Source organism: Mustelus asterias, chromosome 21 (genome assembly GCF_964213995.1).
Source record: "Mustelus asterias chromosome 21, sMusAst1.hap1.1, whole genome shotgun sequence".
NCBI lineage: Eukaryota > Metazoa > Chordata > Chondrichthyes > Carcharhiniformes > Triakidae > Mustelus > Mustelus asterias.
This window is the reverse complement of record NC_135821.1, coordinates 51066176-51138264: the sequence shown is the minus strand read 5'-3', so window position 1 is coordinate 51138264 and position 72089 is coordinate 51066176.

Below are 72089 nucleotides of genomic sequence, written 5' to 3'. Positions count from 1 at the left end.
ATGGGGTCAAATTAAAGACAGATTAATGAGTTGGAACGGATAAAGGCCAGACTGTATCGTAGCCAAAATTGTTGAAGGTAGGTAAGAAAGCAAGTTGAGAAGAAGGTATAAAACACCGACAAAGGAATGTAGCTAGGTTAATTGAGTGGACAGAAATTGGCAAATGGAGTATAATGTGGAAAGCTGTGAGGCTGTCCACTTTGGTAGGAAGAATAGTAAGGCAGAATGTTATTTAAATAGTGGGAAACCACAGAATGCGGCAGTACACAGGGATCTGGGTGTCTCTGTACATCGATCACAGAAAGTCAGCATGAAGGCACAGCAAGTAAATAAGAAGGCAAACAGAATGTTGTTTATTGTAAGGGGGTAGAGTACAGAAATCGAAAAGTCTTGCTACAACTCTATAGGGTACTGTTGAGACTACACCTGGAGTATTGTGTATAGTTTTGGCTATCTTACTTAAGGAGAGACATACTTGCATTGGAAGCAGAAAAGAGAACTGCGTTCTGGATGTGGGGTTTGTGTAATGAAGAAAGGTTGCAAAGTTTGGACTATACTCATTGGAGTGTAGAAGAATGAGAGGTGACCCTGTTGAAACACTTAAGATTTGAAGAGGGATGGATAGGGTAGCTGCTGAGAGGATGTTTCCTCTCATGGGGAAATCTAGTACTGAGGCATGGTTTCAAAATTTCAGAGATGAGGAGAAATTTCTTCTCTCAGAGAGTCATTAGTATTTGGGATTCTCTTCCCCAGTGAGCAGTAGAGATTGGGTCATTTATTTTTCAAGACTGAGTTAGACAGATTATTGATTGACAAGGGAGTTGAGGATTATAGAGAGCAGACAGGAAAGTGGAGTTAAGGCTACAGTTAAGCCAGCCTTGATGTTATTGAATGGTGGACCAGGCTCAAGGGGCTAAATGTCCAGCTCCTTCTATTTCTTATGTTCCTATTTCTTATATAAAGCAGCAGTGTCAGCATGGACACAAAACTGGCTGAGAGACATAAAGCTGACAATTGCCTGGAAAGAAGTATACAGTCAAGTTCTCAGGGGTCAGTATTAGGACCATTGCTTTATTTGATACATATTGAACATCTGGACTTGGTATACAGGCATAATCTCCAAATTTGCAGATGAAACAAATCTTAAAATACAGCAAAGAAAGAGAGTCACCAGAAAACCTGTGACAATATAAACAATTGGGCAGCTTGGTGGAACAGTGGTTAGCACTGGTGCCACACAGCACCAGGGACCTGGGTTCAATTCCGGCCTTGGGTCACTGTCTGTGTGGAGTTTGCACATTCTGTGTCTGTGTGGGTTTCCTCTGGGTGTTCCGGTTTCCTCCCACAGTCCAAAGCCAAATATCAAAGAGCTAGTAGCGATTATTTGATCTTGTCAAGTGTGGGTGGATTGAATGCCACTGGTATATCTTCATAACGGTGAACTTGTGGCTTTGCATCGCTGTGTAAACCTGCAAATGGCTTCACATTTGCTGAGTTCTCTGAAAACAAATTAATTGTGTGCAAAGGTGTGATATCTGACTTCCAATTATACATCTGTTGCCAGACAGACTCTTGTACATACACACTCTTGCAACTCGGCCAACGTTGTCTACCTGATTCGCTGCAGAAAAGGATGTCCCGAGGCATGGTACATTGGGAAACCATGCAGACGCTGCGACAATGGATTAATGAACACCGCTCGACAATCACCAGGCAAGACTGTTCTCTTCCTGTTGGGGAGCACTTCAGCGGTCACGGGCATTCGGCCTCTGATATTCGGGTAAGCGTTCTCCAAGGCGGCCTTCACGACACACGATGGCGCAGAGTCGCTGAGCAGAAACTGATAGCCAAGTTCCGCACACATGAGGACGGACTGAACCGGGATATTGGGTTCATGTCACACTATTTGTAATCCCCACAGCCTGCCTGGACCTGCAGAGTCTCACTGGCTGTCCTGTCTGGAGACAATACACATCCCTTTAGCCTGTCTTGATGCTCTCTCCACTCACATTGTTTGTATCTTAAAGACTTGATTAGCTGTAATTATGCGCATTCCAACCATTATTCATGTAAATTGAGTTTGTGTCTTTATATGCCCTGTTTGTGAACAGAATTCCCACTCACCTGAAGAAGGAGCTTGGGGCTCCGAAAGCTTGTGTGGCTTTTAGGGCGGCACGGTAGCACAGTGGTTAGCACTGCTGCTTCACAGCTCCAGGGACCTGGGTTCGATTCCCGGCTTGGGTCACTGTCTGTGTGGAGTTTGCACATTCTTCTCGTGTCTGCGTGGGTTTCCTCCAGGTGCTCCGGTTTCCTTCCACAGTCCAAAGATGTGCGGGTTAGGTTGATTGGCCATGCTAAAATTGCCCCTTAGTGTCCTGAGATGCGTAGGGTAGAGGGATTAGCGGGTAAATATGTAGGGATATGGGGTATTGCCTGGGTGGGATTGTGATCGATGCAGACTCGATGGGCCGAATGGCCTCTTTCTGCACTGTAGGGTTTCTATGATTCTATGAACATGATAATCTAATCAAAGGCTTCAGACACCCAAAATAGAATTTATAGTAATTTATAACCATTATTAAACCTAATGGCAAAATTCCTGCCTTAAGTCACCCTTTATTTTTATGACTCTCAGCTACCTCCCAAAAGGCAGTGTTAGTTACCCAAAGGGTAGCAGTATTGCCACCAGCAGAAGCATTAGTGTTTGTATGGACCAGCAGAATTAATACACTAGGAAGTGGCCAGGTTTGGTGACACTAACTGTACAGGATATACTTCCTGTACATCAAATGCAATCACATGTGAGGTCAAACTGATAAGGCTGCAGGATAGGCATGTGCCTGTAAAAAGGAAAGATAGGAAAGGTAGGATTTGAGAGCCGTGGATAACCAGGGAAATTGAGGATCTGATTAAAATGAAAAGGGAGGCGTACGTTAAGTCCAGGCAACTGAAAACAGATGGAGCTCTGGAGGAATACAGAGAGAGTAGGAAAGAACTCAAACGGGGAGTTAGAAGGGCAAAAAGAGGTCACGAGATGTTCTTGGCAGGCAGGATTAAGGAGAATCCTAAGGCATTCTATTCATACGTTAGGAACAAAAGAGTTGTCAGGGAGAAAATCGGACCTCTCAGGGACAAAGGAGGGGAATTATGCTTAGAACCCAAGGGAATAGGGGAGATCCTAAATGAATACTTTGCATCGGTATTCACGAAGGAGAGGGACATGTTAACCGGGAGTGTCTCGGAGGGAGGTGTTGACCCGTTAGAGAAAATCTCCATTACAAGGGAGGAAGTGTTAGGTTTTTTAGGGAACATTAAAACTGACAAAGCCCCAGGGCCTGATGGCATCTATCCTAGACTGCTCAGGGAGACAAGAGATGAAATTGCTGGGCCTCTGACGGAAATCTTTGTCACTTCTTTGGACACAGGTGAGGTCCCTGAGGATTGGAGGATAGCGAATGTGGTCCCTGATGCGCGATTAATTCACTCGGAAGGCTAGGACGTATCCGGGAATAAAGGCTTTTATTCACAACAAGAATAGAGCATACTGCTTAACAATACTATCCCAGACTAAGGGCCACTAGGAAGTAGCAGTGACCTTTATACCCCTGTAAGAAGGCGGAGCCAAACGGAGTGTACCACAGAACAATGCTAACAGGTGGAGCACCCCAACCCTAACCCCAACAGTAATAAGAGTAACATATGTATAAGTACCCATAGTGGTAACCATCTATGGTTCACCACAGTCCCGTTGTTTAAGAAGGGTAGCAGGGATAACCCGGGAAATTATAGGCCGGTGAGCTTGACGTCCGTGGTCGGGAAGTTGTTGGAGAGGATTCTTAGAGACAGGATGTATGTGCATTTAGAATGGAACAATCTCATTAGTGACAGGCAGCATGGTTTTGTAAGAGGGAGGTCGTGCCTTACAAATTTGGTAGAATTGTTTGAGGAAGTGACAAAAACGGTTGATGAAGGAAGGGACGTGGATGTCGTCTATATGGATTTCAGTAAGGCATTTGACAAAGTCCCACATGGCAGGTTGGTTAAGAAGGTTAAGGCTCATGGGATACAAGGAGAAGTGGCTAGATGGGTGGAGAACTGGCTTGGCCATAGGATGTAGAGATGCCGGCGTTGGACTGGGGTGAACACAGTAAGAAGTCTCACAATACCAGGTTAAAGTCCAACAGGTTTATTTGGTCGCAAATACCATAAGCTTTCGGAGCGCTGCTCCTTCGTCAGAGGAGCAGCGCTCTGAAAGCTTATGGTATTTGCTACCAAATAAACCTGTTGGACTTTAACCTGGTGTTGTGAGACTTCTTGGCCACAGGAGACAGAGGGTAGCGGTCGAAGGGTCTTTTTCCGGCTGGAGGTCTGTGACCAGTGGTGTTCCGCAGGACTCTGTACTGGGACCTCTGCTATTTGTGATATGTATAAATGATTTGGAAGAAGGTGTAAGTGGTGTTATCAGCAAGTTTGCAGATGACACGAAGATGGCTGGACTTGCGGATAGCGATGAGCATTGTCGGGCAATACAGCAGGATATAGATAGGCTGGAAAATTGGGCGGAGAGGTGGCAGATGGAATTTAATCCGGATAAATGCGAAGTGATGCATTTTGGGAGAAATAATGTACGGAGGAGTTATACAATAAATGGCAGAGCCATCAAGAGTATAGAAACACAGAGGGACCTAGGTGTGCAAGTCCACAAATTCTTGAAGGTGGCAACACAGGTGGAGAAGGTGGTGAAGAAGGCATATGGTATGCTTGCCTTTATAGGACGGGGTATAGAGTATAAAAGCTGGGGTCTGATGATGCAGCTGTATAGAATGCTGGTTAGGCCACATTTGGAGTACTGCATCCAGTTCTGGTCGCCGCACTACCAGAAGGACGTGGAGGCGTTTGAGAGAGTGCAGAGAAGGTTTACCAGGATGTTGCCTGGTATGGAGGGTCTCAGCTATGAGGAGAGATTGGGTAAACTGGGGTTGTTCTCCCTGGAAAGACGGAGAATGAGGGGAGATCTAATAGAGGTGTACAAAATTATGAAGGGGATAGATAGGGTGAACGGTGGGAAGCTTTTTCCCAGATCAGAAGTGACGATCACGAGGTTTCACGGGCTCAAGGTGAGAGGGGCGAAGTATAACTCAGATATTAGAGGGATGATTTTTACACAGAGGGTGGTGGGGGCCTGGAATGCGCTGCCAAGTAGGGTGGTGGAGGCAGACACGCTGACATCATTTAAGACTTACCTGGATAGTCACATGAGCAGCCTGGGAATGGAGGGATACAAACGATTGGTCTAGTTGGACCAAGGAGCGGCATAGGCTTGGAGGGCCGAAGAGCCTGTTTCCTGTGCTGTACTGTTCTTTGTTCTTTGTTCTAAATCCAGTGACAGAAACTGCAGCCTGCAACTCTCAAAGATTTCAGAAGAGGACCAGTACTATTGGTGCGATTTCCATTTCAGCACTGAAAGACAGTAACTGAATCAAACTATTTGCCATATTAACTGAGAAATCTAAAAAATGGAAATCTTTACTGCATTTATCACAGGGACCTTTATTTTGCTGCTGCACAGTTTGATTTATTCCTGTTTGCACCCCCTTTCAAAGATGAATGGTTTCTTGTGTCACTCAGCCTCTGGGGGGTAGCCAGTTGAACTGAGAGGGTTGGATGGGGGTTCAGGGCAGCGAATCCGGAGAGAGGGCCAGCAGTGGATAGGAGGCGAAAGGCGTTGGTGGAGGAAGCGCAGTTACAAACTGGCACTGGCTGATGGGCAGGGGACACATAGCAATGCCTCAGCTGTGGGTCAAAGCATGCAGGCAGCAGCAGTGTGAGTGGAGTGTGTGTGTGCATAACTGTCTCTGGCATAACTGGCCACCCGGTCTTGGCGTGAATCCTGTGTAAAACGAGCATTGGCTGTCACTGTGCCTGGGGAAACTGGGTTGCAGCCCGTTCAGCCAGCACAGTTCTAATAAATGAACCCAAATCTCCTTTTCAATGGGACCACTTTATATCAGTTTAAAAGGCCTGTTGGATAATTGGTCTGAGCACTTGAGTGACGTAGGTCTGGCTGAATGGACCTGAGCCAGATTTTGCAGCTTGATCTATTTCTGTATCCTTAGTTACTGATTGATGCGCTATCAATAAGGCGAAAGACTACCGATATGCCAATATAAGTGTAGGCTTTTATTCACAACAGAATCAGGAGCAGATCCCAACAAGTAACCGACCTGGACTGAACAAGGGGGAGGAGACAGCCACCTTTATACTAGGTGCTGAGGGGAGGAACCAAACTGGAAGGGGATGTGTCCAGGTATGACAAACACACACAACGGTGGTCCATATAGGACAAAGGCACAACTGAGGTCCACCACATTCACCCCTTCCTTTTAAAAAAACAACACGGGGTGAAGCGGAAACAATATCACAAGTCCAGACGAACCGGTGGCTTGATCCGCCGTCGCGATCGTCGTAGTGCAGGTCGCAGAGTCGTCCGAGCAGGGAGCGATGTCGGCCCAGGCTCCGTACAGTGAGCGTCGAGAGAAGGCGCTGGGTGGTGTGAAGCGGACCGATCCGTCGTCCCGTCCAGTCGTCGGGTACTGCGTGGCGACGGCTCCGGCGACTCAAGCGAGCTGTACATAGGGGCGAGAGGAATGAGCAGTGGCCCTGGTGGCGTATGGGGAATAGTGGGAACTGGAGCTGGGGGGTGGGGGGCTGCAACAGGCTCTGGGCACACTACATTGGGGACAGGGACTGAGGGAGGAAGAGGCGTAGCAGTCTCCGAATGGACGACACCAGGGACCGTGGGGCGGAAGGACGTGGTGACCTCCGGGGCACCCGTGGGTGCCAAGTCACGGACAGAAACTGTGTCCTCCCGCCCATCAGGGTACGCTACATAAGCATATTGGGGATTAGCATGGAGCAATTGGACCTCCTCGACCAAGGGATCTGCCTTATGGGTCCAGACATGCTTCCGAAGCAGGACGGGTCCCGGGGACATCAGCCAATCCGGGAGCGAAGTACCCGAGGAGGACTTCCTGGGAAATGAAAACATCCGCTCGTGAGGGGTCGTATTGGTCGCTGTGCACAAGAGTGACCTAATGGAATGTAATGCGTCCGGAAGGACGTCTTGCCAACGGCTGACTGGAAGGCCCCTAGACCGTAACGCTAATAGAACGGCCTTCCAGACGGTTACGTTCTCCCGCTCTACTTGACCATTGCCCCTGGGGTTATAGCTAGTGGTGCGGCTGGAGGCAACGCCTTTGGCGAGCAGGTACTGCCTCAGCTCGTCACTCATGAAAGAGGACCCACGGTCGCTATGAATATAGGCTGGGAAGCCGAACAGGGTGAAGAGCTTGTTCAGGGTCCGAATCACTGTAGCCGTGGTCATGTCCGAGCAGGGGAAGGCAAAAGGGAAACGTGAGTATTCGTCAATGATATTCAGGAAATAAACATTGCGGTTAGAGGAGGGGAGGGGGCCTTTAAAATCAACGCTAAGGCGCTCGAACGCGCGAGTGGCCTTTACAAGGTGCGCCCTACCTGGCCGGTAGAACTGCGGTTTGCACTCAGCGCAGACCCTGCATTGCCTGGTAATCGTCCGGACTTCCTCAAGGGAGAAGGGCAGGTTACGGGACTTGACAAAATGGAAAAATCTGGTGACACCCGGGTGACAGAGGTCGTTATGGAGGGACTGTAGCTGGTCTAGTTGGGCACTGGCACATGATCCACGGGACAGGGCGTCTGGGGGCTCATTGAGCTTCCCAGGCCGGTACATGATGTCATATCTGTAGGTGGAGAGCTCAATCCTCCACCGCAAGATCTTGTCATTCTTAATCTTGCCCTTTTGCCTGGTGTTAAACAGGAAGGCAACTGACCGCTGGTCCGTAATTAAGGTGAATTGTTGGCCCGCGAGATAATGGCGCCAGTGCCGGACGGCTTCCACGATGGCCTGGGCCTCCTTCTCGACCGAGGAGTGTCGAATCTCAGGGCCTTGTAAGGTCCGGGAAAAGAAGGCCACCGGACGGCCCCTCTGGTTAAGGGTGGCAGCTAGGGCAAAGTCAGACGCATCACTTTCCACTTGGAATGGGATGGATTCGTCCACAGCGTGCATCGCGGCCTTCGCGATGTCCGCTTTGATGTCATCGAAGGCCCGACAGGCCTCCTCCGCCAGGGGAAAAGAGGTCGATTTTAGGAGCGGACGGGCTTTATCTGCGTAACGGGGAACCCACTGGGCATAATAGGAGAAGAAGCCCAGGCATCTCCTCAGTGCTTTGAGGGTAGTAGGGAGGGGAAGCTGCATAAGGGGACGCATACGGGCTGGGTCGGGGCCAAGGACACCATTTTCTATCACGTACCCAAGGATGGCGAGGCGGCGTGTCCGGAAAACACACTTCGCCTCATTGTATGTGAGGTTCAGGAGAGTGGCTGTACGAAGGAATTTTTGTAGATTGGCATCATGGTCCTGCAGGTCATGGCCGCAGATGGTGACGTTATCCAGATACGGGAAAGTGGCCCGTAGTCCGTGCTGGTCCACCATTTGATCCATGGCCCGTTGGAAGACTGAGACCCCATTGGTGACACCAAAGGGGACTCGGAGGAACTGGTAGAGGTGGCCATCCGCCTCAAAGGCAGTGTATGGGCGATCCTCCGAGCGGATAGGGAGCTGGTGGTAAGCCGATTTCAAATCGATCGTTGAAAAAACCCTATAGTGCGCGATGTGGTTGACTATGTCCGCGATGCGGGGAAGAGGGTACGCATCTAGTTGGGTATACCTGTTTATGGTCTGGCTGTAGTCAATCACCATGCGGTGTTTCTCCTCCGATTTAACTACGACCACTTGCGCCCTCCAGGGGCTGGTGCTGGCCTGGATAATCCCTTCCTGGAGCAAACGTTGTACCTCGGACCGAATGAAGGCCCGGTCATCCGCACTATAGCGCCTACTCTTGGTGGCTATAGGCCTACAATCCGGGGTGAGGTTATCAAATAACGGGGGGGGGGGGGTGATCTTGAGGGTCGAGAGACTGCAGGTGGTGCGCGAGGGGCGCTGCCGTGACGGCGCCTTGCAGACGGAGAGCGGGGGATAAGGGCCATCGTACTGCAGGATGACGCTTCTATGATGGCTGAGGAAATCTAACCCCAGCAGTACAGCTGCGCAGAGTCGCGGCAGCACGAGGAGCCGAAAACGCTCGTAGACTGTGCCCTGTACCGTCAGCGTCACCAAGCAGCACCCGAGGACCTCCACTGAGTGAGAATTCGAGGCCATGGAGATGGTCTGGCTCCAGGGTCGCACGGGAAGGGCATATTGACACACTGTGCGAGGGTGTATAAAACTTTCCGTGCTCCCACAGTCAAACAGGCAGTTTTCTGCATAACCATTTACCTTGATCTCCATTATGGACTTGGAGAGTTGATGTGGCTGCGGCTGGTCCAGGCAAATCGATGCCACTGTTGAATTAAAGAAGAATCCATCTTCGTCGCCGTCTGATGACGTCACAGATGAAGCTTCCTGCTCAGCTTGCCTTGATGCCAGTCTCAAAGATGGCGACTCCCGTACTTCCGGTGACCGCATCAAAGATGGCGATTCCCGCACTTCCGGTGACCGCATCCAAGATGGCGATTCGCGCGCAGCCGCCGCCTGCATCAAAGATGGCTGCGCCCTCGGAGCACACATGGCTCCACGAGTCTTCAGAAGCGGCTTTGCTCTGCAGACTTTAACAAAGTGGCCTAGCTTACCGCATCCGGAGCAAATCGCGTCCTTTGCCGGGCAGTGACGCCGAGGGTGCTTAGGGAGGCCACAAAAGTAACATTTGGGCCCTGCTGGAGCAGCCGTCGCAGTGGAGCCGTCGGTGGAACGGGATCCAAGGTAAGACCCGAGATTATGGGAGGCTGCTTCTAACGTTTCAGCCATCGTGGCCGTTTTCCGGAGGTTTAGGTCATCTTGTTCCAGCAGACGCTGCTGGATGTATGTAGACTCAATGCCCGCAACGTAGGCGTCGCGGATCAGATCCTCCGTGTTCTGAGCTGCTGAAACAGCCTTACAGTCGCATGCTTGGGCGAGGACTCGCAGGGCGCGCAGAAATTGGGCGCACGATTCTCCTGGCTGCTGTTTGCGGGTAGTTAGGAGGTGTCTGGCGTAAACCACGTTAGGGCTCTTTCGGAACTGCCCTTTTAGGAGTTCGATAGCGTCCGCGTAAGTAGCAGCGTCCCGGAAGATTCCATAGACAGTTTCGCTTACCCGGGCGCGGAGCACGTGGAGTTTAGCAGCGTCGGTGTCGATGGCCGTAGCGGTGTCGACGAATGCTTCGAAGCAGTCCAACCAATTATCAAATTTATCAGAGGCTCCAACCTCTTGAGGGTCTAATGCTAACTTGTCGGGTTTTAGAAACTGCTCCATACTAGTAACTGTTGTGAATAAAATTGATGCGCTATCAATAAGGCGAAAGACTACCGATATGCCAATATAAGTGTAGGCTTTTATTCACAACAGAATCAGGAGCAGATCCCAACAAGTAACCGACCTGGACTGAACAAGGGGGAGGAGACAGCCACCTTTATACTAGGTGCTGAGGGGAGGAACCAAACTGGAAGGGGATGTGTCCAGGTATGACAAACACACACAACGGTGGTCCATATAGGACAAAGGCACAACTGAGGTCCACCACACTGATAAACCAACATTATGTTTGTCGTCCTCAATTGCTTTGAAGTCCCAAAACTTAAGTTTAACTTGGGCACTGTGAGAAGACCTATTACATTTCTAACTTTTACCAGTTTTGATGGAAAGTCATTGACCTGCAATGCTTCTTCCTCCATAGATGTTGAATGGTTTGCTGAATATTTCCACCAATCTCTGTTTTTATTTCTGATGCTTTTAGTGTGGACTGCTCAGTATTCCACAGAAAATGCTGCAAAATCTTATCTGCGGGGAGAGAACAGAGCCAATGTTTCGACTTTGTCCTGACTCGAAATGTTAGCTCCATTCTCTCTCCACAGATGCTGTCAGACCTGCTGAGATTTTCCAGAATTTGGAGGTTGAGGGGCGACCTGATAAAAGTCTACAAGATTGAGGGGCACAGCCAGAGTGGATAGTCAGAAGCTTTTTCCCTGGGTGGAAGAGTCAATTACTGGGGGCATAGGTTTAAGGTGCGAGGGGCAAGGTTTAAAGGAGATGTACGAGGCAAGTTTTTTTACACAGAGGGTGGTGGGTGCCTGGAACTCGCTGTCGGGGGAGCTAGTGGAAGCAGATACAATAGTGACTTTTAAGAGACGTCTTGACAAATAAATGAATAGGATGGGAATAGAGGGATATGTCCCCCAGAAGGGTAGGGGTTTTTAGTTCAGACGGGCAGCATGTTCGGTACAGGCTTGGAGGGCTGAAGGGCCTGTTCCTGTGCTGTAACTTTCTTTGTTCTTTGTTCTTTGATGTGCGGGTTAGGTTGATTGGCCATGCTAAATTAACCCTAGTGTCAGGGGGATTAAAGTAAAGTTTATTTATTAGTCACAAGTACGCTTACATTCACACTGCAATGAAATTACCGTGAAAATCCCTTAGTTGCCACAGTCTGGCACCTGTTCAGGTAAACTGAGGGAGAATTTATCATGAACAATTCACCTAACCTGCACATCTTTGGACTGTGGGGGGAAACCAGAGCACCTGGAGGAAACCCACGCAAACATGGGAGCATGTGCAAACTCCACACAGCAGTGACCCAAGCCAGGAAATGAACCTGGGTCCCTGGCGCTGTGAGGCAGCAATGCTAACCACTGTGCCACTGTACCGCCCCCAAATTAGTAGGGTAAATATGAGGGGTTATGGGAATTGGGCCTGGGTGGGATTATGGTCAGTGCAGACTTGATGGGCAAAATGGCCTCCTTCTGCACTGTCGGGATTCTATGATTAGGAGAATAGAGGTAGACATCAGGAGAATATAGACTTACGAGTAAAATGGGAGGCACGCATATTATGATCTAGTTAGGGATCAGTAACATGGCAGAACCCTTAGGAGTATGGATAGGCAAAGGGATCTGGGTGTACAGGTACACAGGCCACTGAAAGTGGCAATGCAGGTGGAGAAGGTAGTCAAGAAGGCATACGGCATGCTTGCCTTCATCAGCCGGGGCATTGAGTTTAAAAATTGGCAAGTCATGTTGACGCTTTATAGAACCTTAGTGAGGCCGCACTTGGAATATAGTGTTCAATTCTGGTCGCCACACTACCAGAAGGATGTGGAGGCTTTGGAGAGGGTGCAGAAAAGATTTACCAGGATGTTGCCTGGTATGGAGGGTATTAGCTATGAGGAGAGGTTGGAGAAACTTGATTTGTTCTCACTGGAGCGACGGAGGTTGAGGGGAGACCTGATAGAAGTCTACAAGATTATGAGGGGCATGGACAGAGTGGATAGTCAGAAGTTTTTTCCCAGGGTGGAAGAGTCAATTACTAAGGGGCATAGGTTTAAGGTGTGAGGGGCAAGTTTTAAAAGAGATGTACGAGGCAGATATTTTACACAGAGAGTGGTGGGTGCCTGGAACTCGTTGCTGGGGGAGGTAGTGGAAGCGGATACAGTAGTGACTTTTAAGGGGCTTCTTGACAAGTACATGAATGAGATGGGAATAGAGGGATATGGTCCCCGGAAGCATAGGGGGTTTTAGTTAAGTCAGGCAGCATGGTCGGTGCAGGCTTGTTCCTATGCTGTAATTTTCTTTGTTCTTTTGTTGTTCATTTAAAATAGACAAAATTTGAAATCCCAGTTATCCACTAGGAGAATGAAGTCACGAGATTCCATGGATTTAAACAAACAAAATAAACTTTACTATACCAAGTCAGAAAAGTAAAACAACGTACAATATCTATCTTATACTCTGTCATTCAGAATTAACATGAGGTAACTACGAATGAACAGGAAATGGTCGAACACAACATACTGCACATTAAATGGCTGATACAATCAAGGCAGATCCTCTAGATTTCACAGCAACCCACACAGACGTCAGGGGCCACTCTGAGTCACAAAACCCCATTAAAACTCTGTCTCCCTCACAAGGCATTTCAACTCCTCACTTTTGAAGATCTAGCCTCTGAATTCTCTCAAATGTCACTCCTGTTTCGACTGGACCTCAATGACTGCTCACATCTCGATCACTCCTCCTGACTGTGCACAACAGGATTCACAAAGCTGCATTCCTGCCTTTACTGGCACACTTCCAGCTCCTTTGTAGACCATTAGCTTCATTAAGCTAGCACTGCCCCGAGGAACTCCAACCTCCCAGCTGCACCAATCTATACATGGCTCCCAGGACTTCCCTGATCCCTAACTACCTCCAGCATAGAACAATGACCTTCTGCCAACTCCTCAGCTTCCAGGACCTCTTTGAGCCATAACTTGGAGCCTCCTAACAGCTAACCACCAAGCTGGCAATGCCCAGGGGGCACCCCCCCCTTACCCCTGACCTACTAGGGGGCCTCCATGGCTCCCCTTTACTCCAGCGGGGTCAGGCCGCCAGCTCCTCAACAGTGGGAGCTATTGTAAACCCTGCCGGAGTGAAACACTCCTGGCGGAGGGGAGGGAGGTGGTGGTGGTGGTGGGGGGGACACAAACGGGCCCAGAGACTTCAGTTCTGGGCCCGCTAATGAGCTGTTAATGGCCATTAGAATTATTTATTCAGATCCGCGCCGATTTCTGGCGTGGAGCTTATGAGACCGGAAATCCAGCAACCGGAGATGCACGGAGGCCATGGCCCCGAGCGGGAAGCCTCCGCTGATGTCTCCTGGCCAGCTGCGCTGCTCAGCAGCGTAGTAAGCTGGGAGAAATGCCCCCTTGTTTTCTTCGTATGCCCTATGGGATCTCCACTGGCAGCGAAGTATTCCAGTGGTGCATGGAGCAACTCTTTGCAGGCCATCCTTGCTAAATCATTGTTGGTGACATGCTGGTCTGGGGTCATATGAGAGGAGGTCATCTCATCCTCGACAGAATCCGGACCATACAGCTGAAAGTTAACCCAGCAAAATGCAGATTCAGGGTCAATCAGCTTCCCTATGTGGGCCATTTACTCACAGTTAATGGTGTGAGGCCAGTTTCAGACAAGGCAAAATCCAAATGACACATAGCCATCCCCATGGACAAGAACACTTTACTGCACTTCCTTGGTATGACAAATTATCTTTCTAAGTCATTCTGCCTTATAGTGAGGTTTTTGTCAGCTCCTCCATGAAGATGTCGAATGGTGCTGGCAAGAGCACCACACAGTGGTCTTTAACAGACTTAGATAGGCATTTTGGCCCACCGGTGTTACAATACTTTGACATTTGAGAATCCATACTCATGTCAGTAGATGCCTCCTAGCACAGACTTGGAGCAGTCTTCATCCAGAATAGATGTACTAAGGGCCCTCACTGATACGGAGACTTGTTATGCACAGATGGAAAAGGAACTCCTTGCTCTAGAGTTCATTTGTCAGAAATGTCATGATTTCTGGTTGTCCTGCAACTGTTGAAAATAATAATCAGCCGCTCATAAAAAATCCTCTCCACACTGCATCTGGACAACAGCAATGCACAATGCTAAAGCTACAATGCTACAATCTCAGCATCATCTACAAACATGGCAAGGAACTCTACTTGGTTGATGCCTTTCCAGATGCTACCCACTGCAGACTAGACAGATTGTGAGGAAGACATACACATCATGATAATAGAGATGCTGTCCTCTCGTAGAATCCAGGAACTCAAAGATGTCAACTGCACAACATTATCATGAGAGGCTGTCTTCAGTCCTCGAGGGAGCTTCCCACGAGCTCCACACATTCTTTGCTCTCAGAAGGGAACTTACAGTATAAGATGGATTGATACTGATCCCTATTTCTCTTCAGAGGCACTACACCCAGAATTTCACCAGGGGCACTCTGGGTTAGAAGCAACTAGATACAGGGCCAAGGAATCACTGTACTGGCCTTCCATGTATGCAGACATGGAAAGGGAAATTTCCAGATGTGCACCATACAATGCACTCAAATAAAAGCAAAATACTGTGGATGCTGAAATCTGAAACTGATGCGCGATTAATTCACTCGGGAGGCTGGATCGTACCCGGGAAATAAAGGCTTTTATTAGCAACAAGAATGGAGCATACTGCTCAACAATACAATCCCAGACTAAAGGGTCACTAGGCAGTGCAGTGACCTTTATACTCCTATAGGTAGGCGGAGCCAACCGGAGTGTACCACAGAACAATACCAACAGGTGGAACACCCCAACCCTAACCCCAACAGTAACAAGAGTAACATATGTACAAGTACCCATAGTGATAACCATCTATGGTTCAGTACCCATAGTGGTAACCATCTATGGTTCACCACATTCACCCCTCCTTTAAAAACAAAGGCCGGTGGGGCAAAAAAACAGTACGAACTGTCCATATATTCACAAGTTCAGTCGTATTGGAGGGCCGCACCTTCTCTGCGACCTCCTCAACACTGGCGGTAGCGCCGGTTCTGGTGACAGTGATGACCCCCTCTCCAAAGCGGTGTCCAGTGACCCCTCCAGTTCCTCACGGACGGGTGGACCACGAGGTGGCGACAATCTCCTGGACTCAGGCAAGCCCCGAGGTGGCAACAATCTCCTGGACTCAGGCAAGCTGTACACGGGAGTAAGAGGATTAAGTGGTGGTCCCGATACTGCCCGCGCCGTGTCAGGATGGGAGATAAAGGGCAAGGGGTCCCTAACCAGGGGTGCGGGAGTGACGGGGGTTTCCAGGTCCCCTGCAGGCGCCAGATCTCGAATAGAGACCGTGTCCTCTCGCCCGTCAGGATATGCTACATAGGCATATTGAGGGTTGGCGTGGAGGAGATGGACCTGTTCAACCAAAGGGTCGGACTTGCGGGTCCTAACATGCCGCCGCAGGAGGACGTGGGTTGACGTACTCAGGAGGACGCACCTGAGTACGTCAACCAAGACGGTAGTGAGGTCCCAGAGGAAGACATCCTAGGGAAGGTAAACATCCGCTCATGTGGGGTAGCGTTGGTTGCCGTACACAGGAGGGACCGGATTGAATGGAGCGCATCAGAAAGTACCTCTTGCCAACGGGAGACTGGAAGACCCTTAGACCTCAACGCCAGTAAGACAGCCTTCCAGACTGTAGCGTTTTCTCTTTCGACCTGCCCGTTACCCCTGGGGTTGTAACTTGTAGTCCTACTTGAGGCAATCCCTTTAGAGAGCAGGTATTGCCTCAAGTCGTCACTCATAAACGACGAACCCCTATCGCTGTGGATATAACTGGGGTAACCAAACAGGGTGAAAAGATCCCGCAAGGTTTTGATAACCGTGGCAGCGGTCATGTCTGAACAGGGAATGGCAAAAGGAAATCGGGAGTACTCGTCAACCACGTTGAGGAAGTACACATTCCGGTCTGTCGAAGGAAGGGGGCCCTTGAAATCAACACTCAGTCGTTCAAAAGGGTGGGTGGCCTTAATGAGGTGTGCCCTGTCAGGTCGGTAGAAGTGCGGCTTGCATTCAGCACATACCTGGCAGCTTTGAGTTATCGACCTGACATCCTCTACGGAGTAGGATAGATTCCGGGCTTTTACAAAATGGAAGAGCCGAGTGATCCCCGGATGGCAGAGATCATTGTGGAGGGCCTGTAGCCGGTCCTCCTGCACACTGGCACATGTTCCACGCGACAGGGCATCTGAGGGCTCATTGAGCTTCCCCGGACGGTACATGATATCATAGTTGTAGGTGGAGAGTTCGATTCTCCACCTCAAGATTTTATCATTTTTGATCTTACCCCTTAACGTGTTGTTGAACATGAATGCCACGGACCGCTGGTCCGTGAGCAGGGTAAATCGTTTTCCAGCCAAGTAATGGCGCCAATGCCGGACGGCCTCCACAATGGCCTGAGCCTCTTTTTCCACAGCGGAGTGCCGAATTTCAGGGCCTTGGAGGGTGCGAGAGAAAAAGGCGACGGGCCTGCCCGCCTGGTTAAGTGAGGCGGCCAGGGTGAAATCAGATGCATCACTCTCCACCTGGAAGGGGATGGACTCATCGACAGCATGCATCGTGGCTTTCACGATGTCAGCTTTTATCCCTTCAAAGGCTAAGCGAGCCTCTGCTGCCAGGGGAAAAGAGGTAGACTTTATGAGCGGACGGGCTTTGTCCGCATAATTGGGAACCCACTGTGCGTAATACGAAAAGAAGCCTAAGCATCTTCTCAGTGCTTTGACGCTAGTGGGTCGGGGAAGTTCAAGGAGGGGACGCATACGGTCTGGATCAGGGCCGAGGACCCCGTTTTCCACCATGTATCCGAGAATTGCTAGGCGGCGCTTGCTGAATACACACTTCTCCCTGTTGTAGGTCAGATTCAGGCGAGACGCAGTGCGTAAAAACTTTAGGAGGTTGGCATTGTGGTCCTGCTGGTCATGGCCGCAGATAGTGACGTTGTCCAGGTACGGGAAGGTAGCCCGTAGCCTGTTTTGATCCACCATTCGGTCCATTGCACGCTGGAAGACCGAGACCCCATTAGTGACGCCAAAGGGGACCCTTAAGAAGTGGTAGAGACGACCATCCACCTCAAAGGCCATATATTTTCGGTCCTCTGGGCGAATGGGGAGCTGGTGGTAGGCTGACTTCAAGTCGATGGTGGAGAACACCCGGTACTGCGCAATCTGGTTGACCATGTCAGATATGCGCGGGAGAGGGTACGCGTCCAGCTGCGTGTACCTATTAATGGTCTGACTATAGTCTATGACCATCCGGGGCTTGTCTCCAGTCTTAACCACCACGACTTGTGCTCTCCATGGGCTAGTGCTAGGTTGAATGATCCCTTCCCTGAGGAGCCGCTGAACCTCAGATCGAATAAAGATCCGATCCTCAGCGCTGTAACACCTGCTCTTAGTTGCAATGGGCTTGCAGCCTGGCACGAGATTTTCAAATAAAGACGGCGGGGTGATTCTGAGTGTCGAGAGACTGCACGTGGAGCGTGCTGGGCAATTTGGAGGCTGCTGTTCTCCTACTGAAAGTGGAGGGAGTGGCCCATCGTACTGCAGGGTCACACTCCTCAGGTGGACCATAAAGTCTAGTCCCAGGAGTATCGGAGCGCAAAGGTGCGGTAACACGAGGAGCCTGAAGTGCTCATAAACTGTGCCCCGCACCGTTAGGTTTACCACGCAGCTCCCAAGAACAGTAACAGATCGGGACCTTGACGCCATAGAAATTGTCTGTCTGACAGTCTGTACTCGGAGACTGCACCGTTTCACGGTGTCTGGATGAATGAAACTCTCCGTGCTCCCGCTGTCAAACAGACAATGGATCAGGCGTCCATTTACCTCTATGTCCATCATGGACTTGTCGAGTCTGTGAGGCTTGGCCTGGTCCAGGATGATTGACGCCACCGTTGAATCTTGAATGCAACTGCAGGCAGCTGAGATGGTCGATGATGATGACCCCTACTGGTCATCTGCGGTCGGTGTCGACCAAAATGGCTGCACCCATGGATCGCACGTGGTCGATGGCGTTGAAAGTGGCGGCACTCGCAGGTCGCACGTGGCTTGCGTCGTCGTCCTCAGGAATGGCGGCGCTCGTGAATCGCATGTGGTTGAAGACCTCGACGAAGCCAGAGACGAGGAGACAGATTCTGGAGAGTCACACGCAGCACTGCTTGGCTTCGAAGGTGGTTTAGCTCGGCACACTTTAGCATAGTGCCCTTTCTTCCCACACGCGGAGCAAAATACCGTTCTGGCCGGACATCGCTGACGAGGGTGCTTCGCCAATCCACAGAAATAGCACCGCGGGCCACCTGGAGCTGCTGCCGCCGTCTGGTCCGAGGTTGAAAGCACGATCGCGCAGTTCCTAGGAGCCGCTGGGTAGAGTTGAGTCGGTGGCTGTACTTGCCACGGTGTTCCCACGTGGTCGGTGGGGTAAGTTTCAAGACTTCTGGAGGCCGTTTCCATCGCATCAGCCAATTCCACCGTCTTAGCTAGGTCCAAGTTACCTTGCTCTAGCAGCCGCAGGCGAATATAGGATGAGCCAATTCCCGCCATGAATGCATCTCGGATCAGATCATTGAGTAGCCGACACTGGCTTGCAATTGCAGGCTCTGGCTAGCTGCTGAAGTTCGCGCAGGTACTGTCCCGTCGTTTCGCCGGGCTGCCGCCATTGCGAGGCTAGTAGGTGCCGAGCATGAATCTCGGTTGGCGGTTTGTTGTACAGCTTCTTAAGTAGTTCGATGGCCCCTTTGCAGTCTTGGGCATCACGGATTGTTGCCTACACAGTGTCGCTTACCCTTGCGTGGAGGACCCGCAATCTATCGGCGTTGTTTGGGATTGCTGTTGAGGCGTCGATATAATCCTGGAAACACTTCAACCAATGGTCGAAAGTGTTCGACGCTCCAGCGGCACGCGGATCTAAGGTAAGCCGATCGGGTTTTAACATTTGCTCCATGGTTTTTTTTTCTTCAACCAAGATTGTTGCTAATAAAATTGATGCGCGATTAATTCACTCGGGAGGCTGGATCGTACCCGGGAAATAAAGGCTTTTATTAGTAACAAGAATGGAGCATACTGCTTAACAATACAATCCCAGACTAAAGGGTCACTAGGCAGTGCAGTGACCTTTATACTCCTATAGGTAGGCGGAGCCAACCGGAGTGTACCACAGAACAATACCAACAGGTGGAACACCCCAACCCTAACCCCAACAGTAACAAGAGTAACATATGTACAAGTACCCATAGTGATAACCATCTATGGTTCAGTACCCATAGTGGTAACCATCTATGGTTCACCACAGAAACAAAAACAGAAAATGCTGGACAATCTCAGCAAGTCTGGCAGCATCTGTGGAGAGAGAATAGAGCCGATGTTTCGAATCTGGATTACCCTTTGTCAGACCAAATGAACTAATGTGACATTATTTAAATGAAATGTTGTTCCTTGAAAGTAAATACTGCAAACTGTGACATGACGCCAAAATGCATGTTTAGACCTATACTCGGCGTATAAATTGTTCTAATTATCATCTTGTAAATGCATGTTTAGGGCCTTACTCACTTTAGGAGTCAACCCCAATTTTTCACCTCAGAAATAGATGTTCAGGGTTACACTCACCTTACAGGTTGAGTCAGACGATACAGACCTTGTTGCCAAGAAACTGCATGGAAGTTTAAAGCCCCCATCCACACAGTTATAAATGGCAACCAATGACACAAGCAGTCACATACTCATAAGTATTTTTGGAAGGATCTTTTGAAGCTTCAAAGCCTGACTGAAACACCACATAGGGTACATGAAATACTGACTACTAACAGATCTTTAATTTCTTGTTGAAACCACTTTCATGAATGATATAATCTTGGCCCCTGAATTTATCCAATGAGTTAACGCCAGATTGAAGGCTTTATTTGCATGTTCCCCAGGGCAGAGATAGGACATCTGCTGTCTTGTGCATTTTCTGAATTTGACAGCCACAAGAAGCAAGATACTGTTCAACAATCATTGTGCAGCTTTATTGCAGATTGGCCTGAACAAACTTACTTACAAATTTCAATGCAACTTTAAAATCAAATGGGTCAGTAGCATGTCAAATATTAATATTACATTTTGGGCTGAAATTACTATTTAAAAAGTATCATGCTATAGAATTTAACGGCATAGAAAGAGAATTATTACCAAGGTGCGTAAGGACGCTTTCTGAAAAAGCTTCATTTCCCTGTACAGTTTTTAAATGTTTCTATTTCTTTCAACTTCCCTTTTCAAAATCTATTCAATATTTTACTTCCAACATATCTTTCTAGTTAAGCAATCCATGTCATCGTCATGCTTGGTGCAGTTGAGTAACTTCAGGTTACTGTGCTCATAATGTAGGCCATCATCATGGTGCAAAAAGCAGAGAGTTGATGATGCCAAACTTGGATTTTAAACACCTGAAGATTAGGGGGGAAAGGGACAAAGACTGAGCGAGGGGTCCATAGTTTAGAAATCATGAGAAAGGGTGACTGTGCAGGAGAATATGAAATGAATCCTCACATTCCCCCTCACAGTGGAGATGTTGGGAGTAGGAAGAGGATGTGGGGTGACATACTTTAAAGGATTTACAGTTCAGAAGTTTCAAGAAGGATGGATCCCAGCAGTAACAATAAAAGAGATGAGAAGAGTTATGATGGAAGGGGAGGGTTAGAGACATTTGAGGCATTAAGTAATGATGGAATCAAGTTCCCTTAGTTCCTGTTCTGTGGATGATTGGGGAGCTCGAAGATACTTTTGATACTAGGTTCAGTTTTAAGAACATTGTACTCGTGCCCTCTTTATTCATTTTTTAAAAAAGTAGTGATTTGGTTGCTGAGTCCAAAAGACTAAGACTAAATTTTCAAGGTGTGGCAACTTCAGATTGATTTATATCTTCAGCAAAGCTACATATAAAGAAACATGCTTTTACCTGCCTTCCTTTGGAAGCAAAGTAAATGATCAACAATGCCACTTTCAAACATCTGTACAAATAACATTCAGTGCTCTTGTATATATTAAACAGTGCATTGAAGTGTAGGTTGACATTGCAAAGAGTGATAATCTGTCTAGATTATGAAACTTGCAAGGTAGTAGTCCTGGACCTGATATGTCATCCTTTATACGCCTACTGTAAATGGGGAAGTGAGACTGCAGCTATGAGAAGCAATAATATCAGGAAACTCAAGGCTAGACTGTGGGAAGTGGAAGTGGGGAGTTTTTCCAGCCTTGAGCTGCTGCAGATTACTATATGGTACTCGTGACTCACAGTCTGTTTACAAAACCAGAAGCAGGTCTAACGTGGTGCGATTTATCTTCCATAACAAACTACCCTTTACATCCAGGTTGATGTTAATATGAAGACATCCACATCAAGGGATAGGTCCCTCCCTTGTTAGTTTTCATGAATCTGCAAATAAATTGCTAAAAGGACCGTTGACTCCAGATTTGAAATTCCAGATTTATCTTTACACCAACTGCTCTTTCGAATGAGTCTGTGATTTTAGTCATTAGCATATATGGGAAAGTTTAATGAAATTTGTCAGAGGCATTTAAATTTTGATCCTAGAACTCTATATGATAAATGAGATACAGAATAGATTATGGAAAATGATTGGTTACTACAGAGATTGTGATGTTTTCAGTAGATACAGGAGTCGGCCATTTTGCCTGTTGATTTTTTTCTAACACTCAATTTGTTATGACCCGGTGAGAAGGAATGAGCTGGTTCTGCTTTTTATTCAACCCCCCTCGGTTGCAACAAGGGTTTGTTTGAAACTCTTTCTCTGTGGATACCTTTTCTGAATCCAAATATATTTACTTTTTAATAAGGAGCCAATCAAACCAGATTTCTTTGAGTCAAAGAAAGTCTATTGGTCACTAAAGACCCGAGGTAAAGCCATAAAAGAAACAACACACATTCACACAGATCAGAAAAGAAAATTAAGAGTCCAAATAAAGGTTAAAAGGAATATACAAATTGTCACAAATCACACTGATGTTATCTGCAAGAGGATCCTAACTTGAAACACTGGCTCTTGGTGGTGTATATTTTTGTTTTGGAATGATTGAGGAGTCATATGAAACTCCGAGTAAGAATAACCAACTCAGTCATCGTGTAACAATTACTAAAGTCTATTTATCAAATTTTAAAAAAACACACAAATGGGACTATAATACTCTAAGGTAATTACTAAACACACACACAGTTTATACAGAAATTACCCCCTTGTTCCAAGATATATCTGCTACTCATGAACTCCTTCAGACTTTCTCCTTTCGAAATCACATCCAAATTAAATAAATCTATCAGTCAAATCCAGTTTATAGTTACCACAAAATACAAGTTGGATGATCAAGTTTGAGAACCATCTTTTCCTGATCCAGTAAGGATATTTAAACTGCCATTACGAAGGCTTCTGCAATACTCTATGACTTAGATGTTAAAATGGCCTCTCGGCTGTGAGATGTTAAACTGGTCTCTTGGCTTTTAGATGTTACAATGCCTGCCTGCCTCTGCAGGTGCTGATAATTATACCCTGTGTAAGTGGAACCACTAATGGGGTGGTAAGATTTTAAAACTAGTAGACATTAAGGCACTGACAGAACTAGCAGCGTTCAGTTAAATGACTTTTAAAATAAGTTTATGAGCTAACAAGAAGCAATTTATGCATGAGATGCAGTAATTGATAAAAACAAGTGATTAATATTGTAAAACACATATGCTGATATTTTGAATGTATTATTATTGATTTTAAGAAATATTGTTCATTTTAGTCAAAAAACATTTTACCACAAGGCATCGTGGTGAAAATCATTAGGGCAAAGCCATATTTTGAGAGAATATTTGGACTTTGGAAATATGCAAGTTTTATCAGTAAAGTTTCAGATGGAAATTTTTTTTAGAACACTTAATCTTATTTCATGAATAGGGTTTATTCACTGTCCGGACGAGATGGACTGATGCCCAGACATAGTGTCATGAGTTAGTTTGGTTAGACAGTGACCTTTAAGGGAATGCATGAGAATGTTTATTTGAACTCTAGGCTGAGCGTCTTAGGTTACTAGGCAACCGGGAAATGGGGTCAGCCCCATTCATGGACTAATAAAACACCATTATGCTGAGCGGTGGAATGTGATTGGCTAAAGTATTTGACATGTATTATTGTTGATTTGTGTTTCCTGAAGATGATTTATTTAAAGTTACTGAAAGGTGGGAGTGATTGATAAGAAAAAACAATAATTGATCTGTTTTTGATTGTATATGTTAGCTTCATCGGAGAGGTTTTGCTGCTCTGTCAGAGCTACATAACCCTTTAATGAACTCCTGGCAGCCGCTGGTTTAAATAAAGTTATGTCTTTATACAGAGATACCTGGTTCATGAGTCTTGTATTGTCTAAACTTTCGGCAGTACCAGTCACCTCGAGTACCCCACCACCACCTTGGTTCCTCTTTGATTCTCCCCTGTGTGTATTTGAGCTCCATCCCTTTAACCTGTGCTTAACTCTCTCTCCACTCACATTGTCTGTCCCTTTAAGACTTGATTACCTGTAAAGACTCGCATTCCAACCATTATTTTGTAAATTGAGTTTGTGTCTTTATATGCCCTATTTGTGAACAGAACTCCCACTCACCTGATGAAGGAGCAGCGCTCTGAAAGCTTGTGGCTTGTGCTACCAAATAAACCTGTTGGACTTTAACCTGGTGTTGTGAGACTTCTTACTGTATTTGGGCTGTCAGCATCCCCCATATTCTGTGACTCCTGAAATTAGCATCTGTATATCTCCACTGATTTCTCAGGCATCTAGGTAAGCTATTTCCTTATGATGTGGCTATCTACACCTGATTCTGTCTGGATGTCTGCTAATTTCAATACTGGAAAATATCGCATCTCATCATCCCCTTTGAATGCTGGCTACTGCTGTCGCTAGCCAGCTTCTTAGCTGTCGCTGGGCAGATGACATTCGAACATTCTTTGTTAAATTTTTGTCCCTGCTGTTACTAGGCAGATTCAGGACACAAATTAACAGGCTTGCCTGTGAGACATTGATGGTGGTACCTTGCAGCCGTTAGCTAGGTGATAGAGCGGCATGGTGGCACAGTGGTTAGCACTACTGCCTCACAGCACCAGGATCCGTGTTTGATTCTGGCCTTGGGTTACTGTCTGTGTGGGGCTTGCACGTTCTTCCCGTGTCTGTGTGGGTTTCCTCCAGGTGCTCCGATTTCCTCCCACAGTCCAAAGGTGTATAGGTTAAGTGGATTAGCCATGGTAAATGCGCAGAGCTGCAGGGATGGGGTGGGTCTGGGTAAGATGTTCTTTCAGAGATTTTGCAGCTACGATGTACCGAATGGCCTCCTTCTGCACTGCAGGGATTCTATGGATATGGATTTTAGTAGAACCCTGGAGCTGAATTTGGCAGTTTTGCAGTCTGTTGACTTGACCCCGGAGGGTGAAATGACTTGCTTGACTCTGTAGGAGTAACTGTCCTTTTCTTCCTGTTCTTGGCTTCTCTCCAGTAAAATAGTTGTCTCCAGTGAGAGAGAAAGTGATCCTGTTGTCCTTCTCCTCTGCCACTGATTGCACTGGTTTTCAGAATCAGTTTTGATTCATTTCTCTGTACATTCCCAAGAGGGGGATTGACATGTCTTGCATCCAAAGGCCATTTTGCTTGCATCTCAAAAATCTTTTGATGCCATTCTGAGATGTAAATGAACAGGAGGTGGTTTTCGGCTTGTGTAGTGGGGTTTAATTGGCTGGGGGAAAGTTTCCATGGTCTTTACAAACACAAGAGATTTTGCATTTACCATATCTTCCTTTCAAGTGTGAAAGGTGTGAAATTCCATATTCTCTCAATGACAAGTATGGCAGTATAATTCATATAGGAATGTTCCAGTAAGTTGTCACTTTACATTATCAGCCACCTGTTAACCAGTGCCTTTACCTGTATTTTTTAACAAAAACAGGCCTTCTTTAAACAGTTCAATAAGACTTGAATTAGTTGGTGAAGTTGTAAGTGGCTCTTACTCCATTTTCCTGACAAGTTAGATTAAGGTTGATCTCAATTCCATCTAGCTGCTTTTCTCCCCATCTCTTGATGTCTTTTGACCATCAAAAATCTGGCAATCTCAGGCTTAAAGATTTCTATTGACTCAGCATCTACAGTCTTTTGGGGGAGAGAAATCTGGATTTCCACTAACCCTGTACGAAAAAGTGTTTCCTGATATCATTCCTAAAATTCCCGGCTCTGACTTTGAGGTTAGCCTTGATCTGGATTCTCCCATCAGAGGGAATCATTTCTATCTATTTACTTTTATTGAATCCCAATTAAATATTAATTAAACAACCTCTCAACCTTCTATATTCAAGGGAATACAAGCAAATTTTATACAACCTGTGTACATAATTTAATCCTTTTAGCTCTAGTATAAGTGGAGTGAATCTACACTGTACCCCTCCCAAGGCCAATATAGTTCCCCTGAGTTGTGGTGTTCAAGACTGATTGCAATGTTCCACATGCCTCTGATTTGAGCTGTGTACAAAAAAGAGATTTATGATAACTCTTAAAGAAAATATGTAGGAAAAATTTGAATGATACAAGAAAAAATCTATGAGACAATAGCAGAGGCCTTTCCAGAGATTCAGAGATATTACGGCAAGGAAATTAATAATATGTACAATGGTGCGGTTTGAAAGCAACTATATTATCCACTGATAATCCTGAAGATTTTAATTAAATTGTAGACATGAAGGATTTGTTGGGGGATAGAATTGGTTTACATTTTTTTTGAACCACATTAAGGATTCAGTATTCCAGGAGTTACATAAAATGCAGGATGCTCCCTCTACACTTAACTTATAGGAGTACCTTAACATTGAAACACAACTATGTCATTTCCTTCTGATTATCATTATGAATATGAGGCATTTTAAGGATATTCTTAAAATAAAACATGTATTGTAAAATTGTGCTTGACTCTTTCCCTGACTTCTGTTCCTGAGAAATGAATTGATAGTTCGTAAAATAATTTAGATTTTTCTACGGATAATTTTTTTGTCTCATCTGGATTTGTATTTCTGTTTGTCTGTGAAAAACACAGTTCTGACCCTCAGCGCTCAGTAATCCCATGAACAGCTTCTAGCTTTATAACAGTGACCAGACATCAAAATGTTTCATTGGCCGTAAAACAACTTGCAAAGTTGCAGCATCATGGATGGCTCAACATAAATGCAAGTCTTTCTTAATCTTAGCTTTATTTAACAACCAAGAAAATCACATTCCATTTAGGTCTTCGGATATCAAGTTAATGATCTTGTCACTTTGATTGGAATCTATTTTGGTGAGGCTACACCAAAGGAATTACTCGCAGTACATATAAAGATTCTTGTAGACTATTCCACACAATTTGGGAAGAATTTTGACAGATAGCATCAGGAATTGTGGCCAGCACGTCAGGGAATTTTCATTGTTAATGAAGGCAAATGCTGGATACATCCACCAATGTAAATTAACATAGAACATAGAACATAGAACAGTACAGCACAGTACAAGCCCTTCGGCCCATGATGTTGTGCCGAACCTTTTCTGAAACCAAGATCAAGCTATCCCACTCCCTATCATTCTAGTGTGCTCCATGTGCCTATCCAATAACCGCTTGAAAGTTCCTAAAGTGTCCAACTCCACTATCACAGCAGGCAGTCCATTCCACACCCCAACCACTCTCTGAGTAAAGAACCTACCTCGTACATCCCTCCTATATCTTCCACCTCGAACCTTATAGTTATGCCCCCTAGTAACAGCTACATTCACCCGAGGAAATAGTCTCTGAACGTCCACTCTATCTATCCCCCTCATCATCTTATAAACCTCTATTAAGTCGCCTCTCAACCTCCTCCGCTCTAAAGAGAAAAGCCCTAGTTCCCTCAACCTTTCCTCATAAGACCTACGCTCTAAACCAGGCAGCATCCTGGTAAATCTCCTTTGCACTCTTTCCAGTGCTTCCACATCCTTCTTATAGTGAGGTGACCAGAACTGCACACAATATTCCAAATATGGTCTCACCAAGGTCCTGTACAGTTGCAGCATAACCCCACGGCTCTTAAACTCAAACCCCCTGTTAATAAACGCTAACACACTATAGGCCTTCTTCACAGCTCTATCCACTTGAGTGGCAACCTTCAGAGATCTATGGATATGAACCCCAAGTTCTCTCTGTTCCTCCACATTCCTCAGAACTCTACCTTTGACCCTGTAATCCGCATTCAAATTTATCCCACCAAAATGAATCCCCTCGCACTTATCAGGGTTAAACTCCATCTGCCATTTTTCGGCCCAGCTCTGCATCCTATCAATGTCTCTTTGCAGCCTACAACAGCCCTCCACCTCATCCACTACTCCACCAATCTTGGTGTCATCCGCAAATTTACTGATCCACCCTTCAGCCCCCTCCTCCAAGTCATTTATAAAAATCACAAATAGCAGAAGACCCAGCACTGATCCTTGTGGTACACCGCTGGTAACTGGTCTCCAGTCTGAAAATTTTCCATCCACCACCACCCTCTGTCTTCTATGAGATAGCCAGTTACTTATCCAATCGGCCAAATTTTCCTCTATCCCACACCCCCTTACTTTCTTCATGAGCCGACCATGGGGGACCTTATCAAACGCCTTACTAAAATCCATCTATATGACATCAACTGCTCTACCTTCATCGACACACTTAGTTACCTCCTCAAAAAATTCAATCAAATTTGTGAGGCAAGACTTAACCTTCACGAATCCGTGTTGACTATCCCGGATTAAGCTGCATCTTTCTAAATGGTCGTAAATCCTATCCCTCAGGACCTTTTCCATTAACTTATTGACCACCAAAGTAAGAATAACCGGCCTATAATTACCAGGGTCATTCCTATTTCCTTTCTTGAACAGAGGAACAACATTCGCCACTCTCCAGTCCTCTGGCACTATCCCCGTGGACAGTGAGGACCCAAAGATCAAAGCCAAAGGCTCTGCAATCTTATTCCTTGCCTCCCAAAGAATCCAAGGATATATCTCATCTGGCCCAGGGGACTTATCGACCTTCAGGTTTTTCAAAATTGCTAATACATCTTCCCTCAGAACATCTGCCTCCTCCAGCCTATCAGCCTGTATCACACACTCATCCTCAAAAACATGGCCCCTCTCCTTGGTGAACACTGAAGAAAAGTATTCATTCATCGCCTCTCCTATCTCTTCTGACTCAATGCACAAGTTCTCACTACTGTCCTTGACCGGCCCTAACCTCACCCTGGTCATTCTTTTATTCCTCACATAAGAGTAAAAGGCCTTGGGGTTTTCCTTGATCCGACCCGCTAAGGACTTCTCATGCCCCCTCCTACCTCTTCTAAGCCCTTTTTCCAGCTCATTCCTTGCTAACTTGTAACCCTCAGTGGACCCAACTGAACCTTGTTTTCTCATCCTTACATATGCTTCCTTCTTCCTCTTGACAAGACATTGAACCTCTTTTGTGAACCATGGTTCCCTCACTCGGCCATTTCCTCCCTGCCTGACAGGGACATACCTATCAAGGACACGCAGTATTTGTTCCTTGAACAAGCTCCACTTTTCATTTGTGCCTTTCCCTGACAGTTTCTGTTCCCATGTTATGCTCCCTAATTCTTGCCTAATCGCATCATAATTACCCCTCCCCCAATTATAAACCTTGCCCTGCCGTAAGGCCCTATCCCTCTCCATTGCAATAACGAAAGACACCGAATTGTGGTCGCTATCTCCAAAGTGCTCTCCCACAACCAAATCTAACACTTGCCCCGGTTCATTTCCCAGTACCAAATCCAATGTGGCCCCACCTCTTGTCAGCCTATCCACGTATTGTGTCAGGAAACCCTCCTGCATGCACTGTACAAAAACTGCCCCATCCGAACTATTTGACCTATAAAGGTTCCAATCAATATTTGGAAAGTTAAAGTCACCCATGACAACTTCCCTATCACCTCCACACCTATCCATAATCTGCTTTGCAATTTCTTCCTCCACATCTCTATTACTATTTGGGGGCCTATAGATAACTCTTAACAACGTGACCGCTCCTTTCCTATTTCTAACTTCAGCCCATATTACCTCAGTCGGCAGATCCCCCTCGAACTGCCTTTCTGCAGCCGTTAAACTATCCTTGATTAACAATGCTACTCCACCACCTCTTTTACCACCTTCCCTACTTTTAATGAAACATCTATATCCCGGAAACTCCAACAACCATTCCTGTCCCTGTTCTACCCATGTCTCCATAATGGCCACAACATCGTCGTCCCAAGTACCAATCCACGCTCCAAGTTCACCTACCTTATTCCGGATGCTCCTTGCATTGAAGTAGACACCCTTCAACCCACCTTCCTGTCTGCCGGTACACTCCTGTGACCTTGATATCTTCCTCAGTACCTCACTACACTCAACACTGACTTCTGGACTACAGCTCCTTTTCCCATCCCCCTGACAAATTAGTTTAAACCCCCCCCGAAGAGCCGTAGCAAATTTCCCTCCCATTATGGCTTAACAGTAGCAAATCATCATCCAACTTATTTACCCATCATTAATGCCTTAGCAATGCAAGGCAGCCATTGTGCTCTTGGTGCCCAGTGTTCCTATAGAGAGGCTGAAGAGTGGAATGAGAGATTTAAAATCATGAAGGCTGCCTTGGAGAAAGCTTACCCGGAGATCAGAGGCTGAATGCCCATGACCGCTGAAGTGCTCCCCAACAGGAAGAAAGGGCATTCAGCCTCTGATCTCCGGGTAAGCATTCTCCAAGGCAGCCTTCACGACACACGACAGCACAGAGTCGCTGAGCAGAGACTGATAGCCAGGTTCCGCAGACATGAGGACGGCCTCAACCAGGATATTGGGTTCATGTCACACTATCTGTAACCCCCACAACCTGCCTGGATGTGCAAAATCTCACTAGCTGTCCTGTCTGGAGACAATACACATCTCCTTAACCTGTGCTTAATGCTCCCTCCACTCACATTGTCTGTACCTTTAAGACTTGATTAGCTGTAAAGACTTACATTCCAATCATTATTCATGTAAATTGAGTTTGTGTCTTTGTGCCCTGTTTGTGATCAGAACTCCCACCCACCTGACGAAGGGACAGCCTGTTCTGAAAGCTAGTGGCTTTTGCTACCAAATAAACCTGTTGGACTTTAACCTGGTGTTGTTAGACTTCTTACTGTGTTTACCCCAGTCCAACGCTGGCATCTCCACATCATGGTAGTATTGACAGTGGTGAACATTGCAGTGTGGAGACAAAGTTCCAACTTCATACTGAGGACAGCTTGCATGGTGTTTTGTTGCATTACCATTATGCAAACTGTTTTAGATTCAGAATAAATCTAACAGATCAAAACTGGGTATCTGTGAGGCATTATGAGCCTTGAGCAGCAACAGAATTGTACATCACCACAAACTACAACCTCTTGGGAAAGGCAAGGCTGAAACATTTGCAACCATTTTCAGTCAGAATTGCTGAGTAGATGATCTACCTCAGCCCCTTCCTGAGGTACCCAGTATCATAGAAGCCAGTTTTTAGCCAATATGTTTCAGTCAATGTGATATTTAAATGCACTGGGTACAACAAAAGTGATGGGCTCCAACAATGTCCCAGTCTGAGTTTGTTACTTGGGAACATTATGGTTAAAATAAAGACCTGAATTTAGCGCTCATTGGATGCACGCACTTGGTGTTTCCAGAAACGGACGAGAAATGCATTCCCGGCCATGGTTGGTCCCGGAGCACAATTTCTTGCTGGTTGGCCATTCCAGCATGTAGCTCGCTCTATAAAAGACTAAGCGATGCCAAGGATGGTGGAAAGTGGGCAGGCACCTCGAATAGGGAGGGTGTGGAATGATGTTCGCAACATGCTCCCTCGGGGGAACCGTCGCTGCAGAGCTGTTTCAGGGAGTGGCTAACCCATGAACCATAAATACTGATGTTAAAACTATGTCACAAGTGTTTAGGCAGAGCAAGCATGTGCAGACCTCTGTCCCCAGACCCATTTATTCATTTTATTTCAGCCTAACAGTTCAGTCCACCTTGGATCCGGGTTACAGCTAAAACCGAAAGGCCGACTAGCCAATCAGTTGCCCACCAACTGTAAAAACTGTAATATTGTGCAAGTGCATGACTAACCCGGTTTCCAGGGCGGGTGCGCTCAGTCACACAAGGTAAAATTTTGATCAAAATGAATTTAATGCCACTCTGAAAGGATTGCTGACCTGGCTTTCAGAGAAGGCACAGTAATGCTCACTAATATCTGAGTGGTAAAAGAATGATACTGAAAGAAACAGTTACAAATTTGGAAGGAACCTTGGAGGAAAGTTACATTCTCAAAGAGGTATAGGAAGAAATGGAAATCAAGAACAAGAATGGCAAGTGAAGGTAGAAGTTCGCACCAAAAAAGCATGAGGTCTTTCAGAAACAATTGACAGAAGTGCAATGTGTGGTAGAATGTGTGTTAGAATGGTAGCACCAAGAAATCATACTCTGTCAAGGATAAACCAATCAGTAGAGAGAAAACAACATGGATCAGCAAACAGATCCTGGCACTGATTATATCATCTGTAACCAGCCATTCTCTCTCCTGAGCTTGTGTCACCCTGGATTTTCTCCAGATGGCAGAGGATATCAAGACTACCACTGTCATTAGCCAGCCGGAACAACTCCATCCTGAATACAAAGAAAAAAGAACAAAGAACAAAGAAAACTACAGCACAGGAACAGGCCCTTCGGCCCTCCAAGCCTACACCGACCATGCTGCCCGACTGAACTAAAACCCCCTACGCTTCCGGGGACCATATCCCTCTATTCCCATCTCATTCATGTACTTGTCAAGACGCCCCTTAAAAGTCACTACTGTATCTGCTTCCACTACCTCCCCCGGCAACGAGTTCCAGGCACCCACCACTCTCTGTGTAAAAAATCTGCCTCGTACATCTTTTAAAACTTGCCCCTCACACCTTAAACCTATGCCCCCTAGTCATTTACATTTACTCTTCCATCCTGGGAAAAAGCTTCTGACTATCCACTCTGTCCATGCCTCTCATAATCTTGTAGACTTCTATCAGGTCTCTCCTCAACTTCCGTCGCTCCAGTGAGAACAAACCAAATTTCTCCAACCTCTCCTCATAGCTAATGCCCTCCATACCAGACAACATCCTGGTAAATCTTTTCTGTAACCTCTCCAAAGCCTCCACATCCTTCTGGTAGTGTGGCGACCAGAATTGAACACTATATTCCAAGTGCGGCCTCACTAAGGTTTTATAAAGCGTCAACATGACTTGCCAATTTTTAAACTCAATACCCCGGCCAATGAAGGCAAGCATGCCATATGCCTTCTTGACTACCTTCTCCACCTGCATTGCCACTCTCAGTGACCTGTGTACCTGTACATCCAGATCCCTTTGCCTATCCATACTCCTAAGGGTTCTGCCATTTACTGTATATTTCCTATCTGTATTAGACCTTCCAAAATGCATTACCTCACATTTGTCCGGATTAAAAAACTCCATCTGCCATCTCTCCGCCCAAGTCTCCAACTGATCTATATCCTGCAGTATCCTCTGATGGTCCTCATTGCTATCCGCAAATCCACCAATCTTTATGTCGTCCGCAAACTTACTCAATCCAGTTACATTTTCCTCCAAATCATCTATATATATATTACAAACAGCAAAGGTCCCAGCACTGATCCCTGAGGAACACCACTTGTGTTCCTCCATTTGGAAACGCACCCTTCCACTGCTACCCTCTGTCTTCTTTGACCGAGCCAGTTTTGTATCCACCTTGCCAGCTCACCTCTGATCTCATGCGACTTCACCTTCTGCACCAGTCTGCCATGAGGGACCTTGTCAAAGGCCTTACTGAAGTCCATGTAGACAACATCCACTGCCCTACCCTCATCAATCATCTTCGTCACTTCCTCAAAAAACTCGATCAAGTTCGTGAGACACGACCTCCCCTTCACAAAACCATGTTACCTCTCACTAATACGTCCACTTATTTCCAAGTGGGAATAAATCCTGTCTCGAAGAATCCTCTCCAAAAATTTCCCTACCACTGATGTAAGGCTCACCAGCCTGTAATTACCTGGATTATTCTTGCTACCCTTCTTAAACAAAGGAACAACATTGGTTATTCTCCAATCCTCTGGGACCTCCCCTGTAGCCAGTGAGGATACAAAGATTTCTCTCAAGGCCCCAGCAATTTCCTCTCTTGCCTCTCTCAGTATTCTGGGGTATATCCCATCAGGCCCTGGAGACTTGTCTACCTTGATGTTTCTCAAGAACCCCAATACCTCCTCCTTTTTGATCTCAACATGACTCAAACTATCTACACATCCTTTCCCAGACTCATCATCCACCAAGTCCTTCTCTTTGGTGAATACTGACACAAAGTACTCATTTAATACCTCGCCCATTTCCTCTGGCTCCACACATAGATTCCCTCCCTGGTCTTTGAGTGGGCCAACCCTCTCCCTGGCTACCCTGTTGCTCTTTATATATGTGTAAAAAGCCTTGGGATTTTCCTTAATCCTGCTGGCCAATGCTTTTTCATGACCCCTTTTAGCTCTTCTTACTCCTTGCTTAAGTTTCTTTCTGCTTTCCTTGTATTCCACACTTGCTTTGTGTGTTCCCAGCCTCCTAGCTTTGACAAATGCTTCCTTTTTCTCTTTGACTAGGCTCACAATATCTCTCGCTATCCAAGGTTCCCAAAACTTGCCATACTTATCCTTCATCCTTACAGGAATGTGCCGGTCCTGAATCCCTATCAACTTACACTTGAAAGCCTCCCACATGCCAGATGTTGATTTGCCCTCAAACATCTGCCCCCAATCTACAATCTTCAGTTCCTGCCTAATATTGTTGTAATTAGCCTTCCCCAATTTAGCACCTTAACTTGAGGACTACACTTATCTTTATCCATCAGTACCTTAAAGTTTACTGAATTGTGGTCACTGTTCCCGAACTGCTCCCCTACTGAAACATTGACCACCTGGCCAGGGCTCATTCCCCAAAACCAGGTCCAGTATAGCCCCTTTCCTAGTTGGACTATCTACATACTGTTTCAGGAAGCCCTCCTGGATGCTCCTTACAAACTCTGCCCCATCCACGCCCCTAGCACTAAGTGAGTCCCAGTCAATATAGGGGAAATTAAAATCTCCCACCACAACAACCCTGTTACTTTTACACCTTGTCAAAATCTGCCTACACATCTGTTCCTCAATCTCCCGCTGGCAGTTGGGTGGCCTATAGTAAACCCCCAACATTGTGACTACACCTTTCCTATTCTTGAGCTCTACCCATATTGCCTCGCTGTATGACCCTCCGAGGTGTCCTCCCGGTGTACAGCTATGATATCCTCCTTAACCAGTAGTGCAACTCCACCACCCCTTTTACATCCCCCTCTATCGCTCCTGAAACATCTGTATCCTGAAATGTTAAGCTGCCAATCCTGTCCTTCCCTTAACCGAGTCTCTGTAATGGCAACTACATCATAGTTTCTAGTACTAATCCAAGCTCTAAGTTCATCTGCCTTACCTGTTACACTTCTCGCATTGAAACAAATGCACTTCAGTCCACCAGACCCTCTCTGATTTGCAATCCCACCCTGCCTGCTGTTTCTCTGAGTCTTACTGGCCCTACTCTCTCGTTCCCCTTCAGCTAATTCACCTTTGCTTTGGGTCCCACTCCCCCTGCCAAACTAGTTTAAATCCTCCCGTGTGATACTAGTAAACCTCCCGGCCAGAATATTTGTGTCCCTCCAGTTTAGATGCAACCCGTCCTTCTTGTTGTACAGGTCCCATCTGCCCCGGAAGAGACCCCAATGGTCCAGATATCTGAAATACTTAAATACTAAAGACTATTCAGACACAGATTTCACCTGCGCTCTCTCTTATCTCATTGCAGATCAGGTTCGTGCATTATCATTTCAAGTCCTGGAAAGTCCCTAATGGTCAGACCAACCTACTGCCCATGCGATTACCATGACGCCTCCGGAAGTGGTACCAGAGAATAATCAGCCATTTGAGGAGCCTCTACTTCCAACTACAATGATAGTACAACTGGTCGACACAGCAACCACTGCAACTTCCAGCCATAATGCCATAACCACATGGGATGCTGCAATCAGATAGCAGTCTATCACCATCAACAAGGAAAGCAGAGCTGAATAGATCATTCATCCTTCTTCTCGCCGCAGGAATGCTCTTCCTCAGCCTCAGAGAGCTTCCTGTCGGCCCACGTGGAAAAATTTTAAAATGCAGTGCTGAGGAAATGGATGCCACCTTTGTTCACCTCACAAAAAATAATCGAGACCAACAGCAACCATGCATCAACACAACAGCCGGACTGACCAGGCGTGGTTCAACATAAAGCAATGGAAGTAAAGAATACTCAAATGACAGGCCAACCTACAAGCCAACACCAAGAATCATAACCAACAGAACCTACAGCTATCCACACAGAATGGCAAACGAGATGTGGAAGGGTAATAAGGCTTCTAGACCACGTGAAGCTCTAACTTCAAGGACTTGAAGGGAGGAGATGGAGTAGCAAGAATGTTGTTAATACTAATCCTGTAATAGCAATTGTGTTGGAATGCCATTAAGGTTGTAACATTAAGGTGAGTGCACAAGATTTATAACAATGTGAGACTTGAAGTAAACTAAGGTATATTCATGGGATAAAGTTGTGGGAAGAGGTGTCGTAGAAGAGTCTGGTATTTACAGGATTAATGTAGAACTGAGTACATGCAGTGATATAAGAAGGCACATGATGAGAAGACTATGAAGACTTCTTTAACAGACACGTTCTGCAACCAACACCCAGATAGCATCTGAAATGATATGTGATCATGTCGTTAATCACAAACATTAAATCAAATTAATTTGTCTGAGCAACCAGTTTAATGTAAGAAACAGAAATAAGAATGACGGAGACACCAGTCATTTCAGAAAGGAATTCCCCAAATGGAACCCAAACAGACATACTTCCGTTTTGAGAAATTTTGAAGGAGACGGCAGTTTTGCAAAACTAGGGGTATTTTATTGGTTGGTCTGTCTAACCACAATGTGAAGCCAGGAAATTGTGGTAATAAAGCAAGAAAAATATTGTTGTTTAAGTTACACAAGCCTGGTGAGAAAAAAGCAGCATCAATTTATTCCTGTCACCGATCTCTTCATTCAGATAATGGGAGTTATTTGCATCCATTTTGCTGCTTCAATAGAAAATTGACAATGATAAGAGCAATAATTGCTTGTCAAGCAACAAAAAAACATGACGATTGATCTTGGTGTGTCTATTTGGTTGGTTGAATATATAAGATTCATTCTGGGGTTGGGAACCTGACATTGAGACGTGAATATATAGGTTTCATAGGTTTAAGTGACAAGATTTCCATTCTTGGGAACCTTACATCAGGATGAATTCTGGGCCCCAATACCACATGGCATGTTCCTGACACGCCACCTCACATTTTTACACTGTCAGCCAATTAATGGCCAGGGAGTGAGCTCAGTGTAAAATTAAGGATGGTGGGTGGTCTGCCAAGGTTGGAGGGCCAGTGGGAGTCCCCTCCAGCATTGATACATGGCTGGTAGGACTGTGGATTCAAAATGGAAAGAGAGAGGACATCTCAATACGGAGGCACCCTCTGAAGAAAAGGTCAGATTTTGTAAAACGTAAAATGGCCGCAGCTGCCGCCATCTGTGCATCTGGTAAAATTACAACGCAAGGCTGGGATCTAACATATCAAATTCCCTACCTCTAACTTACGGCTCTGTGGCAGGTTCCCATCAATGTTATGGTAGGAGTGCACTCAAAGAGATGTGGATTTTCAGGGCATTTTTGACATTTGACATTTTTTTCTAGAATATTAAAACTATTATTCCTGTTTCCCTTTTACAGAATTATTTTATATTTGGAATACTTCAGCTGCATTGGCAGCGATGCACACAAAAAGAATTGTGCTCCTCGGACATGCTGATGGATATTGAGGCCCCAGAAAATGTGCTGAGGAGAGTAACCAGGATGATGGCTAAACTTATAGCTCTTAGCTCGGGTCACTGTCTGTGTGGAGTTTGCACATTCTCCTCGTGTCTGCGTGGGTTTCCTCCGGGTGCTCCGGTTTCCTCCCACAGTCCAAAGATGTGCGGGTTAGGTTGATTGGCCAGGTTAAAAATTGCCCCTTAGAGTCCTGTGATGTGTAGGTTAGTGGGATTAGCGGGTAAATATGTGGGGGTAGGGCCTGGGTGGGATTGTGGTCGGTGCAGACTCGATGGGCCGAATGGCCTCCTTCTGCACTGTAGGGTTTCTATGATTTCTATGATTTCTATGATAAGTTTAATGGCTTGTGATGTGCTATCAATAAGGCGAAAGACTACCGGTGCGCCAATACAAGTGTAGGCTTTTATTCACAACAGAATCAGGAGCAGATCCCAACAAATAACCGACCTGGACTGAACAAGGGGGAGGAGACAGCCACTTTATACTAGGTGCCGAGGGGAGGAACCAAACTGGAAGGGGGTGTGTCCAGGTATGACAAACACACACAACGGTGGTCCATATAGGACAAAGGCACAACTGAGGTCCACCACATTCACCCCTTCCTTTAAAAAAACAATACGGGGGTGAAGCGGACACAATATTACAAGTCCAGACGAACCGGTGGCTTGACCCGCCGTCGCGATCGTCGTAGTGCAGGTCGCAGAGTCGTCTGAGCAGGGAGCGATGTCGGCCCAGGCTCCGTACAGTGAGCGTCGAGAGAAGGCGCCAGGTGGTGTGAAGCGGACCGTCCAGTCATCGGGTACTGCGTGGCGACGGCTCCGGCGACTCAAGCGAACTGTACATAGGGGCGAGAGGAGTGAGCAGTGGCCCTGGTGGCGTATGGAGAACAGTGGGAACCGGAGCTGGGGGGTGGGGGGCCACAACAGGCTCTGGGCACACTACATTGGAGACAGGGACTGAAGGGGAAAAAGGCGTAGCAGTCTCCGAGTGGACAACACCGGGAACCGTGGGGCGGAAGGACGTGGTGGCCTCAGGGGCACCCGCGGGTGCCAAGTCACGGACAGAAACCGTGTCCTCCGGCCCAACAGGGTACGCTACATAAGCGTATTGAGGATTAGCATGGAGCAATTGGACCTCCTCGACCAAGGAATCTGCCTTATGGGTCCGGGCATGCTTCCGAAGCAGAACGGGCCCCGGGGACATCAGCCAACCCGGGTGCGAAGTACCCAAAGAGGACTTCCTGGGAAACGAAAACATCCGCTCGTGAGGGATCGTATTGGTCGCTGTGCACAAGAGTGACCTAATGGAATGTAATGCGTCCGGACGAACGTCTTGCCAACAGCTGACTGGAAGGCCCCTAGACCGTAGCGCTAATAGAACGGCCTTCCAGACGGTTGCGTTCTCCCGTTCTACTTGACCATTTCCCCTGGGGTTATAGCTAGTTGTGCGGCTGGAGGCAACGCCTTTGGCGAGCAGGTACTGCCTCAGCTCGTCACTCATGAAAGAGGACCCACGGTCGCAATGAACAGGCTGGGAAGCCGAACAGGGTGAAGAGCGTGTTCAGGGTCCGAATCACTGTAGCCGTGGTCATGTCCGCGCAGGGGAAGGCAAAAGGGAAACGTGAGTATTCATCAATGATATTCAGGAAATAAACATTGCGGTTAGAGGAGGGGAGGGGGCCTTTAAAATCAACGCTAAGGCGCTCGAACGCGCGAGTGGCCTTTACAAGGTGCGCCCTACCTGGCCGGTAGAACTGCGGTTTGCACTCAGCGCAGACCCTGCATTGCCTGGTAATCGTCCGGACTTCCTTGAGGGAGTAGGGCAGGTTACGGGACTTGACAAAGTGGAAAAATCTGGTGACACCCGGGTGACAGAGGTCGTTATGGAGGGACTGTAGCTGGTCTAGTTGGGCACTGGCACATGATCCACGGGACAGAGCATCTGGGGGCTCATTGAGCTTCCCAGGCCGGTACATGATGTCATATCTGTAGGTGGAGAGCTCAATCCTCCACCGCAAGATCTTGTCATTCTTAATCTTGCCCTTTTGCCTGGTGTTAAACAGGAAGGCAACTGACCGCTGGTCCGTAATTAAGGTGAATCGTTGGCCCGCAAGATAATGGCGCCAGTGCCGGACGGCTTCCACGATGGCCTGGGCCTCCTTCTCGACTGAGGAGTGTCGAATCTCAGGGCCTTGTAAGGTCCGGGAAAAGAAGGCCACCGGACGGCCCCTCTGGTTAAGGGTGGCGGCTAGGGCAAAGTCAGACGCATCACTTTCCACTTGGAATGGGATGGAGTCATCCACAGCATGCATCGCGGCCTTCGCGATGTCCGCTTTGATGTCATTGAAGGCCCGACGGGCCTCCTCCGCCAGGGGAAAAGAGGTTGATTTTAGAAGCGGACAGGCTTTATCCGCATAACGGGGAACCCACTGGGCATAGTAGGAGAAGAAGCCCAGGCATCTCCTCAGTGCTTTGAGGGTAGTAGGGAGGGGAAGCTGCATAAGGGGACGCACATGGGCTGGGTCGGGACCAAGGACACCATTTTCTATCGCGTACCCAAGGATGGTGAGGCGGCGTGTCCGAAAAACACACTTCGCCTCATTATATGTCAGGTTCAGGAGAGTGGCCGTACGAAGGAATTTTTGTAGATTGGCATCATGGTCCTGCAGGTCATGGCCGCAGATGGTGACGTTATCCAGATACGGGAAAGTGGCCCGTAGTTCGTGCTGGTGCACCATTTGATCCATGGCCCGCTGGAAGACTGAGACCCCATTGGTGACACCAAAGGGAACTCGGAGGAACTGGTAGAGGCGACCGTCCGTCTCAAAGGCCGTATATGGGCGGTCCTCCGAGCGGATAGGGAGCTGGTGGTAAGCCGATTTCAAATCGATCGTAGAGAAAACCCTATAGTGCGCGATGCGGTTGACTATGTCCACGATGCGGGGAAGAGGGTACACATCTAGTTGGGTATACCTGTTTATGGTCTGGCTGTAGTCAACCACCATGCGGTGTTTCTCCTCCGATTTAACTATGACCACTTGCGCCCTCCAGGGGCTGGTGCTGGCCTGGGTAATCCCTTCCCTGAGCAAACGTTGTACTTCGGACCGAATGAAAGCCCGGTCATCCGCACTATAGCGCCTACTTTTGGTGGCTATAGGCCTACAATCCAGGGTGAGGTTATCAAATAAAGGGGGGGGGTGATCTTGAGGGTCGAGAGACTGCAGGTGGTGCGCGAGGGGCGCTGCAGTGACGGCGCCTTGCAGACGGAGAGCGGGGGATAAGGGCCATCATACTGCAGGGTGACGCTCCTATGATGGCTGAGGAAATCTAACCCCAGCAGTACAGCTGCGCAGAGTCACGGCAGCACGAGGAGCCGAAAACGCTCGTAGACTGTGCCCTGTACCATCAGCGTCACCAAACAGCACCCGAGGACCTCCACTGAATGGGAATTCGAGGCCATGGAGATGGTCTGGCTCCAGGGTTGCACGGGAAGGGCGTATTGACGCACTGTGCAAGGGTGTATAAAATTTTCTGTGTTCCCGCAGTCGAACAGGCAGTTTTCTGCATGGTCATTTACCTTGATCTCCATTATTGACTTGGAGAGTTGATGAGGCTGCGACTGATCCAGGCAAATCGATGCCACCGTCGAATCCAGGAAGAATCCATCTTCGTCCCCATCTGATGACGCCACGGATAACGCTTCCTGTTCAGCGCGTCTTGATGCCAGTCTCAAAGATGGCGATTCCCGCGCATCCGGTGACCGCATCAAGGATGGCGATTCCTGCACTTCCAGTGACCGCATTAAAGATGGCAATTCGCACGCAGCCGCCGCCTGCATTAAAGATGGCTGCGCCCGCGGAACACACGTGGCGCCACGAGCTTCGGAAGCGGCTTCGCCCGGCAGACTTTAACGAAGTGGCCTAGCTTACCGCATCCGGAGCAAATCGCATCCTTTGCCGGGCAGCGACGCCGAGGGTGCTTGGATAGGCCACAAAAGTAACATTTGGGCCCTGCCGGAACAGCCGTCGCGGTGGAGCCGTCGATAGAACGGGATGCAGGGTAGGACCCGAGGTTGTGAGAGGCCGCTTCTAGCATTTCAGCCATCGTGGCTGTTCTTTGGAGATCCAGGCCATCTTGTTCAAGCAGGCGCTGCCGAATGTATGTAGACTTAATGCCCGCAACATCAGCGTCGCGGATCAGGTCCTCCGTGTTCTGAGCTGCTGTAACAGCCTTACAGTCACAAGCTTGAGCTCGGACCCGCAGGGCGCGCAGAAATTGGGCGCACGATTCTCCTGGCTGCTGCTTGCGGGTAGTTAGGAGATGTCTGGCGTAGACCACGTTAGGGCTCTTTCGGAACTGCCCTTTTAGGAGCTCGATAGCGTCCGCATGTGTAGCAGCGTCCCGGAAGATACCGTAGACAGCTTCGCTTACCCGGACACGGAGCACGTGGAGTTTAGCGTCGTCGGTGTCGATGGCCGTAGCGGTGTCGACGAATGCTTCAAAGCAGTCCAGCCAATGATCAAATTTATCAGAGGCTCCGACATCTTGAGGGTCTAATGTTAACTTGTCGAGTTTTAGAAACTGCTCCATGTTGGTCAACTGTTGTGAATAAAATTGATGCGCTATCAATAAGGCGAAAGACTACCTGTGTGCCAATACAAGTGTAGGTTTTTATTCACAACAGAATCAGGAACAGATCCCAACAAATAACCGACCTGGACTGAACAAGGGGGAGGAGACAGCCACCTTTATACTAGGTGCCGAGGGGAGGAACCAAACCGGGAGGGGATGTGTCCAGGTATGACAAACACACACAACGGTGGTCCATATAGGACAAAGGCACAACTGAGGTCCACCACAGCTTGGTACCATTTACTGTTGTAATATGCCTTTAAGGGAAAGCACCATCTTATCACTTTAAAGAAAGTGTGTCATGTGATCCATCCTCAGTTTCACTTTGTCCTGGACCAGACCACACATGCACAGCTCTGCAGCTCTGACATTCTCAAGCTCCCTGTCCATGAATATATGTTCGCATGAGCTTTAAATTAATAAGAGAACCCACTAGGTGTTTGCACGATCCCTTATAAGTGACTGGTGGATTTATAATCATTAGAAACAACACACGTTATTTACTTCAGAGAAATGTAATATTCAAGGGGACATGACTAAGGTTCTAAAGAGATGAGGAGTTTGGCCTTAAGCTAGTAACTATGCTATTTGAGGATTTCAAGCACTTGAGGTCTTACCTTTAAAACCAGTCCGAAAATTATTAGGTTAGGCACCAAGAACTATTTCCTTCTGCAGAGTCGCCATCATATGCAACAGACTGGCGACATGCATTGAGTGTGGATGCAGAACAGTCCTTTAAAAGGAAACTTGACAAGTTCCTTAGAGAAGACATTTCCAATTATAAAGGGTAAATTGTGGATTAGATGTAATGATGATGCACAATAGCTTCCATCAGTCTCCTAGCGTTCACTAGATTACCTTAGGGAGTTAGAGAGAAATTTTCCAGCTTTCATTGAAATGGTTGCTGATTTTATTCTTTTTTTGGAAGCTTGCGTTTTTTATGTTTTAGTTAGGATTTTCTGTTGGTCTTTGCAAATGCAAATATAATGTAATGAACATAATTATATTTATTTATGTGTAATTACTATGCAGGAGTGTCATTTCCTTTCAGGTTACAAACAATGTACAAGTAATCTGCAATTTCTTTCATTCACGCCAAGTAGCTTTCGCTTGTCCAGACACTTGATATGATGTATTTAAAGTAGAGGATTAGAAATCTAGATCTGCCTTTATTACTCTATAACATGCTTCCCACAAACAACACTGATTTGGAATGTATGCATAAGATATTGAAGTCCATATTGTTCTTTGTCTCATTCTTCTAGCCTTTACCTCATACAACGTTGCACCCATAGTTCAGCAGCTTCCAACTTAAGATCTATGAGTTGTCTGTTGATATTTAGCCATTCAACCAACTGTCGGTAGAAAAGGCTCAGGATTCTTTCATATTTGTCTTTGTGGAAGTTTCTGCTGCAACTAACAGAAATACAAGACTCTGACCTTGATATTCCATTACCCTTTCCCTTCTGATTATCGACAGCTTTCTGTGGTATAATTAAAGTGATGAGAAATGTGAAATGTTTGAATAAAAACAAGTCCGTGGGAGTGAATTTTCTTATTCATGCTCTTGTATCATCTACTTGTTCTTCATACAATCTTCCAACCCAGCTGAAGGTGATAAAATTATATAAAACTGGCCACTAAATATGGCACCAGTGCTGTTTGATTAATTGCAGAAAATCATCTGAACATTTCAGATTTTTCCATGTTTTCAAAAAGGGACATAGAATTACATCACATTGACTTACCAAGTTACTCTAACTTGCTTCACTCAATCAAAGACCAATTTAAGTCTTGAGCTGTGGTTTACACTCTGGGCCCGTTTCTGGCAGCTGAGCAACAATGTGAGTTAGAAAATGAGGCTCAAGGTATTTTGACTGGAAACCTTGTTTTACACATTGACAGCACCTCTGTATCAGTAGAAGGGAATATTATGAGGCAATTTGATATAAGTACTTACATTACTAATGAAGGGACAGAATAGATAGAAACAGATTTTTACAGTACTGGAGGGGTATAGAAGGGACATATGTCTATAGTTAAATATAACAAGATTTTTGTCAAATAGCAAGAGAAACATTTTTACGCAGTGAGTTGAGAGGTTGTGGGATGCACAATGGGAGTTAGTGACCAAAGCAGAGATTGTGGCAGTATTAAAGAATAGATTTGGTGGACAGTCTAAGGGAATGGGGACAAAGAGATGCCAGAACAAGGTAGGCATATAGATTAGGAAAATTGCTCATGTGGCTGAATTATCTGCTTCTGTTTATAATTTCAATATTTTTTTTCCTTTGTGCCGCAGAAATGAAAACATATTGGGACAAGATTTAAAATAATGACATTTTAATAATAATGCTATTTTACAAAGAATACAAGACTACAAAGAAGGCTTGTGATGCAGTGGGCAGTGTCTCTACCTCTGGGCCAGAAGCTGTGGGTTCAAGTCCCATTTCAGGACTGGATGGCCATGGAAGGTGCGTTCATAACGCTAGAGTAACTTGGTAAGTCAATGTGATGTAATTCTATGTCCCTTTTTTGAAAACATGGAAAAATCTGAAATGTTCAGATGATTTTCTGCAATTAATCAAACAGCACTGGTGCCATATTTAATGGCCAGTTTTATATAATTTTGTCACCTTCAGCTGGGTTGGAAGCCTGTAAATCCTCCCAATACACCTGATCTCAGGGGTTAAGAGCGGGAGAGTTTCCTGATCAGCCATACTGCAGAAGGCAATAGCAAACCACTGCAGTGCTTTGCCAAGCATAATCATGGATCAGTCCAATAGAAGGCCATGATTGCAAATGGTGCCTGAGGAAGGAAGACAGGAATTCAGTACTTCCACCTGGTTAATAGTGTTTTACCTCACTAATCTACAAATGCCACTTCCGCACATGCTGAAAATTGCAAATCTGACAATACCTAATCACATATACATGAGAAATGTATGTATCCTGCCTGAGTTGTTACCCTGTGATGTCCAGTTTTAAAGTAATTGAAACTGATTCATGAACTATTCAAAGATCACTAGAATACATAAATGCACATTCGCTTTCATCCCGTTTTACTTCCTTTATTTATATCTTGCTTTTGTGTAAAACCTTTTACACAAAATAATCCAATTTAGTGCTATTTTCTTGCATTGTATTCACAAGACATTAGGATGTGCTTCCTTTGTAAAATATTTAAGAAGCAGTCTTTCAGAGTTCATCACAGATCCTTTGAATCCCTAGAGTAAAGAAGTAGGCCATTTGGCCCATCACGTCTGCATTGACTCTCTGAAAGAGCATCTTACCCAGGCCCCCGCAACTTGCTCTATCCCGTAATCCTGTGCATCACCTGGGGAGGTGATGGCCTAGTGGTATTATCACTAGGCTATTAATCTAGAAATTCAGTTAATGTTCTGAAGACCTGGGTTTGAATCCTGCCATGGCAGATGGTGGAATTTGAATTCAATAAACAAAATAGCTGGAATTAAGAACATTCTGATGACCATGAAACCATTGTCAATTGCCAGAAAACCCCACTTGGTTCACTAATGTCCTTTAGGGAAGGAAATCTGCTGTCCTTAACTGGTCTGGTCTACATGTGAGTCCAGATCCACAGCAATATTGTTGACTCTCAACTGCCCTTGTGCAATTAGGGATGGGCAATAAATGCTGGCCAGCCAGCGACACCCATGTCCTATGAATGAATCATTTTAAAAAAAATACCATGGCTAATCCACCTAACCTTTACATCTTTGGACACTCATGGGCAGTTTAGCATGGCCAATCAATCTAACTCACACATCTTTGGACTTTGCACATCATTTAGAACTAAAATTTGTGTTGTATAATTGGACATCCTTTGGAATTGCTCATGGGAGGAAATGACAACAGTCAGATCTGAGTTGCGCACTGAGACATTGAGGGTCACAGACTTTTCACATACAAAACTCTAGAAGATGTCAACATAAATAGTTCAGTGAAGGTGCAAAGGCTGAAGAAAAGTATACAAATGAAGCGCTTGTTGGAGAATAGGGGCTGAACTTTGGCCACTGAGATGGGTAGCTTGAGTCAGGAAACTCCCAACTCACTGGAGCTGCTTCAGTAAACAGTGCCCCAAACTGCAAAACCCTCTCTCTGGAGGGGAGGTACAGGTTGGGGATGGAGTGCTGCCCACTGACCCTGGAAGTAGGTGCTAGGGATGTGGGGTGAGCGAGTGCTGAAGCAGCCTTGCAGAGCACCCACATTGACACTCTGCAACTTAGCCCCGGTTGGTTTGGAGGATTGTGGCTCCTATACACCCCTGCCCATATGCCCCTCATGCTCCCCATATCAACTCAATGCTAGCTCAGCTCACTGTTAGAATGTAACCAGTGACAACTTTGTATTGGATGTAATGTGACCAATGGGAACAAAATGTAAGGGTCAGCTGACCCAGTAAACCATGGAACCAATTATAGAGTGATGTAATAGTCAGCTGACCAGCTGATTCACTATAAATAAGGAACTATGTAGAATTGTGGAGAGCTTGGAATGACCCAGAGTGAGACCCCAAGTTTGGAGTAATGATGTTTCTTTATTGAGCCCTTTCTTTGATTTATAAGTTGGAGTAAGTTTTGTTGTATTTTCATTAGCTGCATTTTGAAGAGTTCCTTCTGAAGAAACACTCACCACTCCCCTGAGCCCCCCATGCCATGGATATGACGTGAGTGCAAGTAATGGTGTCAAGTCCTTTAATCATATTGAAACGTATTTAAATGAATGGAAATCAGGTTCATGTCCTTTCTGGGTGTGAACCTAATCACGTCACCAACGTGGGATGAAGAAGATCTCAGGCTGAGATCACACCGGCGCAAATCCCATTTTGGCCATTCACAAGATGGGATTTCCACCCAGAGCAAACGGGGCCACTAGATTGTGCCCATGATCTAGCAACAGCAGCCCAGGGGTGAGATGGAGCTGGGGAGCTACATTTAGTGCCCAACCATCTCTGCTCCTGGTCCCAGCCAGTGCTAAAAATAATTTCCAATGGAACTAAGTCAACGAATTGGCAGAAAACTGCCAAGATACAGCTTCCAATTGTACTGTGAACATCTGCCTCCTATTCACAGCCACATAATTCTCTTTTTAATAATTATGTGAGGCTTTAACAACACCCTTACAAAAACCTAGTATGGTGATGATTACTTACTGATTCTAATAGCAATAACAGTGTTACACTTAAATAGTGGCAAAAGTGACCTTTGCTCTGCAGCTCTTTTCGTATGTGGAAATTGATACTCTGCAAAATGGCAACGCCAGCAAGAAAGCAAATTATGCTCTTTGGGTGCAGTGAAATATCCATTATTGCAATTATTATTAAAGTTGTTCAGTGTAATTTTCTTCTGGTTTCCTAGTACAATGAAATGGCTCAAGTTTGTGTAGGCTTCTCTAAAAAGTAGGGCATGCACTGAGGGATGCAGCCTAGATAACATCCTGCTGTTCCACGTGGACTCTTCATTGGCAGACAGAGACATATACCCTGGAGTAATGAGCAATAGATCACATTCAATTTCCTGCAACTGAACTGTGTTTTCAAATCCCTCTGAGATTGTCATCTAATTTTATTTTTAACATGCAGATCTGATCATTGCGTATGTATAATGACAGCTGTAGTAGCGGAGATGTAAGCCTTACCTGTGACTAATAAATACATACACAATAAGGAGGAATCTGGATGGTTATGTTTCTCAATGTATTTCTGTCCTTCAACTGCAGAAAACATGAAAAGCAACAATTCAGCAATTCCAAACTTGTAGTGGGGCTCTCGCATTTCAGAGAGCAACTACTGCTCGGGTCATTCCAGTGCCTGAGCAGTGGTTTCTGTTTTATGTACTCAGTGTACATTTCACAGCATGAAGGGTACGTGACAAAACTAGGCATTTTTCTGCTTTTGCATTGTGATATTTTCACCAGAAAAAGTTTGAGAGCTTGTACATTTCACTACGCTGATATGTGACTCTGGAGAAAGTCATAAAGTCATGAATGTGAAATAGTCACTCGTAAATGGGGAATTCAAAAGAAATTTCCTTACCCAGAGATTGATTAGAATGTGGAACCACAAAGAGTCATTCAGACAAATAACATAGATACATTTAACGGGAAACCAGATAAACACGAATGAGGAAGGAAAAGAAATAGACGTTGATGGTGCTCGATGAAGAAAGCAGAGGCATTGGTGGGCTTTCCGAACTATAATGTCGGCATGGGGGGAACTAGGACAGGTTGTTGGTGATCTGGACACCTAAAATCCTGAAGCTCTCAACCATTTCTACTTCAGCCCCATTGATGTAACAGGGGCATGTCCTCCACTACGATTCCTGAAGTTGATGACTATCTCCTTTGTTTTGTTGACATTGAGGGAGAGACTATTGTCATCGCACCAGTTCACCAGATTCTCTATCTCATTCCTATGTCTTGTCATTGTTTGAAATCTGATCCACTACGGTGATGTCATCAGCAAACTTAAAATTGAGTTGGAGGGGAATTTGGCCACACAGTCATAGGTATATAAAGAGTATAGTGAAGGGCTGAGGACACAGCCTTGTGGTGCACTGGTGTTGAGGGTGATTGTGGAGGAGGTGTTGTTGCCTATCCTTACTGATTGTGGTCTGTGGGTTAGGAAGTTCAGGATCCAGTAGCAGAGGGAGGAGCAGAGTCATAGGCTGCGGAGTTTGGAGATAAGCTTTGTTGGAATAATGGTGTTGAAGGCTGAGCTGTAGTCAATAAATAGGAGTCTGACTTAAGTGTCTTTGTTATCCAGGTGTATCAGGGTTGAGTACAGGGTGATAGGCAAACTGCAGTGGATCCAGGCAATCTGGGAGGACAAAATTGATTCGTTCCATGACTAACCTTTTGAAGCACTTCATAATGGTGGATGTCATTAAGGCATGCTGCTTGACTTTTCTTTGGCAGCAGGATGATAGTCATCTTCTTGAAGCAGATAGGGACCTCAGATTGTTGTAATGAGAGGTTGAAGATGTCTGCGAATACCCCCGCCAGCTCGTCCGCACAGGTTCTGAGTGCTCGTCCAAGTACCCAATACAGGCCAGTCGCTTTCCGTGGGTTAACATTTGAGAAGGCTGCTCTGGCATCTGCAATGGTGGCCTCAGATACAGATTCATCCGAGGCGTCTGGGGTGCAGGGCGTGCTCTCATTAACCTCTTGCTCAAAACGGGCATAAAATGCATTGAGCTCATTAGGATGGGGTGGGTTGGTGCCAGTGGCCTGTTATGCCTTGCAGACCTTGCCATAGTCGGTGGGTATTCCGTGTGGCTAGCCTGGGACTCTAGCTTAGTCTAGTACTGTCTTTTGACCTCTTTGACGGATCTCCCTGGATCATACCTGGCTTTCTTGTATGTGTCAGGGTTGCCTGACCTGAACACATCAGACCTAGACTTCAGCAAACAGTGGATAGATATCCCTGTTCATCATGGTTTCCGATTGGGAAACACGCAGATTTGCTTCTTTGGCACACAGTCTTCTACACACTTACAAATGAAGTCAGTTACCAAAATGGCATACTCATTCAGGCTGGTCGCAGAATTTTTAAATACCGACCAGTTTACTGACTCTAAGCAGTAAGGTAGTGGAAAGATATGGGGCGGAATTTTCCAGTCCCACCCGTTGCAGGAATCGGAGTGGGCAGGACAGACAATTTGACGGGCCATGTAAAGGTGCGTTGACCTCAGGTGGGAATTTCCGGTCTTGGGGCATGCGTGACTGGAAAATCTTACCCACAGATTCCATTATTGAACCGTGCCAGCAGTGGCCCAACTTTACTGTACTTATGGTATTTTGGCGACTGACTTCCTACAGCACACCCATTTCTTGACCTGGGTGTTAATCATTCTTTTTTCTTGTGTTTCTGCACTGTCTTTTGTTCAGTGCTTGGGGATAAGATCCAAATACCTTTTTCCTCCACACTCGCTCTCGCATTGCAAATGCCAAGGGAAAAGATACTGGCATACTTTGGCCATTTAGATAATACAATTTTCAAACCTACCATCTTAATTTAGTAGTTTTAGCCACTTCCTTTACCATTCTTTGACATCTTCCTTTTATGGAACTATCTCACACTGCCTGTACATACTTGTGAGCTAGACTCAGTGTTGTAACAATGCCATTTCCTTTTGCAAACTGGACAACATATTTCTCTAAAGATGAACTGAGTTCCCACAATTTAAGGTGATGGTTGATACTGAGCTTTAATCTGCTTTATTTCACACTAAGTTGAGCATACAGAGCAACAGTTGTGATCAAATTTACTCTGTTAATTTGGTAAGATTAACCTTTGTGTGTTGATGTAATGTCAATAACTGATCACATTTTCTTATTGATTTAAATAAGGAAGCCTTCTTATCATCCCTTAACATTTCTAATCTCTTTTCAATTGTGGAACCCACAGGAAGCTAGCACACATCCTTCTGTCTGGAGATCGGCCAGAAGAGCTGATAGCAAAACCTTTTCATTTCCCTTTTGAAGTGAGCACCAGGTCCATCACCATAGGGAATTAATATTTGGCGGGAGCTAGTTTGAGACAAAAACTCCCTCACTGTTCCAAATCATCCTGGGTAACAGTTCCAATGTCTGGCTCAATAATATGCATTCTACAATACCTAGCGGCCATCCTTTTTAAATCTACACATAATGGTAGCCCTTTTTTTCAAATGATTTTCTACAGAAAAATGTTCAAATTCTCTGAAAAATATTTATTGAAATTCTGACTATTCTTCCTCTTTTCCAAGCCTAACAGCTGCAGAAAGGGCTTGGTCCCAGGCCATTAAACTAAACACTGTTCGGATTTCTGTGCAACCCCTTGGCAATGTTACAATACCAAAGGTGGTACTTTGATTTGGAGGGAGCAAGAGCTTGTTAATGGAATTTACACTTGATACTGAACATGAGAGAAACATTAATCGAGAATCCATAGCAAATATCGGGGTATTTTAGGCCACCAGCTGATTGCAATATAAGATGTACTGATTTATTTAATAATCTCATACTTCAATGCCTTTTAAATGCATTAGCTATTCATGTGTATCTAAAAAAAAAGTGCCAGTGTTGGAAAGGGGGCAGTGCTGTTAATATTCCCATCAACTGGTGCCAACCGTAAATAGTTGAGAGGCTAAGATTCTCCAAGACCTTTTAAGCAGGTGATCCATCATCTGATAATTATTTTCTCCACTAACATGAATAATGAAAGCATGGGCACATTTGCAAATTATCACCTAATGAGCAGTAATAGATAATATATGAGTATTGCTAAAAAAGAGACATTTTATTGAAGCTTTTCATCTTGCACTCAGCAGGATAGGGGCGGCACGGTAGCACAGTGGTTAGCACTGCTGCTTCACAGCTCCACGGACCTGGGTTCGATTCCCAGCTTGGGTCACTGTCGGTGTGGAGTTTGCACGTTCTCCTCGTGCCTGCGTGGGTTTCCTCCGGATGCTCCGGTTTCCTCCCACAGTCCAAAGATGTGTGGGTTAGGTTGATTGGCCATGCTAAAATTGCCCTTAGTGTCCTGAGATACATAGGTTAGAGGGATTAGTGGGTAAATATGTAGGGATATGGGGGTAGGGCCTGGGTGGGATTGTGGTCGGTGCAGACTCGATGGGCCGAATGGCCTCTTTCTGTGCTGTAGGGTTTCTATGATTCTATGAGGATAACTTGCCAGATAATAAACAGTAAAGGGAAAGACAATTTATACTACATGGGAAGAGAGTGCTGATTGGTTGGCAAGTAAACTGTAATTGGTAGAGGCGTTGCCATGGAGAATGCAGCAGAGAATGGTAACTGTTAAGCTTTAATTAAAATTCAAACCAGGCAGGTCAACTCTGATTGGTCAAGGCATTGCCATGGGGAATGCCCCCCGCCCCCCTGCCCCCGCCCCGGCCCCGCCGCCAGCTTTTGTTTAGTTGGAAACTGTGCAATTTGTGGACATTCTCCTTCCGTCTGTAAAGGACAGGGCCCTCTGTGTGAATATGGCCGCGATTCTCCCATTGCGGACCGCCACTTTTCTGGCGGGTCCGGCCGGGAGATGCGCATCTGCAGCCTTGAACGGGGATTAGCGCATGCGCCAGGAACGCATGCGCATCTCCCAGAGCCAGCGAACAGTCACTGGCCAGACAATGCTGGAAACCGGCGGGAAGGCAAGTAAGTAATTTAAATCTGTTTTTAATCTATTTTAAATATGTAGATTTGATAACTATCGGGACCTTTCAGGTCGAATCTCCCACCCCGCCAGGAGTACTTCATTCCGGCAGGGTTCAGACTAGCTCTCCACATTCGGGACCCCGCTAGAATGAAAGGGGGGAGGAATCGGGGCCCCCCAGAGGGTCGGGTGGTGGGTTTGTGGTGCTCCCTGGGCATGGACACCCTGGCAGTGCCAGCTTGTGCCCCTGGCACTGTTCAAGGTGCCCATGCCCAGGGGGCACCTTGGCACTGCCCTCCGGGCATCAGGCAATGGCAAGAGGGTGGGGCCTGTTGTGGGTGGGGCCTGGGGCGATTGATGGGATGGGGGGTCCCGCTGCCACTCTGCATGGGGATCAGTCTGGGATGGAGGAAGGGCAGTGATTGAGGCGGAATGGGGGGGGGGGGAGGGGTAGTCTGCCGGGGGAGGCCTGCCTCTGGGGGGGTCTGACCCTGGGGTGTCAGCGGGGAGGGGGTCTGCTGGGGTGGAGGGATCGCCACTGCTGGGTGGTGGGGCCTAGGCATCGGGGTGCTCCGGGACTGTGGCGGGGGGGGGAGAGGGGGGGGGAGTCAGGGCTGGCCCGGGAGAAGTTGTGGGGGCCGCGATCGGACTGTGGCGGTGGGCTGGAGGGGCAGCACTGCGGGAGTCCCAAGCTGGCCAGCAATCAGGCTGGCCAGCAGACGGGAGTTTGACAGTTTGAGGCCACTGCGCATGCACAGAGCTCCAGAACTGTCAAACTCCAGCGCGAATAGTCCCCACCCTCCTGGGTTTTAATGAGATTCACTTCAGTGCACAGAGTGCGGAGATTCAGATGAGAAGCTGAACTGTCAGAACAGTCGGGATTTAGAACAGTTTCCCTGCCAATTCAGCACTTTTGGGAGAATCGCCCTGTATCTGTGGCTTCCAGCATGTGTAAATGAGCCATGCTGTGCACTTGATATTAATCTTAAATTGGTTTTCAGTGTAATTCTTGGCACAATCAGGATTGTTAGGCAAGTGTTGCACAATTGCAGCATCACATCTAATGTGGGTTTTGCAAGCACGGGCAGGTTGGGTATAGTCAGTACGTTATCTGCAAAGGGACTTGTTGTTTGATGTGATCCACAAGTCATTGGGATATACGGGCAATCTACCTGGCATCACACTGGCACTAAAATTCATATATCACATTACACATTTGTGTGATTGGCAGCATCCCGATAGTGGCAAATACCATTCATATTGCTACTGCATTGTAACAGTGCAATAGCTAGCTTCACCTGTTGCTCAATTTATTGAGACAGTTTACCTTGCAGGGTAATTTGAGGTACAATGGGCACTTTTCTGGGCCAAAAGGTCTGTTCATGAATTTGCACGATATACAGTCAGCAATGATCTGATCAGGATAGCTATTTTTTTATTCGGTCATGGGATGTGGGCACCACTGGCTGGACCAGAACTTACTGCCCACCCCCGATGGTATTTAGGAATCAACCACATTGGGTCTGGAGTCACATGTAGGCCAGACCAGGTAAGGATGACGGGGGCGATTCTAAAGTATTGGATTCGTATAAAAACCGGAGTAAATCCTGCTGACTTTCCAGCAGGAGATTCAGAATGAATCTCCCACACTGTGCCTCAGCATGAATCTCGCTGAAATTCAGTGGGCGGGACCTATTCCCGCTGGAGAGGCTGGCAGCATTGCGCTGAGCACTGTGGCACAAGGGGCAGCACGGGGGCACAGTGGTTAGTACTGCTGCCTCACAGCGCCAGAGACCCAGGTTCGATTCCTGGCTTGGGTCACTGTCTGTGTGGAGTTTGTACATTCTCCCCCTGTCTGCGTGGGTTTCCTCCGGGTGCTCTGGTTTCCTCCCACAGTCCAAAGATGTGCAGGTTAGGTGGATTGGCCATGCTAAATTGCTCCTTAGTGTCCCAAGATCAGTAGATTAGGGGGATTAGTGGGGTAAATACTTGGGATTACGGGGAACAGGTCAGGGTGGCATTGCCTCTTCGTGTCATGGGGTTTACATGGGGTTACAAGGATAGGGCCCGGGTGGGATTGTTGTCAGTGCAGACTCGATGGGCCGAATGGCTTCCTTCTGCAATGTAGGGATCCGATCCTAAGTGCCAATCTGTCAGAGTGGAGATTGGCGTATGCGCAGTAGCACCTGGCCTCCTGATCATTGGCCAGCTCGATTGCTGGCCAGCTCCACAATCCCCAGAATGCTGTCCCTCTGAACCTCCCATGGTCCGATTGCTGACCGCTGTGAACATGTCCGGGCCAGCCTTGACCCCCTCCCCGCTCCCAGTCCGCCTCGATCTCCCCCACCTCCCGCCCAGCGGCAGCCCCGATCTCCTGATCTGCCCGATACCTGGTGGGCAGTGCCAAGATGCCCCCTGGGCTTTGGCACTTTGCCCCTTGGGCAGTGCCAGTAGGCCCAGGCTGGCAGTGCCAAGGTGGCAATGCCCAGGGGGCACCCCCCGGGTACACAACCCTCTGGCCCCGGATGGCCCCCTTCACTCAAACGGGTTGGGCCGTGGCTGCTTGCAAGTGGGGACCTATTCAAAATCCCGCTGGAGTGAACCACTCCTGGCGTGTAGGAAGACACGAGCTGGCCTGGAGATTTCAGTCCCGGGCCCGCTAATCATATTTAAAGTAGATTAAAATGAGCATTTCCATAAATTATTCAGGTCCGTGCTAGAAATCAGTGCGGAACTGACGGCACCAGAAATCCGGCACTCAGAGAATCTCGGAGGCCATTGTGCCCAGTAAGGACACTGCAAAATGGCTGCCACTCGAGCCTCCTGGTCCGCTGCACTACAAAAGCAGCGCAGCGGGCTGGGAGAATCGCCCCCAATAGATTTCCTTGATTAAAGGCCATTAGTGAACCGGATGGATTAGTACAATAATCGACAATGGTTTCATTAGACTTTTCATTTCAGACTTTTATTGAATTCAAATTTCACCATCTGTGGAATGGTGAGATTCAAACCCAAGTCCCCAGAGCAGTATTCTGGGCCTCTGGATTATTAGTCCAATTACTATGTCACTACGCCACTGCCTTCCATTATCCTGCAGGATGTCTTTGATGCCCCTTATTTCAACATCAAACTTACACAGTGAGCAAATGCCACGGGCCCTATTTATGAGGTTGATGACAAGGCCAATCTTATAGCGTGTGCAACATTAGGATTCTCAACATGCATATTGACCAGTAAAGGTAGGCTTGTGGTAGACAGGAATGGAGTACATGCTGGCAGATTTCTCAACTAGCACATAGAAGAAAGTGAGCTAAACAAAAACTTGGGAGACTGCCATTCCCTGGTTCATTCTCCATGGCAGTGCCTGGACCAGTCGGAGTCGAGCTGCCTGGTTTTAACTTGAACAAAAGCATGGGCAGTTAACTCTTTTCTGCTGCATTCTCCATGGCAATGCCTCTACAAATAAGAATCTACTAGCCAACCAATCAGCAATTTCTTGTCATGCAGTATAAATTGTTGTTCCCTTTACTGATAATGTATTTTGTGTAGCTGTCCTGATAAGTGCAAGATGAAAAGTTTTGATAGTATGTCTCATTTTTCAGCAACACTGAACACTGTATTACTAAGTGACTATTTACATGATATATGCCACAACTTTATACATTCAGAGAATGTAATTTTGCACCAGTGAGAATGTTATTCATGCGTGATAAAAAGGTGGAGTGACATGGAGCTATGTTGACTAACATATTAATCTTTCAGTGTTGTCACTTATATAAGATTCCAGCATACATTTTTAGGCTGAATGCCTCCACTTCTTAACAAATCAATTTAAAATATTTACTACAGAAAATCCAAATCAAAAATGTAGATAGAAATTTGATTGACAAGGTGTCAAAAGTTATGGGGGGCAGACAGGAAAGTGGAACTGGGGCCACAGGCAGATCAGCCCTGATCTTATTGAATTGCAGAGCATGCTTGAAGGGCTGAGTGGCCTACTCCTGTTCCTGATTTTGTGATCTTCTGTTCTCATGCTACCAGTATGCCAGTATTTGTTTTCTCTTTTATCCACATCACAAATTTCATAATTAACCAATATTTTCCATTGAGTTACAATTTGCCCCATATTCAGAAACTCAATTGTTTCTCTCAAATAAAAGACATTTAGTTACTTAACCAATGGAATCTGTTAGCAAATTCTCCTCTTCCTGCTTTCATGTCACTTGCGTCAGAATTTGTAGTCATTATCCTGAAAATTTTGTTAACAATGTGTAATGGTACAAATTAAGTCTTAATTTCAAAATAATATGATGCAACCTACAAGATAGCGTAGCTGAAATCAACCAGCCTCAGTTTTCGGTCATTATTGAGATCCTGTAATCAAATTCCTTCTAAATGTGTTTATCTTGGATTTCTCAGATATCCATATGGATGTGATTAAAACTCCAATTTGAGAAATGTTTGTACTTTTTGACCACTTGAATGCCTGATAATTCTCAGATTATAAAGTACTGCGCTTTCTTCGATATTGTAGAAACCGACACTAATTAGGTGATCATTCTACTGAACATTGCCATTCTGATTGCAAAAGCAAATCTAAACATACTACCATGATCACTCCAGTGATCTGACTTGTTCCCATTCTGACATCTGCCTTTGCCCTTCAATACTTGTTCCAAAGAGGATCAACACATGCTTGAGGATCAACCTGTAATCATGCAATTATACACTTACAGCTTTATGCTCTTAAAGATGTGAAGTTATTGAAGACAATTGTGAAAGGCAATTCATAGAATCATAAAATCCTACAGTGCAGAAGGAGGACATTCGGCCCATCGAGTTTGCATTGACCACAATCCCACCCAGGCCCTATTTCCGTAACCCCTCATATTTACCCTGCTCATCCCCTGACACTAGGGTCAATTTAGCATGGCCAATCAACCTAACTTGCACATCTTTGGACTGTGGTAGGAAACTGGAGCACCCGGAGGAAACCCACGCAGACACGGAGAGAATGTGCAGACTCCACACAGACAGTGACCCAAGGCCGGAATTGAACCTGGGCCCCTGGCACTGTGAGGCAACAGTGCTAACCACTGTGCCACCTGAAATCTTAAGTATTTGCCCGTGATAAATATATTTGGATGTGGATGTGTCTCTATTTTCCTATCATCAAATTGACTGACTCAATTTTAACAATCAAGCAGCAAGCTTTTGTGCATTTAAAATGAAGAAAATTATTTAACTTCTCACACAAAAGCATAACGACTCATCACTGGATTTGCCCGCTCTATCAAATACATGCAAAATTAAATACCGATGAAAAAACAGTAATTATAAAAATGACATTTGACGCATTCTCTATTTCAGTGCAGGCTGATGCACTGTAGTTGAGTTGAAATTTTGGCTGGAATATAGGTCCTGTAACGGCAGAGATTTCTCAATAGCTGTGAAAGTTCTTGTAGTTGCTCTGCCCAGTGGTGAACCTAAAGGTGGGCAGGTTAGAGGCGAGAGTCTGTCTTTCTCTTTCAGGGTATTGCAGTTCATAGAATCCCTACAGTGCAGAAGGGGCCACTCGGCCCATCAAGTCTACGCCAACTCTCTGACAGTATCTCACACAGACCCTCTCCCCCTACCCTCTGGTTTGGCAGGGCTGTCTGCACACTTGATCCCAAACTATTGACAGTATAAGTAACCTTTTTTAAAGTTACTTATACTGTCATGTAGCACTGCAAACTTCCTGTGGCAAATATAATTGACAATTAGTGCATAAATGAAGCAATTTCAGGATATTAACAGAGATTGAGAGCAAGCTGCTGTTTTCATGAGAAGGATGTTGCAACTATCTAGAAATGTATTTTGACTCACCACAATTACCATGTTAGTAATTGCCAGCGCCATTATACTCACCATAATTTTGGCAGCACAGCTTGGCTGAATGATTCATCTATTCTCTCCACAGACCCTGACAGGTCTCCTGAATATATTTCAGCATCTTCTGTTGTTGAGTTTGAAGGTACTTCTCCTCTTGAAATGAAAATTGAAGACCAGCTGAACCATATGGCCTTTATGAACAGCATTTTGACAGGCCTAACAAACAGCCTCAGACATAAATAATTGATAATAGTGTCGATACAAAAATAGAACTTTTGGGAGATAGTTTAATGCCGGAGATGGAGTCTTACTGGGAGGATAAGCAATGGTTGGGATTTTCTGTGCCCTGCCATTGGCTGGTGGAGGGATCTTCTGGTCCTGCTGTTGTCATTGGGGTTTCCCGTTGTATGGACTACCCCTCCCCCCCCCCCCCCCCCCCCCCCCCCCCCCGCCCCAAACTGCTGCTGCGAAACCCACCATCGGTGAGACCATAAGATCCCCCGGCAGGAACGGCCGGAAAATTCCAGCCTTTGTAAGAGCTCAGTGCAGTAGGCAGAGGAAAAGAACTCTTAAGGAAGACTCTGATCAAACACTTTGAGAAGTCAAGAACACTTAGAGTACCAAGAAGAGAAATGGAATAAGAACAAAGGAAGAGCTGTTTGTGAATGTCAGCCATGTGAATGTCAGCCATGTGACTGATCTGGACTGATACTTGCTATTTGCCACAATCCCATTTTCTTACTATTTAACAAGTGTGTTATATTTCATCCTAAATTCTGATTGAATTAATGGCCAGGGTTTTCCAGCAGTGGAGGCAGTTCACCATTGGCGACCATCAGGACCTTGTGGTCCCACCGAAGTCAATGGCCATTTTGCATTGCTCACTGGCCGCACTGTCAGAATGCCTACCATGGGTAGGAGGTCACGCACGGTGGGACCAGAAGTTCCTGCTGGCAGGAAGGGCCAGGCAATCCCAGCCAACATCCCACTGTATTGATTTCACTTAATCCTCATTGAATGGTTTGATAACTCTCAACTATCTTTCAAAGATTTAAAATTAGTACACTTGTCACTCATGACACTGCATTGTCATGAGTGAAATGTGTTTTACTTTAAGTTTTTGTTGTCTTATTATAAATGTATTTATTTAAGGGTGGCACAGTTAGCACTGCGCCTCAGTGCCAGGGACCTGGGTTCAATTCCAGCCTCGGGTGACTATGTGGAGTTTACACGATCTCCTCGTGTCTGTGTGGGTTTCTTCCAGGTGCTCCGGTTTCCTCGTACAGTCCTAAATTGTGTAGGTTTGATGGATTAGTCATGGTAAATGTGTGGGGTTACAGGGATAGGGTAGGGAAAAGGACCTGGGTAAAATACTCTATCAAAGAGTTGGTGCAGACTCAATGGGCCGAATGGCTTCCTTCCCCACTGTAGGGATTCTAGAATTTCTGGTGAATGCAATTTCCTGAAGCCAAACATTAGACTCTTCAGTTGCCAAGTGTAACATGATTGGTCCATCACTTAGTCTGTAGACGGAAACTCCTTGGCAATGTACAGCATTGTTTGTGTCTCTCCACAAATGCATTGAGGTATTGTACTGAGGCCCCAGCTTCAGGTGGGCAGGGATTTGGAGGTGGATGTGTGTGGGAGGATTGGTGGGTGGAGACTTCCAGTTATGATGCACGTTGCATTCAGCTGAGTACCAACAAAATGTGTGTGTGTAAGATGACCTTTGCCAGACAGCACTCTGCTACAGTGTATGATAGGACGAGTGCTGAGGTCCAGAGTGCTATGGCAGCAGCACATCATGTAGATCCAGTACGTTTGGCTAGTAGGTTGTTTCTGGTTTTGGCTTTCATTGCTGTTCTCTTCAAATGTTCCCGGAAGGTCAGAATCCTATCACGAGTCACTCCCAACTGTGTTGGGTTAGGATCATGCTTTTGTCTCTGAATCCATGAAGATATGCAATTCATTTTTGGTACTGGCATTGTGGAAGTGGAATATATTGGATATGGGTTCAGAGGGTTTCAACGTTCTGCAGTAGTCCATCTCCATCAGCATTGTAACATCCTTGTTAAGGATCTAGTCCAGAATGCGGAAAGATGGAGCTTGGGTAGCACAACAGATGTCATCAACATAGATAAACTTGTAGAATGTGGTTGCTAGCAGATCATTTGAATATACATTAAACAGGATTCGGGCAAACACGGATCCCTGTGGTAATCCATTGGGCTGCACTTTTCCCTTGCCCAACGTGGGCTCTGAATGATTTATTGCAAAGGAATGTTTCAGCAACTGAGAGCAGGTCAGTGTGGCAGACTGTATCCTTGGCTGCTGTGAGTTCCAGTGGCACTATGCCTGTTTTCAGATTCTGCTGGAAGCCATTTTTGATGTAGCTGCTGATTGCCAGAACTTAAGCACATGTGCTGCACCCCTGAAGTAAAACTGTAAGGATGGTCTCTACTTCCAGAGATAAACATTGCAGAATAAGATGCTCAGAAATCTTAAAGCACACAAATCTTAAAATAGCTGGCTGTCATGATGAGATCTCTTCCAGTTTTTGGAATGGCAATGAGTTATTCTTTACTCATACCTTCGGGACTGAGATTGAGCTGATGATTTTTGTGTAGAACTAAGCCAGCCAGGCATGAGCACTGGGATCAAGTTGTTTCAGGAATTCTGGTGCGGTGTTGTCAAGTCCGGCTGCTTTGCCACATTTCAGGCCCCCTATGCTTTTGCCAGTTCTGTGATCTTGGAGTGATCAGGACTGCTGTTTTCAACATGGTGCTGATGTTTTTTTGTCTCATTCGTCAGAAGTGATATGTTTTAGTTTTGTTTCCAGTGGTGTCCTAGCAACATGAAGCAGGTGACTGGCAACCTGGTTCAGGGTGACTGATGGCTGATTCAATGCGGGCGATTTTTGAGCTGCTCCATGCTGGTGAATCAGGCTCCAGCACTTCTGACTGGAATGAGTGAAATTGATCCCTGCAGTTGTTTCCTCCCATCTGGTATGATGTGAAGCATTGAAGGACTTAATGAAGTGGTCGGAATATCAGGGTCACCAGATGATTTATCTTCCTTTCAGAGTGCTGAACACTCTGATATGGGACACAGATGGGTCCATAGTCATGGCCATGCAAGTAGCTTTGTGAATGGAACCACAAAAGCATTTATTGTATATGATTCTTCCACAGATAGATTGTGAATAAGTGCAGTTACAATGATCCAAGGTCCTGTGTTTTGGGCAATCTGTTCTATGTGAACATCCATCACATCTTCTTTGCACAGTTGTTGCATGGAGAGCCAAGACTAATGTGAATGAGTGACTGTGTTGAATATAGGGGAAGTCTTCCAGAATTAGGCACTGTCTGTGCAGGCTGAGGGTGACCATCAAGGGAGCTGACACAGCACACACCAGGTGAGTAATTCAGACCCCATTTGGCTGATCAGCATGTTCCTTGTTGTTTGGGGTCATTTATCAAGGTGAGATTGCTAAATTCTTCATTACTGAGGAGTATCCTCAAGAACTCACTCCACAGACAGGTGTTAGGGAACACAGGTATTTATTGCAGTGTTACTCACTCCACACTTCAAACTACAACTGCCCTCTCCAGGTGGTCCCTGAGCAGATTACTCCATATCCAGACTCACCTGATCATTCCTTTAAAGGGGCTACATCCCAACACACATAACATAGATTGTTTCTGGAAGCCCACATTAATCTAATTGCTGTTCACCATCACTGTCTGGTGCTAAGTGACCACAGTCTGTCTGGTGGCTGTTGACGTTTCCCAAGTTGGTAGCTGGCTAGGACAGAATTGGCAGGAATTACTGTTTGCAGCTGACATTTGGAGACTTCACAATATGGAAATGCACCGACCCAAATTGCATCACACAAATTGAACCCAAATTGTATCACAGACAGTAACCAATGATAGGGCAGCTGCATCAACAATGTCTGATTGGACAAATGTAGAATGGTCGTGTCTAGCATGAGAGGAGTAGCATTATAAGTCAAAGCCTTTGATGTAATAGTGATCCACTTCTGCAGTTTCAATATGGTAGACAAATGATGTCAATGGAGTGTTGGGTGGCAAGAGATCGAATGAGGTTTCACCTGATGGCTGATAGCCCCTTAACATTAAGTTGCTAGATTTGGAGAGCACACGCTACTGGCATAAGACCAGAGGGCTGCTCAGTGTTGAGTCTGGCAATTCTGGAGGGAATTGGAATTCTGCAATGGGACTCTTTCAGATTTTTTATTTTTGTCCTGGAATTCAGTCTGCCGACAGGATCATTAGCTTCCCCAGGGGTGCCTCGGTACTGATGGACAGATGGGTGGGGTGGATGTGGGGTGGGGGCGGGGGTGATGTAATGCTGATCCATTATATTATTAAGAATTATACATAATCCAATATAATTATTATATAACAGTAAATAATGCTAATTATTAGAAGTAATACATTTATTATAAATAATATTACATGATCCAATTTTGATATTCTGATTAATAATTAACTTTGTTGAGAAATATTATTCATCATCTTTAAATATTTTTAAAATGTCAACCCATTTAATTGTGTGCAATATACATGGACACGAGCCTAATTACAGAACCAGGTTTCAATGGAATCAGCTGTAGTATTTCAGGGGGTGCTAATTCTGTCAGTTATTAATTACAGTGATTCTTCCATTTAAAAGATATTACTACTTTTATTGCAAGAGCTACAAGGAACTGACGACCAACAAGGCAGATAAATGAACAGGAGTTTATTTGGGAGAAAACAACCATATATAAGTTAGAAATAAGAATGCTTCCAAACTCCACGACTCCTGGACTCCAACTGCCAGGAAGGCCACGCTCCCCAATCTTGATTTGCACATCTCACTACAATTGGTCCGATGGGATACAGAATCCCTACATTGCAGAAGAGGCCATTCAACCCATTGAGTCCGTACCGACAGTGTCTTAACCAGTCCCTCTTTCCTGCTACCCCACACATTTATCATGGCTAATCCACCTAACCTACACATCTTGGGCCAATAAGGGGCAATTTAGTGTGGCCAATTCACCTAGTCTGCACATCATTGGACTGTTGGAGGAAACCAGAGCACCCGGAGAAAACCCACTCAGATACGGGGAGAATGTGCAAGCTCCACACAGGCAGTCACCCAAAGCCAGAATTGAACCTGGGTTCCTCGAGGGACAAAGCAGCAGTGCTAACCACTATACCACCCATAGGGACACACTACCAGATTTAACCCCTTCCCTTTCATGCAGTTGATGCTAACTAACTCTCAGAATAACTGTTACTGTCAATCTCTGCAGATTTTGCCCATTTTAAAATATTTCCTTGTTGTATTTAATTAATTACATGGTTTCTCAGAGGAGTGAGTACCTTTTTTGAAAAAATACAAATGAGCTAGCCTTACAATTTTGTAAAGAAATTGAGCTTTATAATTCGCTATTCTTTGCATCACATGTTTTGAGGAGGGTAAGTCTGTAAAAGTAAATACAACCTTTCATATAATATAAATAAAAGTAGAAAATGCTGGAAAAAACTCAACGGGTCTGGCAGCATCCGTGGAGAGAGAAACAGAGTTGACGTTATGAGTCCATATGACCCTTCTTCAGATACCTGTAATTTCTTTAACTTTGGGATAACTTTGAGGAAGAGAGTGATAATTTCTGTAAAATTATTACTCCATTTTATTGCCAATTTGATGAGATACCTTTACTTAGTGAAATGGGGCTTGCCTGAATTCTCAGATCTAGGTGGCGTCAAATCTTATTGCCTCAGAATTAACTGGAAGAGATGGAAATATATTCCGAGAATAACCCAAAGTCTAAACTAGGTCATAGACACTAGACTCAAAAATGGGACAGTTTCATTTGCCTCATCATTGCCTGAAAAGTGCTGAAGATTAATTTCAAGGTGAAGAAGTGACATACAGCACCGAAGAACTTATAAATAGAGCACTTATTAGGATTGTATCGAGGATCTGAATATACTTGACAAGAGAGGTCAACCACAGAGGAAGTACTGGCACAGATGAAAGAGTTTAATGTATTCGAGGAGTTTTGATTTCTGAATGGCTTTTCTTATAACTTTGCTTAAGGTTTTAATTTCATTAGATTAAGGTTTTGGAAATAGAATCAAGTGCTGTGTTGTTGTGCTCTACTTTGGTGTAGTAAGAAACAAGTCTCTGCCTCTTTCCCAATTGCGAACAAACTGGATCACTCAGGAAGGTCAGCTTCAGGTGTTCTTGTGCACCTGCCTGTTATAGTTCACAGACCACTAGTGACAGAGGTTGGTCGTTGGATGTGATTGTTCCTCTCCTTATTGCCAACCACCATTTTAAATCATGGGAGGAACATTTGTAAGATGGTATAATGAACAACAGATTGGAGCAAATTTTGAAAGGTTGGAAAATTGGCCAGGCTTCCTTGAAGACAGATCCTCCGCCTTGGCCATTTTCCTTTATTCCCTATGATCAGGCCATCCAGTTGTTCCAGTGCAGTAAACTCTGACAGTTTGTTGTCAGAAGGAGATGAAATTCTCTGATTCTTATCTGTGCCATCTCAATCAGTAAGAAGTTTAACAACACCAGGTTAAAGTCCAACAGATTTATTTGGTAGCAAAAAGCCACAAGCTTTCGGAGCCTTAAGCTCCTTCAGGTGAGTGGGAATTCTGTTCACAAACAGGGCATATAAAGACACAAACTCAATTTACAGAATAATGATTGGAATGCGAATCCTTACAGCTAATCAAGTCTTAAAGGTACAAACAATGTGAGTGGAGAGAGCATTAAGACAGGTTAAAGAGATGTGTATTGTCTCCAGACAGGACAGCCAGTGAGATTCTGCAAGTCCAGGCAAGCTGTGGGGGTTACAGATAGTGTGACATGAACCCAATATCCCGGTTGAGGCCGTCCTCATGTGTGCGGAACTTGGCTATCAGTTTCTGCTCAGCGACTCTGCGCCGTCGTGTGTCGTGAAGGCCACCTTGGAGAACGCTTACCCAAATATCAGAGGCCGAATGCCCGTGACTGCTGAAGTGCCCCCCAACAGGAAGAGAACAGTCTTGCCTGGTGATTGCCGAGTGGTGTTCGTTCATCCGTTGTCGCAGCGTCTGCATGGTTTCCCCAATGTACCATGCCTCAGGACATCCTTTCCTGCAGCGTATCAGGTTGACAACGTTGGCCGAGTTGCAAGAGTATGTACCGTGTACCTGGTGGATGGTGTTCTCATGTGACATGATGGCATCTGTGTCAATGAGCCGGCACATCTTGCAGAGGTTGCTGTGGCAGGGTTGTGTGGTGTCGTGGTCACTGTTCTTCTGAAGACTGGGTAGTTTGCTGTGGACAATGGTTTGTTTGAAGGCAAGAAGTGGGGGTGTGGGGATGGCCTTGGCGAGATGTTCGTCTTCATCAATGACATGTTGAAGGCTCCGGAGGAGATGCCGTAGCTTCTCCGCTCCGGGGAAGTACTGGACGACGAAGGGTACTCTGTCCACCGTGTCCCGTGTTTGTCTTCTGAGGACGTCGGTGCGGTTTTTCGCTGTGGTGCGTCAGAACTGTCGATCGATGAGTCGAGCGCCATATCCTGTTCTTATGAGGGCATCTTTCAGCGTCTGGAGGTGTCTGTTGCGATCCTCCTCATCTGAGCAGATCCTGTGTATACGGAGGGCTTGTCCGTAGGGGATGGCTTCTTTAACGTGTTTAGGGTGGAAGCTGGAGAAGTGGGGCATCGTGAGGTTATCCGTGGGCTCCGCGGCACGTCGGAACTGTCGATCGAGCCCACTGATAACCTCACGCTTCTCCACTTCTCCACTTCTCTTACTGTGTTTACCCCAGTCCAACACCGGCATCTCCACACCATCTCAATCAGGGCATAACTTGATCTGAACCAGATCAATGTACCTATTATAGTAGAAATGTTTGGAATGAAATGTTGGAGCAATGCATACATTGTTGCTAACTGAAGCCTTTGACAACTAAAATCCGTTATATAAAGTCAATCTGCTTTAATATCTCTACTGAGGCAATGCTTGTGGGATGGATACTAAAATGGAGGCAAAATAATTGAGGGAGTCTTTAGTATTTGGTTTCTATTGACTGGTGCCAGCTTCCCTCTTCGGCTTTTAAATGATGCATGAAATCAACTGCAGAAGTGCCAACTAAAACTGTAACATATGGCTTTACAGAGTCTTTAACATTGCTAACGGCTCCACATTAACCCAATGATGATCAAGGCAATCAAGTTTGTTTAGGAAACGTTTTCAATCTGTTTTTCAGCACCATGATCTTAGTTCCTCCAATAATCTTTCATCCAGTGTAATTTGCTCATTGTGTCTATTCTCTGCTCCTTCCTTGGTTTCCTCCACTAGAAATCTCCTCTGTTCCTTCTTGTGATAACCCCCAGGACTTGCATGGGAAATCCCTGATTGACCTCCCTGCGGGACTCGTGGAATACAAGTTCCCATGGTAATGGGCAACTGCCTAACCAGGTGGAACTCATATCCGGAACCTTTGACAAGGCAGATCCCTGAGCAAGTCCAGTGTTCTATTGTCCTGGATGGGACTCACGTACATGTACCATAGGGTTTTGGTTTAACTTCTGCTTTGATAAATAAAACATTGTTGCTTTCCAGTTGGCTTCCTGAGTTATTACACTTCCCTTCCCAACTCTCTACTTCAGCTATTCCAAATTGGCCTCTGCTTTGTTCTTGTAGCAGGATTTTGTGCTAACGTTTTCTTTTTCCTAATCCCTGAGCTCACCCTTATTGCTTTGGCTGCTGCTGCTGCTGCTCTCTGCCATCACCTCATGTTCCATGTTCCCTGTTAGCAAGATTGTGGGCACTATTTTACCATTTTGATTCTAAATGCTTGCCGACTTGAAACCAGGAGTGTTTCAGATCCGACTTTTAGACCCATTCTCAGGCGCCCCCATACACACTCTGCCTGCAAAAATATCAGCGATTCCGAATCGTGCTGCACAAGCCTGTGGGCGGGGCTTAATGCGTCTGAAATCCTACAGCCCCGATCGGTGCCTCCAACTGCGTATGCGCAGAAAAGCAAATGATAGAATGCTGCTCCCTTGCCACATCCCTCCCGGACCGGATCATGCTTCCCCCGGCCCCCACAGACATTGCCCCACCTCACAACGTTACTGACCCCCTTATACCTCCTCCCCCTCCACCACCCAGACCGATCGCTGGCCCGTCCCCCCACCGATCTCAGGTAGAGCGATCCCTCCTCCCGCTTCCCTCTCACTGATCTCGGGCAGAATGAACCCCCCTTCTCCCCCGCTGATCTCGGGCAGAGTGGCAGCGGAACCCCCTTCCCCTCCACTGATCTCAGGCAGAGTAGCAACGGATTCCCCCCTTCCCCCCAACTGATCTCAGACAAAATGTCAGTGGGCACCCCCCCCCCCCCCCTTCCCCTCCATTGATCACAGACAGAGTGGCAGCGAACCTCTCCTTTCCCTTCCACTGATCTCAGGCCGAGTGCAACAGACTGCCCTTTCCCCTCCACTGATCTCAGGCAGAGTAGCAGCGGACCCCCCCCTCACCCCCCCACATCGATCTCAAGCAGAGAGCCATCGGACGCTAGGCACCTACCTCTCACTAACTAGAGCACCCAAATCGGACTTTTATGGAGCATGTCTGCTTTGCACCAATTCTGGATGGGCAAACGCATTGGTAAAGGGGGGGGGGGGGGAAGTGCCAGTAAAGTTGGATGTGCAGTCCATTAAGTCAATTTAAATGCATGCAAATGTCCTGATCGTGGCCATTTTTGGGCCTTGGTAAAAGAGGAACCGGCGCGGAGGCGGGCATGGATCACGCTACTCGCCTCACGCCCGACTTTACCAAATGTTTGCACCTGAAAACCAGCGCAACATGACGGTAAAATCGGGCCCTGTGTATAAGATATGGAGACCCTTTTAAAGCGATGAATTTCTTCCATTTATAGGAACAATAACAGGTTGAAACCTTTCCAGGTAAGATCGTTTCAAGAACCCATGCCAGCCCACGATGATTCATTGCACCTCCTTTTGCTCACACACACACACACTCAATATGTGCCACTGTCCTCATATCAACTTCTTCTTATTGACCACACTGGCTACTTCTTCCTCTCTGCAGCACGCTACACTGCACTCACATCCTCACAGACTCTCAACAAGGCATACACTAACCTACTGCCACTCTTGCAGGAAATAAAAGTAACCCAAATTTTTGCCGCAAAGGAGAGCTTCTCTATCGACGCGAAAATAGTACAAATGGCCACAAACGCCCCACCTCTGAACATGGTCCTTCCCATTTCTGTGGGGCTGGGGATGGGAAGCAGGGCACACTTTGCACATGTTTGGTTTGGGATTGCAGCTGACCATTTAAATAATCAACTGCCACCACTGTTGTGGGATTTTGGTAGGTCACGAGTGGGAAACGCAAAAAAAAACAGATTAGACCAGGTAAGAACAGGTTTGAAATTTATGGATTCATTTGGATAGCCAGGATATCCCTTTGGAGATGTAAGGCACCTTTGGATATGTCCCAGGACACATTTTGATGAGGTAAAGTGCCTTAACTACTGGAAGCCAGGCACCTTTTGCAATTGTAAAAAGTGGACATAAATGTGTGTTAAAAAGTGCATAAATACATTACTGTCAAGCTTATTGGAACTGCCAACAGACTTGTCAACTCAATTGTCAAAAGCACCTCTCAAAAGGAGCTGTCAAAGGGACCTATTCAGCTGTCATGTGATTTAATTGACCCTCCCTTTAAATCATTAAAAATGTCTGGAGTGTTTTTTAAAAATTGCTTGCTATTTCACTCAGTCTTTTGATATAAGCCTGAAGGTTTTCATTACTGGATTAGTGCTGCAAAACTGATTTCACCACTACCCATTATCACAATTGGGCATCTGCCATTTCACAGTTTAATTGATGGTATAAGTTGTTTTAGACTCTTTGATGTGGGACTACAAATTTCAATGCTTATTATAAGGGATTGTGCACTTGAATGAAACATTTCTTGTTACAAGGCATTACATAGTTGGAGAAATATAAATGTAGCAGATTGTTTTCTTATATGAATTGGAGTATTATTCCAATAAAATAAAATCTGCAATAGATAGATAATCATTTATTTTATTTCATATTGTGGCACCTCATCTCACACATGGGTCTAAATATATGCCCATGCTGGATACTAGGTGAGTTGGCATGATAGGTATAAGGGAGATATATGGGGACATAGTTTGACACTGGGATTATAAAGGGCATTTTGGTCACATGGAAGGGCATAGACTGACATGGGGAGTATGATGCGCATTGGGAATGTGGGTGGAAAGGGCATAGATTAGCTTGAAGGGTGTGACAGGTCATGGGTGGGTGGAGCAGCATTGGTTAGCATGGGATGGGTGGAGGCTTGAAGTGGCATGCGTTGGCATGGATGGGCAATGGGAAGTGTATGGAAGGTTGAGGGGGATAATGGGCCAGGTCTCAAGTGATGTTTCATGTTTTAATCTTTATTTATAAACTTTGGTAACAGTGTTGGAGCCCTAAGACAGGCCTTTCGCCCAGCCTACCTCCGCACTTGACATCCTTCACAGTTCTTCCCAGTTCATTCGCTCTGACTTCTAATCCAGCCTCAAACATCACCACCCCCCAGTCTGAAAATCTGTTGTCTGGGCAGCCATTTTTAAAGGTTGATCTTGCCAAGCCAGGAATTATCCTGCCTCTGCTCAGCCGAGCCAAGAGTGAAAATCTGGGTCACAACTGAAGGGAATTCAAAAAGGTGAAGAGGGCTTGCTATGTCAATATCTTTAACGACAATAACAAACAGACACTGCATTGGAGACGGCAAAGTTGTGGTCAAGCACCCAGGAAGCTGTCCTCATTCCTGCCTTTTCTGTTGTACATAACTCTGGCTCACACATATAACATTTCAACCCTGGGCTGCATAATGCTGTAAGAAGTTTAACAACACCAGGTTAAAGTCCAACAGGTTTATTTGGTAGCAAAAGCCACACAAGCTTTCGGAGCTCTAAGCCCCTTCTTCAGGTGAGTGGGAATTCTGTTCACAAACAGAGCATATAAAGACACAGACTAAATTGAGTCTGTGTCTTTATAAGCTCTGTTTGTGAACAGAATTCCCACTCACCTGAAGAAGGGGCTTAGAGCTCCGAAAGCTTGTGTGGCTTTTGCTACCAAATAAACCTGTTGGACTTTAACCTGGTGTTGTTAAACTTCTTACTGTGTTTACCCCAGTCCAACGCCGGCATCTCCACATCATGACTGCATAATGCTGCCACGCACCTGCTACTACAGACCCTTGACATTCTGTGTGAAACCCTGCCCCTCTGACCCTTTCCTGGTTCCTTCAGTTGTCTCGGGCTGTGCAGTCCGGCAGAAAGAAGGAACTGTTTCCGATAGAAGCTCCAGCATTCACTTGTAACTTTCTAAGCGCCAGCTCCCTGGATCAATGTAGACAGAGAGTTAGTGGGCTGATTGTTTGCACATGTAAGCAGGAGGCAGGTGTAAGTTGAAAGGACAGCCCAAGGGACTGCATGCTGGTGGGCAATCTCGGGCACTTGTTCTACTGAAATGGATGTGCAGACTTTATGGATTTGATCTGAAAGAGAAAAATACCTTTAGTGTAGCAGCAATTTCTGACCATATTGAGCTGCCTGTCGAGCGATTCTGGAATATGTCAGGTCAAGCATTTACAATATTCTGGTACTAACATGGTCATGCAGATAGCTGTAAATTGAGCATGAATGCAGACTTATCTTGCACATTTATACAGTGAGTATAAATAATGGCCTGGATCTATTGAAGAATATATAGTACGAAGAAAACCTGCCACCTCTTTTAACTCATACCCACCTCATTGTATAGACATGAATTTTCTAATCCACCCAGAGAACTGTAGTCAAAGGTAATACCTCAAGAAATCATCTTCCCTTTATTCTCTCATAACAATTGGGATATCCACGCACCTTATTAAATATAAAGGGACATCTACATTCAATTAGTTTATCTGATCACAGGATGTTGTCATCTATTCTCATGCACAGTCTCCGTCAACTACTTTTCCTGTCATATTACCTGACTCCAGATTATAGAAGGTGGAAAACAAAGGTTGTTAACAAAAGCAAAGGAAACCGTTACTGCGGTTACTCTTTCTCAAATCATCTATCATTAAGTGAACATTTTGATTTATAATGAGCTGTGCAGTGGAAGCAAAGGATGCAATTTAGCTGGAAATGTAGAGTTTTCTGCCAGACAGTGACAGCTTCCAGTCACCAATGTCCATGATAATTCCTAGATTGGTGCTATATTTAGAATTGAAGTAATTTTGTGAAACTATTCCCATTAAGAGATCTGAACAGCCTTGTGGGAAAGCTATGCTGGTTCCGCTGCTCAAGATGCAATGTGCTAAGTGGAGTCCTAACCTTAGAGGTTTTGATTTGTATTTTAATAAAACTGTAAGATTTGTGTTTTCCGCTTCTATGATCATCCTGATGAAAATTGTCAAAGTCTCTCCACCACCAATTCCATTAACTACTTCTCTCTCCCGAGATGCTGCCAGCCCTGCTGAGTATTTCCAGCATTTTCCGTGTTTTTTTCCATAATTTTATTAACTGGTTCTGAGATAGATATTAAGAGATAGTCTGGTAAAGATAAGGGGCCACTCATTTAAGACAGAGATGCAGAGAATGTTTTTCTCTCAGAATGTCTCGCGTAAGTCCCTGAAACTCTCTTCCTCAAAATATTTTAAGGCCGAGCTAGATAAGACACTTGATCAACAAGGTGGTGAAAGGATATTGGAGGTGGGCAGGAATGTGGGATTGAAGTTACAATCAGAT